The following is a 72089-nucleotide window of genomic DNA, read 5'->3' as shown; positions in this document are numbered from 1 at the left end:
AATTACAACTATTCAGAGAGCAACTATTGATGAGAAAGACTGGAATCTAGCAGAAAAGATCTTCTACATCTAAAGTTATAAAGAAGGAACCACAACAAGATGGGGCGGTGGCGGGGGGCGGGCAGAGATGCAGTATAGTCAAGACCCATTCCCTGAGTGGGCAACCAACAAATAGGAGGGTAATTACAATTGCAGAGGTTTCCCTCAAGGACTGAGTGGTCCAAGAAACACACAGGGCTCCCCAGCCCAGAGGTCCTGCACCAGGAAGACAGATCCCCAGAACGTTCGGCTTTGAAGGTCAATGGGGCTTACATTCAGGACACCCAAGGGGCTGCAGGGATTAGAGACTGCACTCTTAAAGGATGCACACAATATCTCACAAACTCCGGGAGCCAGGGCAGAAGCAGTAATTCGAAAGGAGACTGGGTCAGATTCACCTGCTGATCTTGGAGAGTCCCCCGGAGAGACAAGGAGGCAACTGGAGCTCACCCTGAGATCACAGACGCTGGTGGCAGCACTTTTGGGGAGCTTGTTCTACCACGTGGACACTGGTGCTGGTGAGTGCCATTTTAGAATCTTCCCTCTAGCTTATTAGCATCAGGACCTGGCCCTACCCACCAGCCTCTGGACACCATATGGGAACACCTCAGGCCAAGCAACTAGACACAGGCCCACCCACCAACAGGCAGGTTGTTTTAATATTCCCTGAGCTCACAACAAGCCTGGGACACAGCCCTGTCCACCAAAGGGCCCACGACCTGGCCTTACACACCAGTGGACAGGCACAAGCCCCAGGAACCCCAGGGCCCTGCAGCCAGAGACCTTGGGGCCCAGCTCTGCCTACCAGTGAGGTGGCATTAGCCCTGGAACCCCTGGGCCTCGGCTCCATCCACCAGTGGGCCCTGAAGTCAGACAGCCTTGGACCCAGCTCCACCCACTACTGGCAGGCACTAGCCCCAGGATTTCCTGGACTCAGGCCCCATCCACCAGCAGGTAGATGCTAGCCCCAGGAACACCACAGCCCCACAGCTTTCTGTGTCAGGACCCAGCCCACACTCAAGGGGCCAACATCAGCTCTGAGACAGCTTGGGCCCCTCACCCAGCTGCCCCAAGATCTGGTCTCACTCACCAGCAGGTGACACAAACTTCAGGACACCCTGGACCCTACAGCCAACTGTGTCAGGAACTTGCCCAGCCCACCAGTGGACCAAAACCAGCTCCAGGACCCCCAGGACCCTGAAGCCAGAGATCCAGGGGCCTGGGTCCACCCACCACTGAGCCAGCACTAGCCCCAGAACTCCATGGACTTTTTAGTGTCTCATGCATTTCTACTTGTTTATGTTTTGTGCAGTTCTAAAAGGGAAGTTTATAGTGACACAAGCTTACCTCAGGAAACAAGAAAAATCTCAAATAAACAACCTAAACTTATACTTAAAGGAACTAGAAGAAGAACAAACAAAACCCAAAGTTAGAAAAGGAAAAAGATAATAAAGATCAGAGCAGAAATAAATGAAAGAGACTAAAAAAAGAAACATAGAAAAGATCAATGAAACTAAAAGTTGGTTCTTTGAAAAGATAAACAAAATTGATAAACTTTTAGCCAACCTCATCAAGAAAAAAAGAGGGCCCAAATCAATAGAATAAGAAATGTAAAAGGAAAAGTTACATTGACACCACAGAAATACAAAGGATCGTGAGAGATTAGTAAATAAATAAAATGGACAATCTAGGACAAATTCCTAGAAATGTACAATCTTGTATGACTGAACCAGGAAGATACAGAAAATATGAACAGACCAATTACCAGTAATGATATTGAATCAGTAATTGCAAAACTCCCAACCAACAGAAGTTCAGAACCAGAAGGCTTCACAGGTGAATTCTACCAAACATTTAGTATTAACACCTAGTCTTCTCAAACTATTCCAAAAAATTGCAGAGGAAGGAACAGTTCCAAACTCATTCTACAAGGCCAGCATCACCCTGATACCAAAACTAGACAAAGATATCACAAAAAGAAAATTACAAGCCATTGACTTCAGACTATACTACAAAGCTACAGTAATCAAAACAGTGTGGGGCTTCCCTGGTGGCGCAGTGGTTGACAGTCCTGCTGCGATGCAGGGGACACGGGTTTGTGCCCTGGTCTGGGAAGATCCCACATGCCGTGGAGCGGTAAGCCATGGCCACCTGAGCTATGGCCGCTGAGCCTGCGCGTCTGGAGCCTGTGCTCCGCAACGGGAGAGGCCACAACAGTGAGAGGCCCGTGTACCGCAAAAAACAAACAAACAAACAAACAAAAACAGTGTGGTACTGACACAAAAACAGACACATAGATCAATGGTCAGAATAGAGAGCTCAGAAATAAACCCATGCACTTATCGTCAATTAATCTACAGCAAAGGAGATAAGAATATACAATGAGGAAAATACAGTCACTTTAATAAGAAGTGCTGGGAAAACTGGACAGCTACATGTAGTATAATGAATTTAGGACGTTTTCTCACACCATATACAAAAATAAACTCAAAATGGATTAAACACTTATATGTAAGACCAAAAACCATAAAACTCCTAGAAGAAAACGTAAGTGGAGCACTGACATAAATTGTAGCAATATGTTTTTGGATCTGTCTCCTAAGGAAAAAGAAATAAAAGCAAAAATAAACCAATGGGACCTAATTAAATTTAAAAGTTTTTGCACAGCAAAGGAAACCATCAACAAAACGAAAAGGCAACCTACTGAATGGGGGAAAATATTTGCAAATGATGTGACCTATGAGGGATTAATATCCAAAATATAGAAACAGTTCATATAACTCAACATCAAAAAAACAAACAACTGGAATAAAAAATGGGCAGAAGTTCTGAATAGATTTTTTTTCAAAGAAGACGTACAAATGGCCAACAGGCACATGAAAAGATGCTTGACGTAATTAATCATCAGAGAAATGCAAATCAAAACCACACTGAGATATCACTTCACACCTGTCAGAATGGCTATCATCAAGGGACTTCCCCGGTGGTCCAGTGGCTAACACTCCACGCTCCCAATGCAGGGGGCCAGGGTTTGATCCCTGGTCAGGAAACTAGATCCCACGTGCCGCAACTAAAGATCCTGCATGCTGCAACTAAAAAGATCCAGCGTGCCACAACTAAAAGATCCTGCATGCCACAACTAAAGATCCCACATGCTGCAACGAAGATCCTGCAGGCAGCAACGGAGATCCCGTGTGCCGCAACTAAGACCTGGCACAGTCAAATAAATAAAATAAATAAATATTTTTTTTAAAAAAGAAAGAAAATGGCTATCATCAAAAGGATGACAAATAACAAATGTTGGCATGAATGTGGAGAAAAGGGAAACCTTATACACGGTTGGTAGGATGTAAATTGGTGCAGCATCTATGAAAAATAGTATTGAGATTCCTCAAAAAACTAAAATCCAGGAATGATAAATGATTTGCTCAAAGATCCAATTTTCACTGACAGAGCTATGACTAGAATCCAGGACCCTGTTCCCTCTTTGGTAGGCTTATCTCCAGGTGACGTTAGACATTTATTGAATGAATAATGACCCCACACATTAACTCACTGAGTCTCAACTCATAATTAGCTCTTTTCTAATGGACTTGCCATCTTCTTTTGGTCTGAATAGGTAACAAACTGTCCCTGGGGTACTCACTTCCCAGAAGAGAAACACCCAGCTTTACAATTCTGCCTCTCTTGCTCAAGCAGTTTGAGCTAATTACAGAACAGCCTTATTTGGTGTAGTGGGTTCTGTGCAACTACCCAGACGTCCCTTTCAGAAGAAGGCATTCATTTCCTTAGCTCCTGGGACTGTGCACAGCTACTGTTCTTTCTAGGAGCTGTCGCACTGAAGGAAGCTGCCTCACCAAGGTTTTCTCTCTTCCCTGGGGTTGCCCCACCTTCAATGACTGTTGATACCAGCGAACAAAAGCCCAGTCCCCTTCCCACAGTTCAGAATTCTGAAAGCCAGTTCAGCTCCAGGGCTCCTCTGCAGCTGCATCACAGTTCAACAACTCCTTCTGCCCTATCTCACTTCTCACTCCCTCACAGAGGTTACTCCTGACTGCACTCCTGCATCCGTATCTCTGTCTCAAAGTCCGTTTCTCTGGAAATCTTACCTAAAACAGTAGCCCTTTCACTCTGTTGCCAGAGTAAAAGATAACAGGAGAGAAAAATGCTACAAAAGAAGTTTGTGGCAGAAAGATTAAGGTTTCCCCAAACTTCTCCTGCCTCACAAAATCCCGTTTTTTTATTCCAATTTATATATTTTAAATGTTAGGTATGAGTTATTTTATATGTTTACTTCTTTCAAGAGATTAAAAGCACATTATCTTATATATTTATATTTTACAAACCACTTTCTAATAAACTACTTTATATTCTTAAAACTCTAATTCCTGTGTAGCACTAATTACACTACAATTGCCTACTTTCTGAGAGTCTTTCCTGCTAGACTGTCTTGTCTTTGATTCTCTAGCACCTATATCACAATCCACAACTCCATATGGGATCCTCAGTGAATTAACAATTTCCCTTCAAGATATACTTACACTAAAAAACTACAGAACAGGGCTTCCCTGGTGGTGCAGTGGTTGAGAGTCCGCCTGCCAATGCAGGGGACACAGGTTCGTGCCCCAGTCCGGGGAGATCCCACGTGCCGCGGAGCAGCTGGGCTCGTGAGCCATGGCCGCTGAGCTTACGCGTCCAGAGCCTGTGCTCCACGACGGGAGAGGCCACAACAGTGAGAGGCCCGTGTACTGCAAAAAAAAAAACAAAAAACAAAAAACTACAGAACACATGAGGAAAGACTATGTCATGAACAAATGGAATATTCTGAAAGAGTACAAAATTACCTTTAAATGATGAAAGATATAAAAGATATAAAGAACACATAACTGTGCAAAAGGAACAGAGAGAGAAAGGGAGAGAGAGAATATGGGTCTACCCCTCTACTCCTGAGCTCTCTTCTGGTCAGCTGCTAATCATCCTTCAGTTCTTTCACCAATACTACACTTAAAAAAAAAAAAAATCATTATGGCTTTGTAGTATTTTTTAAACAGCTTTATTGAGTTATGATTGAAATATAGTAAACTATACACATTAAAAATGTACATACACCCATGAAACCATCACCACAATCAGGATAATGAAAATATCCATCACCCTTTAAAATTTCCTCATGTACCTTTTCAGTCTCTCCCTCCACCCATCTCCCTGCTCTCATCCCCTGGCAACCACTGATCTGCTTTCAGTCACTATGAATTAATTTGTGTTTTCTAGAACTTTATAGAAAAGGAATCATAAAATATGTACTTGTTTTTGTCTGGTTTCTTTCACTCAGGATAAGTACCTTGAGATGCATCTATGTTGTTGTTTGCAGCAATAGTTCATTTCTTTTTATTCATGAGAAGTATTCCATTGTACAGACATATAATTTGGTTATTCCTTCATCTGCTGATGGATATTTGGGTTGTTTCCAGTTTGGGACCATTACAAATAAGGCTGCTATAACTAAGTCTTTTTTAAAAAATTGAGATGTAATTGACATTCAACATTATCCCAGTATCACGCACACAACATAATGATTCAATGTTTGTATATATTGCCAAATGATCACCACATTAAGTCTACACACAGCTGCAAATCTTTTATTCTTGTGATGAGAACTTTTAAGATATGTTCTCTTAGCAACTTTCAAATACATAATACAATATTATTAACTATAGTCACCATGCTGTACATTACAAACCCATGGTTTATTTATTTTACAACTGGAAGTTTGTACCTTTTGATTCCCTTCACCCATTTCTCCCACCCCTCAAACCCTGCCTTCAGCAAACACCCAGTACTATGAGTTTGGGTTTTTTGTTTGTTTTGTTTCCTTCTTAGATTTCATGTCTAAGTGAGAGCATCCATTATCTGTCTTTCTCCATTTGACTTAGAAGACAAGGTCCACCTATGTTGTCATAAACGGCAAGATTTCCTTCTTTTTTTATGGCTGAATGATATTGCACTGTATTAAATGCATACACACACATATACATATATACAGACACATACAACATTTTCCTTATCCAGTCATTCATTAAAAGACACTTAGGTTGCTTCCATGTCTTGGCTATGGTAAATAATGCTGCAATGAACATAGGGGTGCATATATTTTTTCCAGTTAGCATTTTCATTTCCTTCAGATAAACACCCAGAAGGAGAACTGCTGGATGACATGGTAGGCCTATTTTTTAAAAATTATATACACTTCAACATTATACTTTAATGCTGTATCTGTATATACTACAAAGTGAGCACTACCACAAATTTGGTTACCATCCATCACCATACAGTTGGCCTGTTCACCATTTCACCCACTGGCAACCCCTCCCCCTCTGGCAACCACTAATCTAATCTCTGTATCTATGAGTTTGTTTTTGTTTTATTTTGTTTAAGGTTCCACATATGAGTGAAATCATAAGTGTTTTGTCTTTCTCCATTTGTCTTACTTCAATTAGCATAATACCTTCAAGGTCCATCCATGTTGTTCAAATGGCAGGATTTCATTCTTTTCTATGGCTAAGTAGTATTCCATTGTGTATATATGTCACATCTTTATCCATTCACCCACTGATGGACACTTAGGTTGTTTCCATATCTTGGCTATTATAAATAATGGTGCAGTGAACACAGGGGTGCATATACCTTTTCAAATTAGTGTTCTCATGTTCTTCAGATAAATACCCAGAAGTGGAGTAGGTGGGTCACACAGTTGTACTATTTTTAATTTTTTGAGGAACCTCCATACTGTTTTCCATAGTGGCTCCACCAATTTACATTCCCACTACCAGTGAACAAGAGCTCCATTTTCTCCATATGCTTGCCAACACTTGCTATTTCTTGTCTTTTTGCTAATAGCCATTCTAACAGGTGTGAGATGATAGCTCACTGTGGTTTTGATTTGCATTACCCTGATGATTAGTGATGCTGAACATCTTTTCGGTAATTCCCTGGTGGTCCGATGGTTAGGACCCCGTGCTTTCACAGCTGAGGGCTCGGGTTTGATCCCTGGTTGGGGAACTATGATCCCACAAGCTGTGTGGCGTGGCCAAAAAAAAAAAAAACATCTTTTCATGTACCTGTTGGTCATCTGAATGTCTTCTTTGGAAAAATGTCTATTCAGATCCTCTGCCCATTTTAAAATTAGATTTTTTTTTGCTATTCAGTTATATGAGTTCTTTATATAATTTGGATATTAACTCCTTATCAGATATATTATTTGCAAATATTTTCTGTCTGGAAGTTGCCTTTTCATTTTGTTGATGATTTCTTTTGCTGTGTAATATAAACATGTAAGTCTTTGTGCTTTCACTTCCCTTAGGTAAATACCTAGGAGCAGGAAGTCTGGATTATAAAGGAAGTATATGTTTAACTTTGTAAGAAATGGCTGAATAGTTTTCCAAAGTTGTCCTGCCATTTTACATTTCTCTCAGTAATGAATGAGGATTTCAGTTCCTTTACATCCTTGCCAAGACTTGGTATGTTCAGTCATTCTAATTTTAGCTATCATAATAGGTATGTAGTAGTATCTCATTATGATTTTAATTTGTAATGACTAATGATGTTGAAATCTTTTTATGTGCTTATTTTCCATTTGTACATATATAGTTTTTCCATTTATATATTTTTTGAAAAAGTATCTACTCAAATATTAAAAAATTGTTTTTTGTTTTCTTATTAAAAGTCTTTTATATTTTCTGGATAACAAGATTTTTTTTTAATCAGTTTATGATTTTTAATATTTTCTCCCCATCTGTGGCTTATCTTCTCATTCTCTTAACAATTATCTTTTACAGGGCAAAGGTTTTTAATTTTGACAAAGTCCAGTTTATTAATTTTTTCTTGTATGTATTGTGCTTTTGGTGTCATATCTTAGAAATCTTTGTCTAACCCAAAGTCACAAAGATTCTCTCCTGCTACTTCAAGAAGTTTTACAGTTTGAGGCTTTGTATTTAGATCTATGATTGATTTTGAGATAATTGTATACGGTGTCAAGCACAGACCAAAGTTCCATTTTTTTGCATATGGATATCTAATTTTATTCTTTTGTCATAGCTGATTTAGCTATTTAAGGACTTTTATTATTCCTCATAAATTTTTGAGTAAGTTTTATCAGTTCCTTATAAAAATCCTACTGCAATTTTAACTGTGATTACAACAAATTTAAAGATCAATCTGGGAATAATCAACAAGAGTATGTTTCTCCAATTATTTCACTGAAACTGTCTTGCCAAAGTCACCAAAGTCAGCTCCATGTTGCCCTTCCTAGTGGAATTTTTAATTATGATCGCAATGCAGTCACTCCCTCGCAATGAAACACTTTTTTTATTTGGCTTCTAAGACTCTACACACCAGGGGTCAACAAGCTTTTTCTGCAAGGGGGCCAGATAACAATTTTGGGCTTTGTGGATAATACAGTTTGTTGAAATTACTCAACTATGCCACCGTAGTATGAAAGCAGCCATAGAGAATATGTAAATGAATAAGTGTGGTAGTGTTCCAATAAAAGTTTATTTACAAAAAAAGACAGTGGGTCAGATTTGGCCCCTGTGAGCCACAGTTTGCCAACTTCTGTTCTACATTCTCCTTGTTTTCAGAAACTTCTTTGTCTCTTGTGCTTGTTGTTTCTTATCTCTTTAACTTTTAACATTGGAGTGCCACAAAAGACTCAATCATGGACTTTTCTTCTTCTCTATGTCAATTGCTTAGTGATTTCATCCAATGTCACGACTGTAAGTATTTTATCTATATTAATGGCTCCCAAATTTATATCTCCAGCCCAGACCACTTCCTGAACTTCAGATCTTAGTCCAGTGTCTTATTAACATCTCCACTTGGATACCTTCTATATATTTCAATTAATACATGCCCAAAACGAAATGCCTGATCTTTTTTCACAAATCTAGTCTGTTTTCACCAGTACAATTGACGGCAACAATATCCTTCCACCGGCACAGGCCAAAACCCTTGGGAATCATCCCTGACTCTTTTCTTTTCCTCTTACCTTAGATTCAATCCATCAGGAAACCCAGGAGCTGTATCAAAATATACCCATAATTTTGCCACTTCTCACCACCATCACTGCTGCCACTCTGGTATAAGCCACTATCATCTCTTACCTAGAATAACGCAAGAAACTTCTAGTTAGTATTCCTGAATTCATCCTTGCCACCATGGTCTATTCTCAACACAACAGCCAGAATGATGTCTTTAAAACTTAAAATCAGATCATATCACTCCTCTTCCCAAAACCATCTAATGGCTCTGCATTTTATTAAGAGTAAAAACCACAGTCCTTATAATAGCCTACGTAACCTGGCATCTACTCTCTGCCTCCTTTTACCATATCATTTCCATGACTTTTTAAAAAAATATATTTATTTATTTGTTTGCACCAGGTCTTAGTTGCAGCAGGTGGGCTCCTTAGTTGCGGCATGCATGTGGGATCTAGTTCCCTGACCAGGGATCAAATCCAGGCCCCCTGCTTTGGGAATGCAGAGCCTTATCCACTGAGCCACCAGGGAAATCCCTCATTTCTATGACTCTGTCTCCTACTACTCTCCCCCTAAAATCACTTTGCTCCTGTCACTTGGTTCTCCTCAAACATAGCAGACAAGAACCTGTCTCAGGAACACTGCATTAGCAGTTTACTCTGCTTGGGAAGCTCTTCCCTTAGATATCTGCATGGCTAGATCCCTCAGATCCTTCGTTTTTGCTCAACTATCACTTCCTTAGTGAGACCTTCCCTGACCGCAGGACTTCAAATTGCAACACCTCGTTCTTCCTGGCTTTCCTATTTCCCTTTTCTACCTTATCTTCCTCCACATTACTTATCACCTTCTTATTTACTTTTTAATTTTGTTTATTATCTGTCTCTCACCTACAGAAAGTTAAGTTCCCCCAGGGCAGTGAATTAGTGAGAGTCCTAAAAGGAAATAGATGATGTACTTAAAAATACATGTTTGAGGAAGATTTATTTATAAAGAGTCTATTTACAAAACTGTGCATGTAAAGGAACTCACATGGATAGTAGCAGATGAGATGTTGATGCCCCAGATCTGAAGATGGGAGGGAAGCTCTTATCCAAACTGGAAGGAAAGAACTGTACAGAGGTCACCGTGAGAGATACTTTGAGGCACAATGCCAGCATGAGGCAACCTCTCAGGGATAGAGCCAGGAAAAAAAATACCTGCCTTCACTCTCTTCCCTCCTTCTGATCTCTGGCCACTGGCTGAACCAACCAAAAGTCAGAGGGTACAAGAGCCACTTGAGCTGATTCATATAGGTCAGTCTTCCCACAGAAGGCTGAGAGCAGCAACAAGGGCTGAGAGTGTATCTAAAATCACAAGCAGAAGATGAGGCAGGCATTTTTGTTACTTTGGTTCATGGCTGTATCTTACTTGTAGTAGGTCTATAATAAACACATGTCTAGGTCTTTGTTCAAAAAAGAGGGAATGACCAATTATGCAATTGCTACTGACAGGGTGAATAAAGTAAGAAATGAGAACTGACCTTTGGACTTACCAAGTAAAGGTCAATGGTAACTGGGACAAGAAGGGTTTTAGTGGAGTGGTTGGGATTAAATTCTGATTGGGGTGTGTATAAGAGAGAATGGGGACAGAAGTGGAGACAGTAAATATAGAAACCTCTTAGAACAAAGAAGAGCAGAAAAATGGTGCTGAAGCTCAAGGTGGGGAGCTGGGGTTCAAGAAAGTTTTTTTTTTGATGGGAAATATTTCAGAATGTTGAATGCTGTTGAGAACAATCCAGTGGAGAAAGGGAAAAAGATATTTGGCAGAGGAGAGGGACAACTGTAGGAGCAAAGTCTTTGAATAGCTAAGAGGGTTAGACTGATTTCAATATATAGTAACTTGGGATATGATCAAAGTAGCTTTACATGTTATCAGGAAAAGGACGGACCATTCAATAAATGATGGTGAAGCAAACTGTTAACTCATTAAAAAAAATAAAATTAGATCCCTCTCTCATGTCATAAATAAAAATAAATTCTAGATGACATAAAGGCCCAAACATAAAAAGCAAAACTTGAACATTCAGAGGAAAATGTACTAGAATATCTTTATGATTTGGAGTAGAAAGAATTTCTTAAAAAGCTATAAAGGCAAAATTAATAAAAGTTTTTTTAATGAATATGATTAAAAAAAAGTCCCAAACTACAGGTTTATCATAAACAGAATTGAAAGACAAGTCACATATTGGAAAAAGGCAATTGTACCACAGATAACCAACACAGGATTAATATCAAGAGTATATAAAGGATCAGTAAGAAAAAGCCAGACAACCCAATAGAGAAAAGTGAACAAAGGATATGAATACACATTCATAATGGAAAACTGTAATGACCATAAGCATGACAAGCTGATCTACCTCACCAGTAATCCAGAAATGCAAATTAAAACAATGTGATAGCTTTTCATATCCATGAGTTTGACAAAAATGAGAAAAGTTATATATAACAATAACAGTGAGGATATGGTGAAAAGGGATCTCTCACACAGGGTTGATTGGGGTATAAATTGGTACAGTTACTTTAAAGAACAAGTGAAAAATTCCTGGAAAACTGGAATATGTACATACCCTATGCCTCAACAGTTCTGCTTCTTGGTATATACCTAGATAAACTTTTACATGGGTGCAAGAATCCATGTGCTAGTGCTTTCAGTAAATTCATTTGCAATATCAAAAAAATGAAACAATACTATTGTTTATCAAGAGACATGGATAAATAAACTAGCTTATTCTTACAATGGAATAAGACATAAAAGTGAAAGACCTAGATATTTATCCAACAGTATAGATAAACCTCAGAACCTAATGTGTGATGAAAAGTAAGTTGCAGAATATATGGAGCATAACACCATTCACTTGCATTTTAAAGCCACAGAACAATACAATATATTGTTTTGAACACACACACGTTTGATAAAAGTATAAAAACAAGTACAGGAGTGATATCCACTGACTATAAAATAGTGATTATCCCTGAAATGAGACAAGAAAATAAAAAGGGAGGTAGGATTTCAGCTTTACAGGATTTTATGACTTAAAAGGAAGAAGATTTTTGTTAAACAAATATGGCAAAATGTAACATCTGTCAAATGTGGGAATTAGGTTTACGAGTGTCTGATGTACCAGTTGCTGATATTTGAAACATTTTATAATTTAAAATTTTACATAAAAATCACTAGTAGCTTAGGTATTATTGTCCTTTAAAAATTATAAAACATTTAAACATTCAGGAGTTATCAGAATTAAAGTCCTCAAGTTACTAGTCCCCTTCCCCAAATCTCATTTTTCTCCCAGACTAATTATTAACATTTAGCATGCATTACTTCTATGTATTTATATACACATATGCATATATGTGTACAAAAATAGTTGTTTTGTATCTAAGTGGATTCAAAGAGAATATATATTCTGTGACGTGCTTCTTTCACTTGACATGTATATATATATACATATATATATATTCTATATCATACTTTTCAACTTCTGCATAATATCCCAGAGTATGAACGAGCCATATCTTCCTTCATTGTTCCCCTAAATTTGGAAATTTAGGCTGTTTAAACAATGCTGTAGAAATTTCTGTACATATACTTGAGGTGTACATTTATTAGTATTCTTGTGAGCCACTGGGATACATTCTGAATAGTATGTTTATTTTAAATTTTGATGTCAATTTCCCTTTCAAAAAGGCCCTATAACTTACATTCCTTCCTGAAATATATGAGAGTGCCCATTTTCTCACATGCGTATCACCTTTACATATACTGGATATGACCAGTTTCTTTAACTTTTGCAACTTTGATGACGAAAAATGTTTCCTTTGTTTTAACCTACATTTCTTTGACCACTAAATGGGTTAGTATTGCTTGTTTTATGAATTTCTTATTTATATCATTTGCCCATTTTTCCATAGAGTTATCTTTTGCTGAGTCATAGGAACATTTTATATCTTAACTATTTTAATTACTACATCGGTGGCAAATTTCTCTAAACTTTATTTATAGTAGCTTTCACAGAATACAGAAGTTTTATATTTTTATGTACACATATCTGTGAATCTGTTGGGATCTTGATAGATTACATTTTAAAGAACTGTCATCTCTACAATTTTCAACTGTCCCATCTAGGAACACAGTACATCTTTCATTTTTAAGTTTTACAGTTTTTTTAAAATGTTGCTTCCTATTTTAGTTTAGTTTGCTATTATACACAGGATCTTTTTTCCATTTCATTTCTGATAGGTTACTCCTGATATATAGTAAAGTTACATTAATTTTTTATTTATCTACTTTCACTTTAGAAAATTCTGCTTAAGAAATGGAATTTTCACTTCTTTGTTGACCTATGGCTTTGTGTTTACAGTGAAATGATTGGTTTTGTCAATGAGTGTAGAAATTCTACCTATTCTTATTATTGTGTGCTTTTTGGACATTGTACTGATGTTAAAATATGCAACTGAAGGCAAAATGAGGACCAACTTAAACACAATTATACTCAAATCTTAATTTCAATGTTCTGAATTAGATGTTATGCAAACTATCTCTCATATTTCCTTTAGCTTCAAATCTTTAGTGAAGGATTCTTCCCCACATATGCTTGCCAAATCTAAGTCTCCTGGCATACACCCTTTCTGACTTCTGCCAAAAGACTGTTTTACAAAGTCCTGCTGGGCCTCTGAGCCTAGATATCTGCAATTAGAATTTGCACCCACCCACTTTCACTGGGTTTCAATAGTCAAAGTGAAATGTTAGATGTGGGTAATTCCCTCTGGGAACATGGGAACCTTTTTTTTAACTAACTAAAAAAGATTTAATTAAATCTGACATTGTACCACAGAGAAGTCAGGCAGTTAGATAATCATCATTCTCAAAATTTACTCTCTAGAATACTGACAATCTTTGTTTCACAACAGGCCAAGAACTCATAAATTGTTTTAACTGATCTAATAAAACTATTAAATAATGTTAAAATTAATTTGAAATATAAATATATGCTCTTTAAGGACAGGGTGCCAAATCTCTCAAAACTTTATGACAGTGAAACCTATTGTTGATATCCTGGTATATTACATAGGAACTGTACTGCATAGTCTTAAGGCACAAAATCACTATATATATATATAATACATATACATATATAGTATATATCTTAAAATGTCTAACGTACTAGCTTCAATAAAATAAACATCTGAATGATCATTTTTTATTTTATGTAACATGTTAGTTATTAATCTCTGTTGCTCCTAATGATAACTAGATTGTTAAAAAAAACAACTATTTTTTGATGAGATATTTAAATTAACATGAGTGAAGAATGGAACAAGGGAATTCAGGTTAAAGAAAAAAACTAGAAACTTCTAAAAATGTTAAATAATATTAAAACAATTAAAATATATATTAAATTTAAACTATTTTAGCCAACTTTCCTCAAAAGACATAATATAGACACTTACTGAAATAATAGTAAGTCAGAGAATTTACCAGTGATTGTGTCATGACGACCTTTAGCATTTTCTTATAAGGGCAAATTTCAAATCTGAAACAACGTTTATGTAGGTATAATTTCCATACACACAATAAGAAAGAGGCGTGAGACATAAAAAAATTATGTAGCAAATCTTTTGACCTATATAATCCATTTCGCAGACTACTAATCTCCAAAGTATTAGGAGGCATTAAAGGTAGTCTCTGGTTTACTGTTAAGTGTACTATGTCTAGGCAATTTTGATAATTTTTTTATCTACTAAAATTAAATTATTTTAAAACATGACATTTTATATTGAGCATGGCAATGCCAATATGTTTGCCAACAAACAAAGCTCGCATTGAGAATCTTGTAAAAATTAAAAACGCTGTATCATCGTCAAATGGGAGAACTGACCAGTGAATGGAAGAGAATACACTGCTCACTGAGAAAACAGAATGGTAAAGATGCATAGATAAAAGAGAAACAAGAAGAATATTAAACACAGTTTTATAGTTCCTATCATTAGATGGTAGAATGCCAAGCTGTTCTGTGATACTGTCAATCTTGTCAGGGATGAAAAATGTTGGAGAAAAAAAAAAAGCCATTTAGATTTTATTGATTAAAATGAAGAGGATGCAGCCATATATTACATTTTCACAATAAGGTCTAGCTGTGGTCTAAGTACAGCTAATTCTACTAAGCCTATATTATATAGTTGGATCAAGGGACACTATTTCCTTAAAAAATTAGAATTTCTTTATTCCACAGTTATGTTACGTGATTTTGACATTTTATTCATCTATCTTCAGAAGACTGATTAAAAATTTTCTTTTAGGAACAGAGATACACTCTATCTCTAAAAGGAAACTGTATAATTATTTGTTAGCTACAGGAATAATTTCAGTGCTTTAGGAACAAAGGCTGCCTTCTGTGGAAAGTTGGCACACACTGTGGTTTTTAGACCAATTCTTTTCGGGACTAAATGTTAACTTAATCTAATAATTTTAATCTAATAGTTTCATTTCACATGGGAAGAAAACCCACCAACCTGTCAAAACACTTCATTCTCAAATAGCTATGATAAAACCAAAATACTCATTAAGGTCAAACAGAAGTGAATATAATATACCTCCCTAAGCACTTATTTCACTTTATACAGTTTGATTTTCAGTGAAAATGAAATGTCTTCTTACCTAATGTTCTTTAGAAATATTTAACTATGTTCTGCAGTTTTCAGCAATGTTCTTTCAACGTGAAACTTAATTATGAAACTATAATTTAATGCACTCAATTTCAATATGCCATTTCAGAGAAAAATATTTGCATTTCCAGGAGTTTAGCCAGAGTTATATATGTTAAAATTAAAAATGATGAAGATTTAATTTTATTCGAGAAAAATTCATTGCTTCTGAGTTGGTGCATCACAATACGGCACATTTTCTATAAGAAGGTCTTTCCTAGGGACCAATTCTGAAAGAAAAACAAGAAGAATATTTAACATCATTAAAATTAAAATAAAATGCAAATACACTCATTTCCCCCTAAAATGTGTAACAGTAAATTATCTAGTTTTAAAATAAATCTTCCCAGTGATATTTTACTTCAGTTAACTTCTAAGGTAGCGTTCCTGATTTTAAATGGAGATAGTTAATAGGACTCTCATTTCAGATTATACAAAAACATACATGACCAACTTAACCATTTACCATCAATTTATTAAATATAACTAAATAACTGACTAGAATTCAGCTAAAGCACGCTGTCAGTAGCAGATTACAGATTAATGATAATTAAAACCATCAACTGGGGACTTCCCTGGTGGCACAGTGGTTAAGAATCTGCCTGTCAATGCAGGGGACACGGGTTTGAGCCCTGGTCCAGGAAGATCCCACATGCCTCAGAGCAACTAAACCCGTGCACCACAACTACTGAGCTTGTGCCCACTCTAGAGCCCACGAGCCACAACTACTGAGCCCACACGCCTAGAGCCCGTGCTCTGCAACAAGAAAAGCCACCGCAGTGAGAAGCCTATGCACTGCAATGAAGAGCAGCCCCGCTTTTCCGCAACTAGAAAAAGCCTGAGCGCAGCAACAAAGACCCAACATAGCCAAAAATAAATAAATTAATTAAAACCATCAACTGGAAAATTAGTTCATGCTACCAACTATATAAAAAGCAAGACCACTTTCCTAATTTAAAGATTTCAGTGACTTCCCTGGCAGTCCAGTGGTTAGGACTCTGCGCTTCCACTGCAGGGCACCTGGGTTCATCCCTGTTTGGGGAACTAAGATCCTGCATGCGATTTCTAATTTTACATAACAGTGGTTCTCAACTGGAGGTGTTCTGGGTGGTCACACCAACTGAAGAATGCTACTGGAATTTAGAGAGGAGCCAGGGATGTGTGGGATAGTCTGTGTAGTGCAGAACTATCTGCTCAAAATGACAATAGGGCCCCACTGAGAAACACTGTTCAACAACAAGAACAGCAACAACAAATGCTGAGTCCTAGGGAAGACATCCTGCTGGAGTCAACTGAGGTAAAGCTCTTAAGATAGAAAGTTTTTAGAAGAGCTGTATCCAGGTGAACTGCCATGATCAAAAAATGCTCACACCAAATTCTATGAAATAACTTGCCTATATTCTTCAAAAAGAACAAGGTCGGGCTTCCCTGGTGGCGCAGTGGTTGAGAGTCCGCCTGCCGATGCAGGGGACACGGGTTCGTGCCCCGGTCCGGGAGGATCCCGCATGCCGCGGAGTGGCTGGGCCCGTGAGCCATGGCCGCTGAGGCTGCGAGTCCGGAGCCTGTGCTCTGCAACGGGAGAGGCCACAGCAGTGAGAGGCCCGCGTACCGCAGAAAAAAAAAAAAAGAACAAGGTCATGAAAGACAAAGAAAGACTAAGGAACTGCTCCAGATTAAGGAAGACTAAAAACATATACATACTACTACATGTAATGGCAGATGCTCATAGGGACCTGCTGTGTAGCTCGGGGAGCTCTTCTCAATACTCTATAATGACATGTATGGGAGGGGAATGTAGAGAAGAGTGGATATATGTGTATGTGTGGCCAATTCACTTTTCTGTACAGTAGAAACTAACACAACATTGTAGATGAACTACACTTCAATAAAAAGAAAAAAAAGAAGCCTCACTAATACAATGGCATATATAATCATCAAGTGTAGAACTTGGAATTTCAGTTCATTCTGATCTTAACCCAGTGTCTTTCCAAACTGAATATTGGCTAAGATGGGGCCACACTAATGAATAACACTTTCTTCTTATCTAGAAGTGAGTTGTAAGAACCACTGTAATTGTGCTGTTCCATTCACATGCATGCTTATCCCACAGTTCCCGCACAATATTTTTTTTTCAAAAGACACGGAGAATGTTGTTGTATAATGGAAGAAATAAATAGAACATTCTCAAGTAACTGATTTATTCATTTTAGGAGAGAGTATGTATAATGAAATGCATTTTTGCTCAGAAATGAAAAGGGTCCTCTCTGCTACTGTCAAACTTGTTTTTATAAACTCCTATTTTATATTTTATTTTGGTATATCAATCTTAAGTACTTTATTGTCAGGTCATCATTGGTAACCCCCTTCCCTATGACAGTACAGTGTGTACTCAATTTTGGAGTGTGGAAAATACATGTACTTGTTTTGTTTTTGTTTTGTTTTGTTTTGCAGTACGCGGGCCTCTCACTGTTGCGGCCTCTCCCGTTGCGGAGCACAGGCTCCGAACACGCAGGCTCAGCGGCCATGGCTCATGGGCCCAGCCACTCTGCGGCATGTGGGATCTTCCCGGACCGGGGCACGAACCCGTGTCCCCTGCATCGGCAGGCGGACTCTCAGCTGCTGCGCCACCAGGGAAGCCCTTGTTTTGTACCTGTAGTTTGGATATATAGTTGACATCTTTGTGCTTTGGTGTTTCAAAAATTTTAAGGCTGTAATGAGGAGTCACATTTACAATCATCAATATATTCTCTACAATGAATATGCTCCCTTAATTAAATCACGATGCTGGAAACATACACACACACACACACACACACACACACACACAAACATGATGATTGAATGCGATCTGTGTGACCTTCAATTGGACCCTAGACCAGAGATCCAATCCATTTTTTTTCTTCTACTATAAAGGGCACTCTTAGGTCAAATGGAAAATTTGAATAACAGAACTGAATCAATGTTAATATACTGATTTTGATAATTATACTGTTGTCATATAAGAGAACGTCTTTACAAATTTAGGAAATACACAATGTAGTATTCTTAAGAAATACACACTGAAGTATTTCTCCAGATCTAAACCCAAGTGGGCTGTTATGATCTGAAAAATGCTCATTTGGGGGAAACAGTACATTATGCCTGTATTTAGCTTCAGAAAGTTCAAGAAAAAAATGAGGGAGAGATGATAAAGCAAATGTGGTAAAATGTTAGCATTTGTAGAATCTGGATAAAGGAAATTCACATATTCTTCAACTTTTCTTGCACCTTTTCTGTAAATCTGAATCATTAAAAAATATTTTAGAGATATTACTAAAATGAATTCAAAAGGAAAACTGAAATTCTCACAAAAAAATAAGTGATCTGACTAAAGATAATGCTCTTATGAGCCACATGGTAAATCTGGCTTACTGAAATGAAAACCAGTTAAATAAGTATTATTTAACCATTTTTTATATCTCACTTGCTGTTACCAAATCTTTGGAGGTTTCACCAGACAGCAAATTATAATTTAGGTTTTAACTTATTAACAATGGCAGTAAATTGTTTCACTTATCAAACATACATGTGCTTATTTTTTGCTAGACATTACATCACAAAATGAAGATACAGAAATAAATATATAATAGTCTCTTAAGTACAGCACAGTGACTTTAGTTAATAATACTGTACTGCATACTTGAAAGTTGCTAATAGAATCTTAAAAGTACTCATCCCCCCCAAAAAAAATTTTTGTAACTATGTATGGGGACAGATTAACTAGACTTACTGTGGTGATCATTTCAAAGTATATATAAATACAGAGGACAGACAGCAGAAGCAAGAGCAACTACAATCCTGCAGCCTGTGGAACAAAAACCACACTCACAGAAAGATGAAAAGGCAGAGGGCTATGTACCAGATGAAGGAACAAGATAAAACCCCAGAAAAACAACTAAATGAAAGTGGAGATAGGAAACCTTCTAGAAAAGGAATTCAGAATAATGATAGTGAAGATGATCCAGGACCTCAGAAAAAGAATGGAGGCAAATATCGAGAAGATGCGAGAAATGTTTAACAGACGTAGAAGAATTAAAGAACAAACATGTAGAAGAATTAAAGAACAAACAAACAGAGATGAACAATACAATAAATGAAACGAAAAATACACTGGAAGAAATCAACAGCAGAATAACTGAGGCAAAAGAACAGATGAGTGATCTGGAAGACAGAATGGTGGAATTCACTGCCACGGAACAGAATAAAGAAAAAAGAATGAAAAGAAATGAAGACAGCCTAAGAGACCTCTGGGACAACGTTAAACGCAACAACATTCACATTATAGGGGTCCCAGAAGGAGAAGAGAGAGAGAAAGGACCTGAGAAAATATTTGAAGAGACTGTAGTCGAAAACTCCCCTAACATGGGAAAGGAAACAGCCACCCAAGTCCAGGAAGCACAGAGAGTCCCAGGCAGCATAAACCCAAGGAGAAACAAACACGCCAAGACACATAGTAATCAAATTGACAAAAATTAAAGACAAAGAAAAATTATCAAAAGCAACAAGGGAAAAATGACAAATAACATACAAGGGAACTCCCATAAGGTTAACAGTTGATTTCTCAGCAGAAACTCTACAAGCCAGAAGGGAGTGGCACGATATATTTAGTGATGAAAAGGAAGAACCTACAACCAAAACTACTCTACCCAGCAAGGATCTCATTCAGATTCGATGGAGAAATCAAAAGCTTTACAGACAAGCAAAAGCTAAGAGAATTCGGCACCACCAAGCCAGCTCTACAACAAATGCTAAAGGAACTACTCTAAGTGGGAAACACAAAAGAAGAAAAGGACCGACGAAAACAAACCCATAACAATTAAGAAAATAGTAATAGGAACATACATATTGATAATTACCTTAAATGTGAATGGATTAAATGCTCCAACCAAAAGACACAGGCTCGCTGAACGGATACAAAAATAAGACCCATATATATGCTTTCTACAAGAAACCCACTTCACACCTAGGGACACATACAAACTGAAAGTGAGGGGATGGAAAAAGATATTCCATGCAAATGGAAATCAAAAGAAAGCTGAAGTAGCAATACTCATATCAGATAAAATAGACTTTAAAATAAAGAATGTTATAAGAGACAAAGAAGGACACTATATAGTGATCAAGGGAACAATCCAAGAAGATATAACCATTATAAATATATATGCACTCAACACAGGAGCACCTCAATACATAAGGCAACTGCTAACAGTTATAAAAATGGAAACAGTAACACAGTAATAGTGGGGGACTTTAACACCTCAGTTACACCAATGGACAGATCATCCAAACAGAAAATTAGTAAGGAAACACAAGCTTTAAATGACACAATAGACCAGATAGATTTGATATTTATAGGACATTCCAACCAAAAACAGATTACACTTTCTTCTCAAGTGCACATGGAACATTCTCCAGGATAGATCACATCTTGGGTCACAAATTAAGCCTCAGTAAATTTAAGAAAATTGAAATCATATCAAGCATCTTTTCTGACCACAACACTATGAGATCAGAAATCAATTACAGGGAAAAAAATGTTAAAAACACAAACACATGGAGGCTAAACAATACATTACTAAATAACCAAGAGATCATTGAAGAAATCAAAGAGAAAATCAAAAAATATCTAGAGACAAATGACAACGAAAACACAATGATTCAAGACCTATGGGATGCAGCAAAAGCAGTTCTAAGAGGGAAGTTTATAGCTACACAAGCCTACTTCAAGAAACAAGAAAAATCTCAAATAAACAATCTAACCTTACACCTAAAGGAACTAGAGAAAGAAAACAAACAAAACCCACAGTTAGTAGAAGGAAAGAAATCATAAAGATAAGAGCAGAAATAAATGAAATAGAAACAAAAAAATACAATAGCAAAGATCATAAAACTAAAAACTGGTTCTGAGAAGATAAGCAAAATTGATAAACCATTAGCCAGACTCATCAAGAAAAAGAGGGAGAAGACTCAAATCAATAAAATTAGAAATGAAAAAGGAGAAGTTACAACAGATACCACAGAAATACAAAGCATCCTAAGAGACTACTACAAGCAACGCTATGCCAATAAAATGAACAACCTGGAAGAAATGGACAAATTCTTCGGAAGGTATATAACCTTCCAAGACTGAACCAGGAAGAAATATAAACAGACCAATCACAAGTAATGAAATTGAAACTGTGATTAAAAATCTTCCAGCAAACAAAAGTCCAGGACCAGATGGTTTCACAGGTGAATTCTATCAAACATTTAGAGAAGAGCTAACACCCATCCTTCTCAAACTCCTCCAAAAAATTGCAGAGGAAGGAACACTCCCAAACTCATTCTATGAGGCTACCAACACTCTGACACCAAAACCAGACAAAGATACTACAAAAAAAAGAAAATTACCAACCAGTATCACTGATGAATATAGACACAAAAATCCTCAACAAAATACTGGCAAACAGAATCCAACAACAAATTAAAAGGAGATATATATATATATATATATATATAAAATCATTATGTTGTATACTTGAAACTAATATAGTGTTATATGTCAACTATACCTCAATTAAAAAAAAAAGTCTCCTCAGCTTCAAACAGTTCACAAGCTAGTGGAAAAGACAGATTAACCAAAAGTCCAACAAATAGTGGTTTAAGTAAGAGATTTAACTTTCTCACATATCAAGAAATATAGATTAAGGCAACCCTAGGCTACTGCAGGTCCTTAGTACCACCAAGGACCCAGGCTCTTCTTTTTTTTCCTGTTCTGCTCCTCTTCATGTATGGTTTCTGTCTTCACTGCAGCTGTCACATCACATCTGCATTCCAGGCAGGAAGAGGGGAAAAGGGCGAAAAAGAGAGTGCTAGCTCGGCCTCTGCCTTTTAACAGGAAAACAATAGCTTTACTGGAAGCAACATTCAGTAGACAGCTGCTTACACTGACCAGAAAGGTATCACATGGTCTGAGATATCACTTTTTTTCGTCCCCTGTCACACCGTACTCTGAACACAATTTTTCAGTTAGTGAGACAGAAAGGATATTGAGAGGCAACAACCCATTCACCCTTTTAGCTACACAACATGAATATGCACCCTTCTTCCGATATATAGAATACTACATCCGTTTACTACTTGACTCCTAAGATCTCATCCATGTTCAAATCAAGGATCTCTAGCTGATGTGCTAGCCTTTCCATTAGGTCCAGCTGTGGCTCACATGGTAGATACCTACTGGACCATAGTAAAGAATAAACAGGATACAGTAATAAAAACCTGGAATGGAAAACACATGGCAGTTACTGCTCCACAGCAAATCCTAAATCCTAAATCCTTCTGGACAGAGAAGCAAAAGCTCCTTGCTTTTGGCAGAGCAATAAACTCTAGTCAGCCAAACTGGCAACACCTAATCCTGTTTTCTGGGAGACCCAAAGACCCTCTATTGTCCACTGTCCTTCAAGGCTTCTGGTCTGTCCTCTGGGGGATCCAGATGGAGATATTACAAAAAATGCCCTTCTTTGAGGCTCTGAAGCTTTCATAACCCACTTCCTGTTGATATGAGTTAAGGGACCCAGGGATGGCCTTAAGAGTGAAAGAGAGCTAACCAAACTTGGGGTTTCTTGGCAATACAATTTATTCAAAAACTTTATAACTTCCAATCTATTTTTTTCCAGTCATTTTCATGTGCAAGTAGCCACAGGCAAACATGCTGACACAGTTACTAAGCATGAAGATTTTCATTCTCTGGTTATGGTCTCTATGCTGTCCCATCTCCTTAACTCTTAGCTTAATGGACACTTCTTAACACAATGAAAAACTATAGGCTCCAGTGAGTAAATGCATCATATATCTGACCTTTGTCTGGCAAATGAGAAAGCTTGGGGCACTGATCTTATATTAGAGCTAAAAGACCCCCTGCTTGTATTGGCTTTAGTTTTAGTGGATAGAAGCAACTGGCATTTTTAGGCCTGCAAGGCTCTAAATTATAGGACCCTCAATCAGATTCCAGGTTGTAGCAAGAAGTGTCCCTTCGCAGAGTAGTACTTCTTTCCATCTTTGCTTTGAAGACTGACTAGCGCAACCTGCATTAATCCTCTTTTTCAATATTTTGCTGAAAGCAGGAAGAAATAACAAGCACACACTGACATTCTGATTATATCCCTTATTGCTGTAGTTGTACTCCCAAAAAACAGTAAGTTGCACTAACCTTACATTCACTACTACATAACAAGGGCCACCAGCTTAAGGCCTGTAATGGTCAGGTCCATGTTAACAACACTCCCCTCTATCCCTGTCTTCCATTCAACTAATTTCACATTTTAGGTTGTGTAATTTTCAGTATCTCACTTCTGGCAACAACTTCTGTTGTTCTTAGTTATAAGTAACAGAAGCTGACTCTGGCTAATGAGGCAGAAAAGGTATTCATTAACAGTTTATTGGTCTAACTCAAGGAATTACTGTGAGGGCTTAAGAATCAGGCAGGCTTGAGTCTAAGCTTCCAGGAACAATGTCCAAAGACATACCATAGAACTGGCCTGATGACAAAAACTGCTGCTGCCTATGGAGCACTAGAAATAACTACCACTATTTCTACCCTCATGGAGCACAACATGCTATACTTTGGATGTTGCCAGAAACTCAACTTTACTACATCTGTTCCTGCTACCACATCAATGACACTTCTGGATCAGTAACTTGACTCCGCAACCACTGATGCTAACTCCTGCCAGCAAAATGAGTTCTGTGCCAAGCCTCTTTTCTCAAGCTCACTTCCGAGTACAGTACAGGTAGTGTGCTGCACCTATGTTAAATGCATGTGCCTGAGGTGCAAAGGAAACTGAGGAAATGAATATTCTAGATCCTATCCTGAGAATTTAGAACTCATAGAGATGGAAATTCCTGAAGTAAGACAAGGACATTCAAAAAGTGGTAAATAACCAGAAAAACTGTCAGATATTCATTACTCTATCCCTTCACACAATTTATCTTATTATGCAATCTTTGAAATCAAAAGGCATCCTACAATTGAATTTTTCTATATTCATTAATTGCTAATACTTTAATTAGGCCAAACATATTACAGTTATATTTACATGCAGTATACTATTTTTCACTGTGATTATTTTATTGATTATAAAATTCCTAACCTTGCTCTCTATATTAGATATCAAAGTACCAAAACAACATTAGTTTAGGAAGTTGTCAGATCTCAACAAGAAACCACACTAAGATCGTGATTTATTTCCTGTATTTTAGGCCCCTGAAAAAGCTTCTCTCTTATGGTCATATTAAATGTATCATTTAAAAATTAATTTCTTAAAATAAACATGTTTTAACTCAATTATGGCCCCAAATCAAAATTTAGGTCAAGATTTAAAAAAATAAATAAAAGAACAGAAGAGGAAGGTACATGTCCAAACTCATTTTATGAGTCCAGCATTAGCCTAATACTAAAACCAAACAAGCACACTATTAAGAAAATTACAGGCCAATGTCCCAGTTGAACACAGATGCAAAAACCCTCAACAAAATGACAGCAAACTGAATTCAACAATACATTAAAAGGATCATATACCATGATCAAGTGGCATTTATTCCAGAGATGCAAGGATTTTTCAATATCAGCAAATAAACGTGATACACCACATCAATAAAATGAAGGATAAAAATCATATGATCATGTAATAAATGCCAAAAAAAGCATTTGACAAAATTCAACATCTGTTTATGACAAAAACCTCTCAACAAAGTGAGTACAGAGGGAATATACCTCAACATAATGAAGACCATATATGAGAAGCCTACAGCTAACATCATACTCAATGGTGAAAACCTGAAAGCTTTCCCTCTAAGATCAGGAACAAGACAAGGATGCCTACCCACTACTTTCATTCAACACAATTTTGCAAGTCCTAGCCAGAGCAACCAGGCAAGAAAAAGAAATACAGGCATCCAAATTGGAAAGAAGTAAAACTGTCACTGTTTGAACATGACATGACATTACATAAAGAAAATCCTAAAGAATCCACCAAGAAACTGTTAGAACTAATAAACAAATTTGGTAAAGTTGTAGGATACAAAAGCAATACAAAAAAATCTGTTGCATTTCTATACACTAATAATGAATGGAATAAACATCAGAAAGAGCAATTAAGAAAAAAACCCTATTAACAATTGCATACAAATGAATAAAATATCTAGGAATATATTTAACCAAGGAGGGAGAGACTGGTACCCTGAAAACTATAAGACACTGATGAAAGAAACTGAAAACACAAATAAATGGAAAGATATTGTGTCCTCATGGATTGGAAGAATTAATATTATCATTAAAATGTCCATACTACCAAAGGCAATCTACACATTCAATGCAATTTTTTTTTTTTTTTTTTTTTGAGTTACGCGGGCCTCTCACTGTTGTGGCCTCTCCCGTTGTGGAGCACAGGCTCCAGATGCGCAGGCTCAGCGGCCATGGCTCACGGGCCCAGCCGCTCCGCGGCACGTGGGATCTTCCCAGACCAGGTCACAAACCCGTGTCCCCTGCATCGGCAGGCGGACTCTCAACCACTGCGCCACCAGAGAAGCTCTCAATGCAATTCTTATCAACATTTCAATGCCATTTTTCACATAAACAGAACAAACAATCCTAAAATTTGTAACATGAAAGACCCTGAATAGCCAAAACAATCTTGAGAAAGAACAAGGCTGACAATATCACACTTCCTCATTTCAAACTATACTACAAATCTATAACAATCAAAACAGTATGGTATTGGCATAAAAGAAAAACAGCACACAACAACCACCAAAAATGGAACACACAGACACAGAGAAAAGATCTGTGGTTGTCAAAGGTAGGATCAGGGTGTGTGTGTGAAACAGGTGAGGCTGGTCAAAAAGTATAAACTTCGAGTTATAAGACAGATAAGCTCTGGTGAGGCAATGTACAGCATGGTAACTATAGTTAAAAATACGGTATTGTACACTACAAAGCTACAGTAATCAAAACAGTGTGGTATTGGCACAAAAACAAACATGGATCAATGGAACAGAATAGAGAGCCCAGAAATAAATCCATATACCTATGGTCAAATCTTTGACAAAAGAAGCAAGAATATATAATGGAAAACAGTCTCTTCAGCAAGTGGTGCTGGGAAAGTTGGACAGGTGCATGTAAAATAATGAGGTTAGAACACACCCTCACACCACACACAAAAAATAAACTTCAAATGCCTTAAAGATTTAGACATAAGACATGACACCATAAAACTCCTAGAAGAGAAGAGAGGCAAAGCATTCTCTGACATAGATCATATCAATGTTTTCTTAGGTCAGTCTCCTAAGGCAATAGAAATAAAAGCAAAAATAAACAAATGGGACCTAATCAAAGTTACAAGCTTTTGTACAGCAAAGTAAACCATAAACAAAATGAAAAGACAACCTACAGACTGGGAGAAAATATCTGCAAATGATATGACTGACAAGGGCTTAATTTCCAAAATATACCAACAGTTCACAAAACTCAACAATTAAAACAAACCCAATTGAAAAACGGGCAAAAGATCTAAATAGACATTTCTCCAAAGACATACAGATGACCAATAGGCACATGAAAATCTGCTCAACATCACTAATCATTAGAGAAATGCAAATCAAAACTACAGTGAGGTACCACCTCACACCAGTCAGAAGGGCCATCAGGAAAAAATTTACAAATAACAAATGCTGGAGAGGGTGTGGAAAAAAGAGAACCCTCCTACTTGTTGGTAGGAATGTAAATTGGTGCAGCCACTACAGAAAACAGTATGAAGGTGCCTCAAAAAACTAAAAATAGACTGGGTCGTTCGCCTGCGAGTCGCAGAGGCACCTGCTGCAGCTGCCGCATCTCTGAGCATGGCTGACAGCAAGCCCAAGCCCCCCAAGCCTGCCAACAAGACGCCCCCCAAGTCCCCAGGGGACCCCACGAAGGACAAGGCAGCCAAGAGGCTGTCACTAGAGTTGGAGGACGCCAGCGAAGGGGGAGCCACCACGGCCCGGAGCCCAGCGCCCTGGAGGAGGTTTATGGTGCACTGGTACACCAGAGCCACCTGTAAGGAGATGCATGGCAAGAACTGGTCCAAGCTGTGCAGGGACTGCCAGGTGATCGATGGCAGGAACATGACCGTCACCGACATGGACATCATCTTCAGCAAGATCAAGGGCAAGTCCTGCAGGACCATCACATTTGAGCAGTTCAAGGAAGCTCTGGAGGAGCTGGCCAAGAAGAGATTCAAAGACAAGAGCCGTGAGGAGGCCACCCAAGAGGTGCACAGGCTCACTGAGGGCAAGGCCCCCATCATTTCGGGGGTGACGAAAGCCATCTCCTCGCTCACCGTGTTGCGGCTCACGGACACCACCAAGTTCACGGGCTCCACAAAGAGTGCTTCGACCCGTCCAGAAGGCGCAAGGGCAGGGCGGGCCACGTGGACCTGGTGGACGAGTCAGGCTATGTGCCGGGCTACAAGCACGCGGGCACCTACGACCAGAAGGTGCAGGGGAACAAGAAGCCGGTGGGGCCTTCTCCTGTCACCCGGTCCCCCCCGCCGCCTCACACTTCGTTATATTCCTGTGCTTGCAGGCAGAACTCTGACCCAGGGCTGGACAGCCGCGGAGGCACCAGGCCTCCCTCCCCGGCGGCCCCGCACTCCCCTCGACCCCAGCTTTGGCCCCGACTCACCTTTCCTAACACAACTGCCTCGTCCCTGCCAGGAAGTGGGCAGATGACCCTTTCCAAAGTGTCTCCCAGGGCCAGACCACACCGGCCACTGGTTTGCAGCAAAGGGGGTGTTTTAAAGGAGCTGGTGGGCAGACGCTGTCTGGGGGTGCTGACCCGCAAGCGCCAAGGCACCAACCAGCAGCACCGATAAAGCAGACGGAGCCCTGGACAGGGCGCCGCAGTGCCCAGAGAGCACCACGCAGGTATGGGAGGCAGGGCACACCGTGCACGCTTGCACACCCACGCACACATGCACGCACATACATTCACCCACGCATGCACCTACGCACACACTCGCTAAGCACCCACAACACACGCACACGCACACACGTAGCTACGCATGCACCCACGCACGCACACGCATGCACCCACACGCGCTCAGGCACACAAACCGACGACCAGGTCTGCGCTGATGGCGGGCGCCGAGCTGAGGGCTGCAGTGCAAAGGAAGAAGCCTCCTCTGTCGCTCAAAGTGACTTGAAGTGTGATGTCACAAGATTTCAAAATGGAAACTAAGGGCAATTCATTTCGCTTCTCTGAGAAGAAACAGGAAACAGTGATGCATGTTTATTCTCAGAATGGCTCAGGGAAGACTCAGAATATTCCGTCTCTGTGACTCCCTCCCAATGGCCCCTGTCTCCCGGCCCTGAGCAGGGAAGACCCCCAGGGGCTGGGCCCTGGACTAGAGGCTGCGGGTGGCCTGCCGGCTCTCTCCTTGCTCCTCCGGCCGCTGTGGTTCCTCTGGCCTCTCTGGAACCTCCGTGAGCAGCCTTCCCCGTCCTCCCTGCCCTGGAGTGCAGAAACCGCAGGGCAGGGCCAGGCCAGGGGAGGGCCAGAGGCCGGCAGCATCTGCAGGGTTTGGTTTCTCTGAGAGGCCAGAGGTGGGGCCTCCTGCTGTCACAGTGGGCCCTTGGCAATGTGTCCCTTTGCATGGACATGGCCACAGCCTGGCGGGTAATGCTCTGGGCCCTGTGGTCCTGGTTTTGGTCCTGGGGGAAGCCCATGGCAGCCCCTGGGGAATGCTTCCCAGGAATCCAACTGCCCTGCCGCTATCTGTCCTGTGTCCAGGGCAGCAGGCCAGTTAGGGGCACCCCTCCATGGACACATGGCCTGGCCCACGGCACAGGTGGCCGTGAGTGCCACAGCACTGCCATGGCAGGTACGTTGGTCACAGCTGGACCTGGGAGACCCCGCCCACCCACACAGAGGGGCTCAGGCCAGCGCTCCCAGCCGACACGGCCACTCGCACGGGGCTCCCCCTGGGATGGCAGTGGCCTCTGCAGGCAGCTTCGTCCTGAGGTCCTGGCACCTCACCACACTGTCACCCAAGAAGTGATGGAGCACAGGTCCGGGGTCACTGCGAGAATGTGAATCACTGCCGTCTAGAAAGTTTCTAAAACTTGGGGATCCGAACCTGCCCGGCCAGGCCCCCAATCCACCACCAGGAAACTGAGGCCCGAGGGCTGGGGGAAAGCAGGCAGGACACCGACCCCCACCCTAGGCTCCTCTCCTCCCTCCAGAGGCAAGAGTCACCTGGGGAATCACGTCTGCAGAGAACTCTGAACGTGCAGAGTGTTTCTGAGCACTAAGTTCATCACAGATGGGAAAGCCCGTGTTCCAGGGTCAGCCGGTTCCTCTCCGTGGACTCGGGACAGGACTCCTCCCCAGACCCATGCTCTACCCATTCGCTGCGGGTCTCTGCCTGCCTGACAGCCCGGCGCCCCCCCCAGCCGTCCCACAGCAGGACCCTGGAGTCCAGCCCTCCCAGCTGGTCAGGGGCTGGCCTGCCCGGGAGCACACGGGAGGTGGTCTGAGCAGAAGAAACCACGCCAGTGGCATCCTGGGACGCTTCCTCACGCTGCCCCCACCCCGGGGCCGGCCTGCAGGGCCGACACCACCCGCTGCAGGAAACCATCTTCCCGATTGTTACAGCAGCACCTCCTCCTTGGGTTAAGGAAAGTCAACTGCACACAGCTGCCCCCGTGGCCATCCCTGCCTCAGCCCCACACTTGCGGGCTCCCAAACTGCTGAGGCCGAGGTGTCCAGGTGGGTCTCAGGTGTCCCCAACCCGCCTGAGGCTTCTTTCCCAAAGTGTACCTCTGGAAGCACATCTCCCGCTCAGGGCAGGAGGAAGCGGTGGCCCCCTCCCCGTCGGCTCTATCACGGCATCTGTGTGTAGCCCCAACACAGCACATCGCTTGGGCTCCAAGCTCTGCACAGACACACATGCCTCCCTCAGGCTCTGGACACTGTGGACACACAGGCAAGTGTGCATCTTTGCTACATGTTCTATGCAATACCCATTCGCTTCTACTAACTGCGGTTAACTAGGAACTACATGTCTCTCTGTGAACAAAGGAAGCTGCACAGCAAGCCCACCAGGAAGCAGGGACCCGTGGTCAGGGCGAACCATGCTGACTGCGCCGAGTGCCGGGACAGCAGAGCAAGCGTTTGAGAACACTGATCGCACCACAGCACTTATTTATTTCTACTTAATGCTCTAGGATAAGCAACTAGACGGTGGTCAGTTCACCAAAATTGAAGTTCAAATTACGTAAGTTTAAAATATTATAGGAAGAGATCTATATTTATACTGGAGTATTTTTTTTTTAAGAAGATGTTGGGTAGGAGTTTATTAATTAATTAATTTTTGCTGTGTTGGGTCTTCGTTTCTGTGCGAGGGCTTTCTCTAGTTGTGGCAAGCGGGGGCCACTCTTCATCACGGTACGCAGGCCTCTCACTACCGTGGCCTCTCGTTGCGGAGCACAAGTTCCAGACGCGAGGCTCAGTAGTTGTGGCTCACGGGCCTAGTTGCTCCGCGGCATGTAGGATCCTCCCAGACCAGGGCTCAAACCCGTGTCCCCTGCATTAGCAGGCACATTCTCAACCACTGTGCCACCAGGGAAGCTCCCCATAGTGGAGTATTTTTCCACCTCGAATATCCTCAGTCTTAAGGTTTGAGGCCGATGAAAATTACAGTCAGGAAGAGGCACGCGGAGCTCCAGCGGCATCGCCTCCTGTCTAAGCTGCTCTATGTCCACGCCCCAGTGGCTAAGAACTCAGGGCAGGCCGTGGCGTCCCTCTGAAGCACCAAGTGGACAGAGGCTCACACACCCGAAGCCTGGGCCTGCTCAGCCACCGGCTGTCATGAATCAAGTTTTAACAGCACACAGCCCCACCATGCACCGCGCAACGCCTGTGGCTGCTTCTCTGGCTACGCCGGCGGCAGGGAGAAGATAAGTCACAGATGCCATGGCCTACGAAACCTACAGCAGTCACCGCCTGGACCTTTAGGGGAGGCTGCTGGTGCTGCCTCCACCCCTGAGGACCCAGCAGGCTCCTTCCTCTGGGAGTGTTCCCACACAAGCTGGCACACCCCGTCCCACAGTGCACGCAGGTGGGGACACTGCAGTCCCCTGTCCGTACGATCAGGTTGACAATTCAGCTGTACTGTGAAGTCACCACGAGGCTAGAATGTCCTTAGAATGCTGACCCTGAGTAGCTTCCCTCCAATGACTGACTACTGAGCGCTCTGTGAAGTCCCGTGGCTTGGACGTGTGGAGAGTGTGGCTGGTGGTTGCCCGGCACTTTGAGATGCTTTGGTTAACTCTCTCTCTTCCCCAAACCAAGCCAAACAACAAAGGAAACGCACGTAACTCAAATTTGAAAGGGAGCATATACTACTAGTTTGAACTAAGTTTTTTTCAGGAAAGGGAAATAAATGTATATATAGATGGGGGGGAGCTAAAAATAGAGTTGCCATAAGATCCAGCAATCCTACTCCTGGGCATATATTTGAAACTATAATATGAAAAGATTCATACACCCCTATGTTTATAGCAACACTATTCACAATAACCAAGACACAGAAGCAACCTAAATGTTCATCAACAGATGAATGCATAAAGAAGATGTGGTATAAATACACAGTGGAATACTACTCAAACACAAAAAATAATAAAATAATGCCATTTGCAGCAACATAGATGGATCTAAAGATTATCATACTAAGTGAAGTCAGAAACAGAAAGACAAATACCATATGATATCACTTACATGTGGAATCTAAAATATGACATAAATAAACTTATCTAGAAACAGAAACAGACTCACAGACATAGAGAACAGACTTGTGGTTGCCAAAGGGGAGGGCCGGTATGGGAGGGATGGACTGGGAGTTTGGGATTAGCAGATGCAAACTACTATAAATAGAATGGATAAACAACAAAGTCCTACTGTATAGCACAGGGAACTATATTCAATATCCTGTAATAAACCATAATGGAAAAGAATATGAAAAAGAATGTATATATGTATAACTGAATCACTTTGCTGTACAGCAGAAATTAACATAACATTGTAAATCAACTACTTCAATAAAATAAATGTTAAAAATACTGTATTGTGTATTTGAAAGATGCTAACAGTAAATCTTAAAAGTTCTCATCACAAGAAAAAAATTTGTCACTGTATATGGTCATGGATATTAACTAAAAACTTACTGTGGTAATCATTTCACTATATACACATATATGTTGTATACATAATGAAATGATTATATATAACCATTATGTTGCACACCTAAAACTAATACAATGTTGTATGTTAACTGTCAATTAAAAAAAATCTTTCAATGGCATGGTTTGTAAGAGTGTGAAAATCACAGAGGCACTTAGGATATAAATAATTTATAGGACATTAAAATATTTAACTCTGCAATTATAAAAAGTCTCTAAATATATAAAACACAAAAATACAAATGAGTTTAAATAGACAACTTGCATACAAAATTTTCTTTTTTTTATAATTAATTTTTTATTGGAGTATAGTTGCTTTACAATGTTGTTAGTTTCTACTGTACAGCAAAGTGAATCACCTATATATATATATACACATATATGTATATATATATACATACATGTGTGTATATATATATATATACACACACACATACATATATATATACATACACCTCCTTTTGGATTTCCTTCCCATTTAGGTCACCGCAGAGCACTGAGTAGAGTTCCCTGAGCTATAAGGCAGGTTCTCATTAGTTATCTATTTTATACGTAGTATCAATAGTGTATATATGTCAATCCCAAACTCCCAATTCATCCCACCCTCCCCCGTCCCCCCTTGGTGTCCATACATTTGTTCTCTATGTCTGTGTCTCTACTTCTGTTTTGCAAATAAGATGATCTATACCATTTTTTCTAGATTCCACATATATGCGTTAATATGCGATATTTGTTTTTCTCTTTCTGACTTACTTCACTCTGTATGACAGTCTCTAGGTCCATCCACGTCTCTACAAATGACCCAATTTTGTTCCTTTTTATAGCTGAGTAATATTCCATTGTATACAGGTATCACATTCTTCTTTATCCATTCCTCTGTTGATGGACATTTAGGTTGCTCAAAATTGTTTTCTTTAAGAACCTCTTCCTGACCCACCAAGTTTGGGATTTGGAGCTCTGCCTATGTACCTGAACAGCCCCTCTACCTCTCCTGATATGGCAGCCAAAGGACTGTGACTGAACACTTTATTGTTTATCTTCTAATACGGTGCTCTAAGTTCCATAAAGACTGACCACTGTTCTATTCTTAGTGCCTAGCACAACAGGTATTGAATAAATGGTTGTTGAATCACATTAACCTACCTTAGAATACAAACTATACAGATAGTTTAGGGCAAAGACGAATATAAAAAACCAAAGGACAGAAGTTTAAAAACACATCTGAAATAAAGAATAGCTTCCTAGAGCTTTTTTTTTCTCTTTCAGTACTGTTCTTTATTATTTTCCAATTAAAAAAAAAACACCTTATTTTACAATCACTTAGGTAACACAATGCAGACAAAGAATATATTTAACCTTTTTTTCTTCAGCAATATCCACTCTGTGAAATATGGAGAAGACTCACGATATAGGCCTCTGATCTCAAAGAGCTCAAATTCTGGGGACCTTGTTAAATATGCAGATATCCTCTGCTTTTCTGCACAAGCACATTAGCCAGAAAATATGTCTTCTTAAAGCCTCTGACCTTGAAGCACATATCGCAAAAAACTCCTTCCATCCATAGGCAGAAACGTTTATCCATCATCCTCCTTCTTTACTAGCTCATCATTCATCCCACCCATGTTTGTTTTAATTCTCAGCAATATCATATTGCTCTCTGGTGACTTTGAGATCCTTTGTAGGTGGCATGAATGCTAAAATGGTTGCATTGTGGTACATCAAATCCATGGTATGAGATTATTCATCCATTTAAAACAAACAAAACGAAAAACAGCATGCTACGTGTTCTTTAAACCCTGTCTAAATGGTGTGCTGCATAAAATCTTGTAAAAGGATAAGAAAAGGAAGAAAAGCAACTGTCCAAAGGTCCAAAGTATATTGAACCACTAGGGAGAAAAATGATGATGGAACAATAAAGGTAAACTCTGGATCAGAAAGGGCATTTTTTCCTACAATTAACGAATATTCATGAATAACTATAGATAAAATAATGAGTGAGACAGTTCCTGCCTCAGGGAGTCTGATATCTAGCACCAGAGAGAGAAATAAAGCACATATACACATCACAAAGATAATACCCAATGGCAAGCTGGGTAAATAATCTGAAGGGAGATTACAAGGTACCATGAGAGCATATGAAAAGGGTATATACTGTTTTTAAAAAAATGTATCACACATGTTCAGAAGCATGTTCCTATTTTGTTTGTCTTACATATATACCAGACAGGAAGTTAAAAAAACATGGATAATGCTACTCAGAAACTAAGTAAATATGTAGCCCTAAAGTCTTGAGTTTTCTTGGTACCATCTATAACCATACATTTGGTTACTGTCTATAGAATATATGTTTCATAAAGGCCAACACTCAAACCAGTTGACCAATATCCATATTAGAAAGAGGGCTTTGAAAATGTCAATAGTCAATGACAAAGCAAGTATAGAAAAATACTGAAATTAACTCATTGTTCTAAGTCATAGTTAGTTTTCACTTTTCTACAGAAAACCTAGGAAGGCTAGAATGGACCAATGATGAGACTGATATGAATTAAAATTTATGATTAATCCAAATTCATGTACCTGTGATCATACCAAAAAGTAAAAATACAAAAAAAGTAGGGAATGCTTGGAAAGAAAATAGTTTTCCCAATATTTTTGAGATTTTAAAAATAAGGAGTTTTTCTCAAATGATGAAATTATTACATCTATAATAAAGAATAGTGAAATTATCTTCAAGGATAAGGAAAGCAGTCTTTTTTAAAAGGAAAAAAAGAGAAATTATTTAGGATAAAGAGTTCTTTCTGCTACTCAGTAGTTAATTTCCACTGTAGATATTACTTAGAAGGGAGAAAAAAAGAGATGGATTGAGAATTTACGCATACAGGTAATTAATTTTGCAGATGAAGTTTCATTTCATTATTTTCAGTTTCTATTATTTTTCATGTTGGGACTTTATCTGATCTTTTTTAGAGATACACAGTCATAACTCTATTTTCTAGGCAAGCAGAATTTTAATTCCTCTCACTTCTGTATGTCAGTAAAGACATTGCTAAAATATGTGGAGGAATTTTACTTAAAGTAAGTTCTTAAAACAGATTAAAGACTCAAATTTGTTCTATCTTAAACCCATAGGAGTAAAGTAGGAAAAAGAGACCCATATATAACTTAACAGAAAGAATGAGGCCTTTATTAAGGCAATATAGCATTAGATACTAATAATCATGTACGAGTCAAAATTTTCAATCTTGTGGAAAAATTAAACTATACAGAAAACCAAAAGAAAAAAAGAAATTTAAACCAATATTATCATATTTAAAACCAGGCTTCTGAAATGTAGCTATCAAATTTAGTTATCTGAAATAACCTAAATTTTTATTCATATAATAAAGATAATATTTTGCTATAATTACCCATATAAAATTTTGGCTATAGTACACAGAAGCTCTAAAGATTATTATTAAGATTAAAGACAATGACTACAAATTTTCAATTTAGGATTAACCATGTTTATTGCCCTTAGAAATATAACTGGATCTGATAATTTCTGATAAATACTCATGAACTAAAAATAAATTTAAAAGTCCTATAGGACATATACTACTAGATATTAAGATTTACTGTAAGGCTGTAGTAATCAAGACATTATGGGTTGTGATGCAAGGACGGAAAAACAAACTAATTGAAGAGATTATAAAGTCCAGAAACAGATGCACACATATAGTTATTTGATTTTTTTTAACTTTTTATTTCATATTGGAGTATAGCCAATTAACAATGTTGTGAAAGTTTCAGGTGCACAGCAAAGTGACTCAGCCATACATATACATGTATCCATTCTCCCTCAGACTCCCTCCCGTCCAGGCTGCCACATAAAACTGAGCAGAGTGCCCTGTGCTATACTAATTATACTTTAGATGTAATTATTTTTATACCGTTTTAAAGACTACTTTCCCAACAGAAAGTTGTTTTTTTTTTTTTTATGTCCATGCCTCTCTCTCGTTTTGTCAGCTTACCCTTCCCCCTCCCCATATCCTCAAGTCCATTCTCTAGCAGGTCTGTGTCTTTATTCCTCTCTTACCCCTAGGTTCTTCATGACATTTTTTTCTTCTTAAATTCCATATATATGTGTTAGCAAACAGCATTTGTCTTTCTCTTTCTGACTTACTTCACTCTGTATGACAGACGCTAGGTCTATCCACCTCATTACAAATAGCTCAATTTCGTTTCTTTTTATGGCTGAGTAATATTCCATTGTATATATGTGCCACATCTTCTTTATCCATTCAACAGATGATGGACACTTAGGTTGTTTCCATCTCCGGGCTATTGTAAATAGAGCTGCAATGAACATTTTGGTACATGACTCTTTTTGAATTATGGTTTTCTCAGGGTATATGCCTAGTAGTGGGATTGCTGGGTCGTATGATAGTTCTATTTGTAGTTTTTTAAGGAACCTCCATACTGTTCTCCACAGTGGCTGTATCCATTTACATTCCCACCAACAGTGCAAGAGGGTTGCCTTTTCTCCACACCCTATCCAGCATTTATTGTTTCTAGATTTTTTGATGATGGCCATTCCGACTGGTGTGACATGATATCTCATTGTAGTTTTGATTTGCATTTCTCTAATGATTAATGAAGTTGAGCATTCTTTCATGTGTTTGTTGGCAGTCTGTATATCTTCTTTGGAGAAATGTCTATTTAGGTCTTCTGCCCATTTTGGATTGGGTTGTTTGTTTTTTTCTTATTGAGCTGCATGAGCTGCTTATAAATTTTGGAAATTAATCCTTTGTCAGTTGCTTCATTTGCAAATATTTTCTCCCATTCTGAGGGTGGTCTTTTGGTCTTGTTTATGGTTTCCTTTGCTGCGCAAAAGCTTTGACGTTTCATTAGGACCCATTTGTTTATTTTTGTTTTTATTTCCATTTCTCTAGGAGGTGGGTCAAAAAGGACCTTGCTGTGATTTATGTCATAGAGTGTTCTGCCTATGTTTTCCTCTAAGAGTTTGATAGTTTCTGGCCTTACATTTAGGTCTTTAATCCATTTTGAGCCTATTTTTGTGTATGGTGTTAGGGAGTGTTCTAATCTCATACTTTTACATGTACCTGTCCAGTTTTCCCAGCACCACTTATTGAAGAGGCTGTCCTTTCTCCACTGTACATTCCTGCCTCCTTTATCAAAGATAAGGTGACCATATGTGCGTGGGTTTATCTCTGGGCTTTCTATCCTGTTCCATTGATTTATATTTCTGTTTTTGTGCCAGTACCATACTGTCTTAATTGCTGTAGCTTTGTAGTATAGTCTGAAGTCAGGGAGCCTGATTCCTCCAGGTCCATTTTTCATTCTCAAGATTGCTTTGGCTATTCGGGGTCTTTTGTGTTTCCATACAAATTGTGAAATATTTTGTTCAGGTTCTGTGAAAAATGCCAGTGGTAGTTTGATAGGGATTGCATTGAATCTGTAGATTGCTTTGGATAGTAGAGTCATTTTCACAATGTTGATTCTTCCAATCCAAGAACATGGTATATCTCTCCATCTACTTGTATCATCTTTAATTTCTTTCATCAGTGTCTTATAATTTTCTGCATATAGGTCTTTTGTCTCCTTAGATAGGTTTATTCCTAGATATTTTATTCTTTTTGTTGCAATGGTAAATGGGAGTGTTTTCTTGATTTCACTTTCAGATTTTTCATCATTAGTGTATAGGAATGCCAGAGATTTCTGTGCATTAATTTTGTATCCTGCTACTTTACCAAATTCATTGATTAACTCTAGTAGTTTTCTGGTAGCATCTTTAGGATTCTCTATGTATAGTATCATGTCATCTGCAAACAGTGACAGCTTTACTTCTTCTTTTCCAATTTGGATTCCTTTTATTTCCTTTTCTTCTCTGATTGCTGTGTCTAAAACTTCCAAAACTATGTTGAATAAGTGGTGAGAGTGGGCAACCTTGTCTTGTTCCTGATCTTAGTGGAAATACTTTCAGTTTTTCACCATTGAGGATGATATTGGCTGTGGGTTTGTCATATATGGCCTTTATCATGTTGAGGAAAGTTCCCTCTATGTCTACTTTCTGCAGGGTTTTTACCATAAATGGGTGTTGAATTTTGTCGAAAGCTTTCTCTGCCTCTATTGAGATGATCATATGGTTTCGCTCCTTTAATTTGTTAATATGTTTTATTATATTGATTGTTTTGCGCATATTGAAGAATCCTTGCATTCCTGGAATAAACCCCACTTGATCATGGTGTATGAACCTTTTAATGTGCTGTTGGATTCTGTTTGCTAGTATTGTGTTGAGGATATTTGCATCTATGTTCATCAGTGATATTGGCCTGTAGTTTTCTTCCTTTGTGACATCCTTGTCTGGTTTTGGTATCAAGGTGATGGTGGCCTCGTAGAATGAGTTTGGGAGTGTTCCTCCCTCTGCTATATTTTGGAAGAGTTTGAGAAGGATAGGTGTTAGCTCCTCTCTAAATGTTTGATAGAATTCGCCTCTGAAGCCATCTGGTCCTGGGCTTTTGCTTGTTGGAAGATTTTTAATCACAGTTTCAACTTCAGTGCTTGTGACTGGTCTGTTCATATTTTCTATTTCTTCCTGATTCAGTCTTGGCAGGTTGTGCATTTCTAAGAATTTGTCCCTTTCTTCCAGGTTGTCCATTTTATTGGCATAGAGTTGCTTGTAGTAATCTCTCATGATCTTTTGTATTTCTGCAGTGTCAGTTGTTACTTCTCCTTTCTCATTTCTAATTCTATTGATTTGAGTCTTCTCCCTTTTTTTCTTGATGAGTCTGGCTAATGGTTTATCAATTTTGTTTATCTTCTCAAAGAACCAGCTTTTAGTTTTATTGATCTTTGCTATCGTTTCCTTCATTTCTTTTTCATTTATTTCTGATATGATTTTTATGATTTCTTTCCTTCTGCTAACTTTGGGGTTTTTTTGTTCTTCTTTCTCTAGTTGCTTTAGGTGGAAGGTTAGTTTGTTTATTCGAGATGTTTCCTGTTTCTTAAGGTAGGATTGTATTGCTATAAACTTCCCTCTTAGAACTGCTTGTGTTTCATCCCATAGGTTTTGCATTGTCGTGCCTCCATCGTCATTCGTTTCTAGGTATTTGATTTCCTCTTTGATTCCTTCAGTGATCACTTCGTTATTAAGTAGTGTATTGTTTAGCCTCCATGTGTTTGTATTTTTTACAGATCTTTTCCTGTAATTGATATCTAATCTCATAGTGCTGTGGTCAGAAAAGATACTTGAAACAATTTCAGTTTTCTTAAATTTACCAAGGTTTGACTTGTGACCCAAGATATGATCTATCCTGGAGAATGTTCCATGATCACTTGAGAAAAATGTGTATTCTGTTGTTTTTGGATGGAATGTCCTATAAATATCAATGAAGTCCATCTTGTTTAATGTATCATTTAAAGCTTGTGTTTCCTTATTTTCATTTTGGATGATCTGTCCATTGGTGAAAGTGGGGTGTTAAAGTCCCCTACTATGAATGTGTTACTGTCGATTTCCCCTTTTATGGCTGTTAGTATTTGCCTTATGTATTGAGGTGCTCCTATGTTGGGTGCATAAATATTTACAATTGCTATATCTTCTTCTTGGATCGAACCCTTGATCATTATGTAGTGTCCTTCTTTGTCTCTTCCAGTTATTCGATTTCATGATAAAGGTGGCCCTACAGTGCAGCGGGGAAAGAGTGGTCTTTTCAATAAATGATGCTGGATCAACTGAATATTCAGATATAAAAAAATAAATCTTGACTGCTATCTCATACCATATACAAAAATCAACTCTAGTTGATATAAACAACAAAATGAAAAAGACCAAACAATAAAGCTTTTGGAAGAAGCATAGGATAATCTCTTCATGATCTTGCTTGAGACAGGAAAAGATTTCTTAAACAAGACTCAGAAAAATATTAACCATAAAGGAAAAAAGGGATAAACTGGACTACATTAAAATTAAGACCTTCTCATCAAAAGATAAAAACAGCAAAACGAAAAAGCAAGACAAAAAGCAGAAGATTCTTATAATATATATATATATCCAACAAAGGATTTATATTCAGAACATACAAAGAATTTCTTCAAATCAATAATAAAAAGGCAGATAACCTCTTAGAAAAATGGGCAAAAGACCTGAACAGCCACTTCATAAAACAGAATATCCAAATGGCCATTAAACAACTGAAAAAGTGCTAGTCCTTCATTAATTACCAGAGAAATGCAAATTCAAATCACAATGTGATACCATTACATAACCACCAGAAACTCTAAAATTAAGAGATGCACAGTATCAAAGAGCTGGTGAGGATAAATCAACTGGAGTTCTCAGATACCACTGCTTCAAGTGTAACTTAGTCTAACTACTTTGGAAAGCTGGTTAGCAGTACCTATTAAAGCTGAATAAACACATACCGTATGACATGGCAGTTTCACTCATACAATATTCACAGAAATGTTGCTACACACAATGATAAAGATGAATCTCACAAATATAATATTGAGAGAAAGAAGCCAGACAAAACAGAAATCCTGTATGATTCCATTTACATAAAGTTTCAAACACTTTATTATATTAGGTTAAAATTGATAGTGTTAAACGGACAGCGGTTATACTTATGGGAAGGGGCTGACGGTGAGGGACATCAGGGCATGATGGTGCTTTTGGGAAAGTGGTAGCATTATATAACTTGATGTGGATGTTGGTTACATGATATTTCACTTGGTGAAAATTCACTGGACTATACTATTATAAATTGTGTACTTTTCTGTTTGTATGTTGTTTGTATCTTTACTGTTGTTTCTGTCCCCCAAAACACTTCAGGGAATGAAAACCAAATATTATGTGAAATGAGAGTCTGCTGAAGCCCCACCAGGAGTTTGGAGGTATAATGGAGGATTCTCAACTATATTACCATTTTGTATAATCCCAATTCTTCTGAATTAAAATAGTAGAATCATAGGAGAAAAGATAAAGAAATAGACACAGTCTAGGTAGGTGACAAATTATACTAGGAAAATTAAGAATGCCAGATATATTTTATAAAAACAGTCACACAGGCAAACTTCTGAGATATTGCAGGTTCAGTTCCAGACCACTACAGTAAAGTATCTCAATAAAGCAAATCACACCAATTTTTGGTTTCCTAGAGCATATAAGAGTTATGTTTACACTGTACTATAGTCTATTAAATGTCTAATAGCATTATGTCTAAAAAACAATGTACATATATTAATTTAAAAATACTTTATTGCTATAATATGCTAACCATTATCTGAGCCTTCAGCAAGTCGTAGCAGTAACATCAAAGACCACTGACCACAGATCACTATAACAGATACAGTAATAATGAAAAAGTTTGAAATACTCCAAGAATTACCAAAATGTTACACCGAGACACCAAGTGAGCAAATGCTGTTAGAAAAATGGCACCGATAGACTTGCTTGACACAGGGTTGCCACAAACCTCCAGTTTGTGAAAAATGCATTATCTGGGAAGTGCAATAAATTGCGGTATGCATATACTGCCTTTGTAACTGTAGTTTTGCAGTATAACCAGTGGTTAAGATTAAAAAGAAAAAATATATAAAAGAAAAAAAAGTCTGGTAAAACAAAGTTTCATAATTCAGCATTTTAAAATACAGCCTTATAAATGTGTACAATATATACCACATTGTCTGGCAAAATCAAGTTTAGTAATCAGCATTAAAAGCACTGTAATTGCTCAATAGTTTAAAACACATTGCAAGCAACATTTTTCTTTAATATTACTTACTCAGCGTATTGTGGTCTGTGTGAATACCTTGTATAACAGATGTTCTAAGTATCAGCTCAACATCAGAACCTATTTTTATTAGCTGTTAAGAAAAAAAAAAATAGACTAAATCCTCCGTTTTTTCAATGGTTCACATGAATGTACTGTTTTTGAAAACTAAAGGTTTACAATTCTTTTTAGGTGATACTTGCCTTTAACTTCTTTTTTTTAAAGAATATATTTATTTATTTATTGGCTGCATTGGGTCTTCGTTGCTGTGCACAGGCTTTCTCTAGTTGTGGCAAGTGCACAGGCTTCTCATTGCGGTGGCTTCTCTTGTTGCGGAGCACGGGCTCTAGGAGTGCAGGCTTCAGTAGTTGTGGCTGGCAGGCTCTAGAGCGCAGGCTCAGTAGTTGTGGTGCACGGGCTTAGTTGTTCCGTGGCATGTGGGACCTTCCTGGACCAGGGCTCGAACCCGTGTCCCCTGCACTGGCAGGCGGATTCTTAACCACCATGCCACCAGGGAAGCCCCTTGTCTTTAACTTTTTGTAACCATTCCAAGCATACAGAAAGCTCAGACATGCGTATATTTTTACCTTTTATCTATCCATTCCATATTTTGTTCCAAAACAGATTGGAGTATTTTTTGTTGTAATATATATTTTACAATGTGTTTAAAATGTGCATTTTGTTTTTTTGAGAGGGGCTGAATCTTTCTTTTACTGTAGAGTTGGATGTTCTGAACACTAGAAAGAGTACTGGATCAGGAGACAGAATACTTGGACTCCCAACTCTGGATCTGTCATCAAGTGTATGGCCTTGGGTTAATACCTACTCACTAAGTTTCAGAACTCATCATTGCAAAATGAAGAACTGAACTAAAACAGTGAGTCTCAAAGCTGTGGACCCTGAGACCCTTTCAGGGGACCCGTAAAGTCAAAATTATTTTCATAATACTAGAGCTGTCTGCATTGTTTGAGTTGTGAGCACAAGAAGAGTTTTCTCTTTGGAATACCATTTTTACTTTTATAGACAAACTCTGTTTATTCAGATTTGGGTAACTGGCAGATAGGTGAAATGAGTATGTCACTTTAAGAAAACAACTGACAGTATTTAATGGCAATGATAAAATTCAAGCTTTCAAGCAAAAATCAGAATTCTGGAGAAGCTATATCTGTCACTGTAAGCTTGACAGCTTCCCAATACTTAAAGATTTTTCTGATGAGATGGATATTAAGATATAATTTTAAAATATTACATATTGAACTATGTCAACATTTGGAAGATCTGCATTACTTGCTGAACCTACATTTTCCAAATCATTGATGCATGATGTTATAAAACATGCATGACTGAAAGATCCATTCAAAGGGAAAGACAGATTAAAATCTGTTGGTCTACTAAATAACCAACAGATTTATATGTTATACCTATCAATATTTACCATATTAGAGAAGGGCATATTGGAGAAGAATATCGTAGGCAGAAGCAACAGCATAAATGGCCTGAAGTAGGAAAATTCTTGGTAAACTGAAGCACCCTCAAAGAAGGCACTGAGACTGGAAGAGTGAGAAGTACACGGTGAATTGAGGCAGGAAGTTAACAGGGGTCAGATAATACAGTGTTATAGGTCATGGTAGGTAGAGACTTTAGATTTTAATTTGAATGGGATGAGGAGCCATGGGGATTGTGAGCAGAGGAGTGATGGGATATGCCTTTTTTTAAAAGGCTCACTGCCTTTTATAAGTATTGAGAATAGGCTGCAGGGAGTTAGGGCAGAAGCAAAAAGACCCACTAGGAGGCTGCTGTAACAACCCAGTGAGAAATAATGATGGCTTGAACCAGGAAATAATAATAGGGCAAATAAGAAGTGGTTGAATTCTGGGTATATTTTGAAGGTTAAGTCAACAGGATTTGCTGCCAGATTGGATGTAAATGTGAGAGAAGGAAAGCAGTCGAAAAAGAGAGCACCAAGGGTTTTGGTCTGAGCATCAAAAGGAGGGAGCTGCCATTAATTGAAATGGAGAAGGCTGTAGGAGAGCAAAGCCTCACCTCCCTACAGAGCTGAGAAGGGGCTTAGAAGGGGAGAGAAAGAAAAACAATGTGACTCCTCACCCACTGGAGGTGCATAAACTGAGCTGAGTCTTAGGTTTAAGGCTGGAAACAAGGCTAGATAAGAAACAAGGGATTATGGGAGATCAAAGGGGATGAGCAGGATGTGGTATGTATAAGTCCTAGGAACCACCCCGGCAAAGGATAAACACACACACACACACACATCCATTGGTCTAACAGATAACAGAGTTCCGCATTGCATCTAACCTTTAAAGAAATTTACCACTTGTTGAGGTCTGATATCAAAGAATATTCACAATTATTTGAAAAGGCTAATATATACACCTACCCTCTTCCAACTACATATCTGCATAAGGCTGAATTTTCTTCATATAATTCAATCTAAAAAAACATACAGCTGGGCTTCCCTGGTGGTGCAGTGGTTGAGAATCCGCCTGCCGATGCAGGGGACACAGGTTCGTGACCTGGTCTGGGAAGATCCCACATGCCGCGGAGCGGCTGGGCCCGTGAGACATGGCCGCTAAGCCTGCGCGTCCAGAGCCTGTGCTCCGCAATGGGAGAGGCCACAACAGTGAGAGGCCTGCATACAGCAAAAAAAAAAAAAAAAAAAAAAATACAGTGCCAGATTGAATGAGGAAGCAGGTATGAAAATTTAGCTGACTCCTATTAAGCCAGACATTAAAGAGATTTGCAAAAATATAAAATAATGCCTTGCTTCTTACTAAATTTTTTGGAAAATATAGTTATTTTTCATAAATATCGTATTTAATAGGTAATGAGCTTATTTTTTTTTCTTTTTTGCGGTACATGGGCCCGAGCTTATTATTTTTAAATTATTTAATCAACATATATTTTAAAAATTTCTCAGTTTTAAATCCTAGTATGGTAAATATTGATAGGTATAACATATAAATAGCACTTTTTGGGGTCTTCAGTTTTTCGGAAGGTAAAGTGGTCTTAAAACCAAAAAGTTTGAGAACTGCTGGTCAAGAGAATGCCTATGATTCATTTTGGTGCCAAGACTTCATGACAATACATGACAATGTAATTATCTAAAAACTACTAAGTATTTAATATATGCAGAGTTACAGAAAGTATAAAATATACACTTGTATATAACAAATATCTAATTTCAAGAGTGCTTAATGTGGGCTTCCGTGGTGGTGCAGTGGTTAAGAATCTGCCTGCCAATGCAGGGGACATGGGTTTGAGCTCTGGTCCATGAAGATCCCACACGCTGTGGAGCAACTAAGCCTGTGTGCCACAACTACTGAGCCTGTGCTCTAGAGCCCACGAGCCACAACTACTGAAGCCTGCATGCCTACAGCTCATGCTCCGCAACAAGAGAAGCCACCACAATGAGAAGCCCGCACACCACAATGAAGAGTAGCCCCCACTCACCACAGCTAGAGAAAGCCCGCACGCAACCAAAAATAAATAAATAAAATAAATAAATTTATATATAAAAAAAAGGAGTGCTTAATGTTAGTGTTCTACAAGTAAAATTAATTTGGGAGATGGCAGTTCATTTTTCCAGTTTAGTTAATATAAACAGACCTCAATTAAAAAATTTTTAAATCATGACTTCAAAATTTAAAAACACTTACAGGTATACCTCAGAGATATTGTGGGTTCAGTTCCAGACCACCACAATAAAACAAATATCATAATAAAGTGAGTCATACAAATTTTTTTGTTTCCAACTGCATATAAAAGTTATGTTTACAATATACAGTAGTCTATTAAGTGTGCAACAGCATTATGTCTAAAAAAACAATGTGCGTACCTTAATTAAAAACACCTTATTACTAAAAAATGCTAACCAGCATCTGACAATGCAGGGTTGCCCCAAACCTTCAATTTGTAAAAAACAGATTCTGTGAAGTGCAATAGAGCGAAGCACAATAAAACGAGGTATACCTGTACCATGTTGTTATTAATCAGTCTACCAAATAGCAAAATAGTACAAATTTCAGTATATACATTTTAACTTCTCTTCATGTCATGACCTGATTAGAATGTCATTTTAACTTCTTTCATGAATAGAAATTACATAGTCCCTGTTTGCCCTATCATACGCTTAAGTGAAATCTCCCCCTTTTTTCTTTATGTTATAGGGAAAGAAATCCTTAGGCTATCTCATTTTGTCTCATTATTTTATCATAGATATTTACTATTTCAAAAATAGCATTTTCTCTACTAAGTAGAAAAGTATTTGTATAAAAATTTTTTTTTCACTATGTGGAAATTCTATTAAACATGGAAGAATTTCTCTAATTTGTACCTTCCTCTTTACCAAACCAATTCTTCGAATCTTAATTATTCCAGCAAATAATTTGTCATTTTTCATTTTCTTTCTAATGGTCCTTTCCCTACATTTATACAAAGTTAGATACAGGAACACCTAGGAAGCAGTGTTCCTTCCTAAGACAGAGACAATGTGTATATGCATATGATTTTATACAGGAAAAGAATCATTGTGCACTTTTTCAACGAACATGTACTAGGAATACTAGGGAGCTCACCGACTAGTAGATTGTCTTCAACTGCGGCAAGTGACTAAAATGCAAATACAGAAGGCAAAGCAAGAATAGTTCATAAACTCTGGCTGGTTAACTTTCACAGCCAAGATATGAATTTAAAAAAAAACTTCTGTCCAGTTGAGCTAAATGAGTAGACGTTCCCTCTGTGTAACTCTGAGTGAGTTACCACAACACTCACTCTCCTTAGTTTCAGTCACTTGCCTTAGATGAAGACAGCATTTCTGTGAACTTCTGGGTTGGTTCAGCTGCTCTTACTTTGATCATGGCTACACTAACGTTCTTTTCACCAGGCAACTTGCTATCTTAAGGGTGTAGGCTGATGACCCTGAGAAGGTGAGCCAAACCAAACAATTGAAGGTTATCTATAGTTGTGATGGCTTGCTTTAACTATCAAGTAATGATTTTTATTTCATATAATCCCTCTATTTTTATCATTTCCTTAACTGCTAAAATTGGAGTTTTATTATAATTGAAAAACTTAATTACTGTACCTCTTCTATTTTCTTAGGAGAAGTTTCACTTTTATTACATTTGAATTCTTCATTTATCTTTATTCTGGCTGCTAGAAAAAGAAAAAATATGTATATAGTTATTTGCTTTTCTTTCTTTTCCTTTTTCTTTTTAAATATTTATTTATTTATTTTGGCTGCACCAGGTCTTAGTTGCGGCATGCAGGATCTTCACTGTAGCATGTGGGATCCTTTGTTGCGGCATGTGGGATCTTTAGTTGAGGCATGTGGAATTCTTAGTTGCGGCATACGGACTCTTAGTTGCAGCATGCATGCGGGATCTAGTTCCCCCGACCAGGGATCAAACTGGCGCCCCCTGTATTGGGAGCATGGAGTCTTACCCACTGGACAACCAGGGAAGTCCCTGCTTTTCTAATTTATAATTCCTGTCCCAATAATTTACATATTATTCATTATACTACGATACTATATGCTATACACATATATCTACTAGTTCTCTAGTAGAAAAAATAATTTTGTCCCATGTAAAACAAAGTATAAAAATAAGAAATTTATTTAAAAAGTCCTTGGAGAGCTTTTGACAGGCTGGCAAATTTGTAATTAAACTTAATACATATTTTTAGCACTCTAATACTTTTGTGTCCTGCTTTTTATTTCTAATTTCATTTTGAACCTCTAGCTATGAGATCCTAATAAATTCAAGTTAATACTTTGTTTTTGTAAATCTAAGGATTTGAATTAACATGCTTTTTTTAAGATGGCAAAACTCAATGCATACAAGCATGTTAACCCTACCCCCCCCCCCCCCCCCCGCCAAACACACACTTAAAATGAAGATATAGCAGCAAAGAGGATATACAAATAATTCTGGGTGCCTTGACTGACAAGTAAAGTGACTGATAAATAAAACTTTTGTTCATATACCACTGAGACTTTGGCATCACTACAGCAGCATAATTCAATATAACTGATAAACTGCCTTAGAGTGTGCTGTGAGCATTTAATGGAACAATTCATGTACAGTGCTTAGTAAATATGCAGTATTAGCTATTCTTATAATTATTTCACTTAAAAACATTTAAAACATTTAAAAATATGTTATGCTGATGGAGATTAGCCATAAAACCTTCCTTCTGTGCTCGATACATTTCAATATGTAAGGTGGGTAAGAGTTTAGGCTTTGGAGCCAGAATGTTTAGGCTAAATCCCAGCTCCACCTCTTACTAAGTATGATGTGGGGTAAATTCTTTCACATTTTGTCAGTTTTCTCATCTGAAAAAATAGAAATTATGATAGTAACTACCTCACAGGGCTGTGATAAGAATTAAATGAGGAATTTGTGTAAAGTACATATAATAGGAGGCATATACTTTAATATTCAAGAAATTTTTTTCGATAAATTACAAAAACTTGAATTCCTAGGGACAGTGGGGACACTTTACATAGGTGGCCTCTTTCTTTTAAATGGAGGTTGAATTTTTTAATTTTAATTTTTATTTTGGCATAGTTGATTTATAATGTTGTATTAGTTTCTGTTATACAGCAAAGTGAATCAGTTATACCTATACATATATCCACTCTTTAGATTCTTTTCCCATATAGGTCATCACAGAGTATTAAGAAGAGTTCCCGGGCTTCCCTGGTGGCGCAGTGGTTGAGAGTCTGCCTGCCGATTCAGGGGACGTGGGTTCGTGTCCCGGTCCAGGAAGATCCCACGTGCCGCGGAGCGGCTGGGCCCGTGAGCCATGGCCACTGACCCTGCGCGCCTGGAGCCTGTGCTCCGCAACAGGAGAGGCCACAGCAGTGAGAGGCCCGCATACCGCAAAAAAAAAAAAAAAAGAAGAGTTCCCTGTGCTATACAGTAGGTCCTTATTAGTTATCTATTTTATATATAGCGGTGTGTATATGTCAATCCCAATACCCCAATTTATCCCTCCATCCCTCCCCCAAGGTGCCTTCTTAAAGAGGTTTAGAAACTGAGTATGACCAACACAGAACCTAAGCTTTAGAGCTCTGAGTTCCGGATAAGACAGAAACCACTTTAAACAGTGAAATACTGAATTTGGAATCATTTGTGATAGATTCTCTTTCATAGCTGCTGTCACTTCTAGAAAGACACAAAGCATTAACAATATGGTAGTATCTGGTCCTAGAAGATGTGAAAATTTGATTATATAATAGACAAATGAGTTTCATGGCTTGAACATAAGGCAAGTAATGGAGCACATTGAAATTCTTATCCTCTTTTTTTTCCTAATTTTTTAAGAAAAGTTGACCTTTAAATTGTTTTCTTTGTAGATACTTCTCAAAGAAGGGTAAGGTAAACTCATTTTTATTTAAAAAAACATTAGGGGAGAGATCGTGAAGGTCATTCCCCAAGATAGGTCTTGACCACCATACATGGTCTCTTGTATTATTAGCAGCCACCTAAAGAATGGACTTGCTCCAAAGGGGCAAAATATAAACTTACCTTCTAATGCCCTAGCATCATTTTTAAAAACTTGTTGTCTGGTCCTGTGCAGTGTTTTAAAGAGCTGTAAAACCTATAAAGAAAATTAGAATTCAGACCTCAAAAGAAAAAATTTCACATTTTACATAATTACATGGATTAAACAGTATTTATTTTCTGTTTGCTTTTTAGACTATTTTTCGAAATAGTTGGTGAAAACAAGGGTTGGCCAAAATAACTTTCCCTTGATTATTTATCTTTAAATTTTAAAAAAATTAGCCTTATGTATTTATAAAAACAATACAAAATTCTTTGAAACAAAACAATACGAGAATGGTTAAAAAGTTAATGATTCCCCCTGCCAAAACTAGTTTGCTAAGTTAATCAACTTTACCAGTCTGGTATTTGTTCTTATTTTGCTTAACCTGAGAACTTCATCTGCTCTTAAAGTCATACACACATGCACACAAACTCGTGAATATATTACATCTTAGAAGAGGCCAGAGGAAGATGTTTCAGATAATTCAGGCAGGTTTAATTGTGCTTTCTCAAAAAAGAAGTGGAATGCTGAGACTTCTGAATATTCTAAGACTGTGCTAAAAACAAACAAACAAAAAGGTATTCAATATTGACCCCCCAATATTGCTCTTTCTTCTGTCTTCTCAATTTCAGTTATGGAAAATAATGGACTTCTCAAGCCAGAAATCTCTAGGTCATTCTTTAAATCTACCTTACTCCTCATGTAGAAACTGTAGGGATGTTTCTCTAATCTTTTGTACATTCTCCATCACCCAAAACAATTTAAGTTCAGACCTCTCCCTATCTCTTGCTTAGACTACTGACAAAGATTTGTCACTCTGCCACCATTCTCTCCTTTCCCCAAGTCCATTCACCAGACAACAATACCTAAACTTTACTAAGTGTATCCTGTGCGCTAGGCACTATTTTAAGTATTTTACATATACTAGAAAACCTAAAATATCAAAGGCAGATACCAAAACAGAAACAGAAAACAGGGAGCAGAAAACATAAAAATAAAACAAAACAAAGACTGACCAACCCACAAAGAACCTTCTCAGAAACATAAATTATTGCAAACAAGGAATAACAACAAAAAGAAGTTAGAGTAAATTTAAAAAGGAACATTGAGAAAATGCCCCCAAACTCTTGGATATCAAAAGAGTGATAGCAAAGATTAAGTTGAGAAAAACTACCCCAAAAGTTGAATAAGAATTCCGAGATACAAAATAAGGAGAGAAAGGATAAGAAAATTAAAGGAGTAGTCTAGATGGACCAACAATTATATTCACAGATCTCCAACAAGACTGAACAAAGAAAACAGCCTCCATCAAGTGCTCAACACAAAACCCATGAATAATCCTGGAGGGAAAAAAACAGTTCACATATAAAAAATAGAAAATCAGAATGGTACCTGATTTCCAAATAGCATAAGACAATGGTATAAAATCTTCAAGTTTTGTATAAAATGTCCAGCTTAGAACACCATACATATCCAAACTATCACCTAACTGCAATGGCAAATAAAGATTTTTAGAAATGCAAAGTCTCTTATTTGCCATACGCCCTTTCTTGGAAAGCTACAGAAGATTGTGCTCCACCAAAATAAGGAGATGAATCACAAAAGAAAAAAAATGGGAATGAGGGACACAGGTCATCCAACATTGGAGAGGCAGAGATGATGGTGAAGGACAAATATAGGTCAGCATTTCTGCAGCCAGCATAGAAAGCAACTAGTCTGGACTATAGCAAAAGGCTATATATATATATATTTTTTTTGCAGTACGCGGGCCCCTCACTGTTGTGGCCTCTCCCGCTGCGGAGCACAGGCTTCGGACGCGCAGGCCCAGCGGCCATGGCTCACGGGCCCAGCCGCTCCGCGGCATGTGGGATCTTCCCGGACCGGGGCACGAACCCGTGTCCCCTGCATCGGCAGGCGGACTCTCAACCACTGGGCCACCAGGGAAGCCCGCAAAAGGCTATATTGCTCTACAAAAGATGCTGCTAGGAAAAAACGATACTAGTAGACATCAGTTTTGCTCAGAGTTCGGAAATAGCTATGTAGGAAAATGATAATAAAAACAAGACAGTTATTAACTTCAAGAAAAGCTGGGACTTCCCTGGTGGTCCAGTGGTTAAGACTCCATGCTCCCAATTCAGGGGGCCTGGGTTCAATGCCTGGCCGGGCGGGGAACTAGCTCCCACATGCCACAACTAAGAGCCTGCATGATGAAACTAAGACTTGGTGCAGCTAAATAAATACATATTAAAAAAAAAAAAAGAAAGAAAGAAAAACTAAGACTTAGAAAAGAAAGGCAACGTAATCATATATTTATATTAGAGGGCTCAGCTGTGGACAAGTTCTATATAGTCATATTAATATCAAAGATGAAAAACTGCTTCACCAAAATCTGTATATTGAGAGGAATAGGGTATAAGGGGGAACTTAGTCCTCAACTTTCATAGACAAAGGTCAATAAATATCCCCAAAGAGATAAAAAAAAAATCAATAGTAGTTTAAACATGTTATTTAGAAACATGGAGGTAAATATCAGAAAAAATAAGTAAAATGATTAAAAGTACTTATATTTGGGAGCAGGAATTGGGAGTATGTAGAAGTCAGTAGACACCTACTGGTTTCTGTGTAACACTATTTGACTTCTTAAATTTTACACATTTATCCCCTTTATAAAAACTAAAAAAAAATATTTTAAAAAGATAAAGGGAAAGGACACTATCAAGAAAGAGAAAAGACAACCCACAGAAGGAAAGAAAATATTTATAAATCGTATACCTGATAATGGGCTAGTATCTAGAATGTATAAAGAACTTCAACAATTCAAATAAAAAACTAATTTAAAAATAGGCAAAGGATTTGAATAGACATTTCTCAAAAGAAGACACACAAATGGCTACTAAGGCCATGAAAAGATGCTCAACATAATTAGCCATCTGGGAAATACAAATCTAAATTTCAGTGAGGTACCACTTCATCCCAATAGGATGGCTACAGTCAAAAAAACAGACAGTCCATAACATGTGTAAGATGTGGAAAAATTATAACTCTTATACATTGTTGGTGGGAATGTAAAATCCTACAGCTGCTTTGGAAAAGTTTAGCAGTTGTTCAAAAAATTAAACAGAGTTATCTATCATATGACCCAGCAATTCCATGCCTACATATACAACCAAGATGAAAACATATGTTCATATAAAAACTTGCACATGAATGTGCATACTAGCATTATACAAAACAGTCAAAAAGTAGAAATAACCCAAATGTCTACCAACTCAGGAATGGATAAATAAAACATGGTGTATCTATATTGTTATGGCTTGAATTGTGTGTCCCCTCAAAAGACATGTTTAAGTCCTAATCCTCAGTACATGTAAATGTGACCTAGTAGGGTCTTCACAGCTATAACTGAGTTAAAATGAATCATTAGAGTAGGCCCTAATCCAATATGACTAGTATCCTTAAAAGAAGAGGATAATGCCAGGTGAAGAAAGAAACACAAAGGTGTAAGACCACCATGTGAAGATGAAGCAGAGATTGGAGTGATGCAACAGCAAGCCAAGGAACACTAAGGACTGATGGCCACCATCAGAATTTAGGAAGAAGTAAAGATTCTGCCCAGAGTTTCAGAGGGAGTATGGCTCTGCTGTCACCTTGATTTCAGACTTCTAGCCTCCAGAACTGTGAGACAATAAATTTCTGTTGTTTTAAGCCACTCAATTTGTGGTAATTTGTTAGAGCAGCCATAGGAAACTAACACAGATTTTACTACTGGGAAGTGAGATGCTGCTGTAACAAACATCTAAAAATGTGAAATTGGCTTTGGAATTGAGTAACGTGTAGAGACTGGAAACATTTTGAGATGTTTGATAGTAAAAGTCAAGACTGTCTTGCAAAGATTGTTGGTAGAAATAGGGACATTAAAGGTGTCAGAACATCACAGAAACCCAGGGAGTTTAATATTACAAGAGCGGTGGAAGAGATTGCATGGGATTAAGAAAAAAGTGAGAAGTAAGTAAGCCTAATCATTTTACATGCTATTCAGGGAAAAAACAAAGTGATTCCATTAGTACAACAACCAGTAACCCTACTTTAAGAATTAGTATTAAGAAAAAGAAAATTAGTATTAAGAAATGCCTTAGGGCTTCCCTGGTGGCACAGTGGTTGAGAGTCCGCCTGCCGATGCAGGGGACGCAGGTTCGTGTCCCGGTCCGGGAAGATCCCACGTGCCGCAGAGTGGCTGGGCCCGTGAGCCATGGCCGCTGAACCTGCGCGTCCGGAGCCTGTGCTCCGCAATGGGAGAGGCCACAACAGTGAGAGGCCGGCGTACCGCAAAAAAAAAAAAAAAAAAAAAAAAAAGAAATGCCTTAGAGCTAATATCACCTTGGAGTTAATAAACTTTTATTAAAATGTAGACAGCTAGGTCATAGACTGTCTTCTCTTCCTAATTTACTTATATTGATTGGACAAATTCTGGCAGTATATATGGAAAGTCAAATTACTTAGCCTTTTTGCCTCAAAAAGGCTTGAATAATGGGCTAATTTTAAGGGTGGATGATATAATTTCTGTACGAGGTATCACTTTAGCTGGTTAGTACTTTTCTGTCTCTTCTAAGTCTGGGTTATATGCCCCTCTTGAGTACATCCACAGCAGTGGGCACTTACTACAATTACTTGCTGTGTCCCCTACTTCCTGAAAGGCTTCTCGGTCATCTTTGTATCTTCCACATGGCACAGGTGTCTTCTACACATGGCAGTTCTCACCAAAAGTGTTTCTGGAATGAATTCTATTTAATTTCATTTGTATTCAAGTTTTCCAAGCAACTTGGATGGTCCATATGATATTTCTTCTTCATAGAATACTCTTTTCTCTATTCTAGCTAGTTTCTAACAAAACTTCAGGTCTCAACTCATACTTTTATGAGGGATTTTTTTTTTCTTTTTTTTGCATCCCTCCACACAGGTTAAATCTGAGTTATGTGCTCACAAAACACACTGTATTTTCAACAGAAATATACATCAGGGAACTCCCCTGGTGGCGCAGTGGTTAAGAATCCACCTGCCAATGCAGGGGACAGAGGTTCAAGCCCTGGTCCAGGAAGATCCCACATGCCTCGGAGCAACCATACCCGCAGGCAACAACTACTGAAGCCGGTGCGCTCTACAGCCCATGCTCCGCAACAAAAGAAGCCACTGCAATGAGAAGCCCGCGCACCGCAATGAAGAGTAGCCCCCGCTTGCCACAACTAGAGAAACCCTGCGTGCAGCAACAAAGACCCAACACAGCCAAAAATAAAGAAAATAAAAGATAAAAAAAAAAAAAGGAAATATAGATCAATGGAACAGGATAGAAAGCCCAGATATAAACCCACGTACTTATGGTCAACTAATCTATGACAAAGGAGGCAAGGATATACAATGGAGAAAAGACAATCTCTTCTATAAGTGGTGCTGGGAAAACTGGACAGCTACATGTGAAAGAATGAAATTAGAAAACTACCTAACACCATACACAAAAATAAACTCAAAATGGATTAAAGACCTAAATGTAAGACCAGACACTATAAAACTCTTAGAGGAAAACATAGGAGGAACACTCTGACATAAATCACAGCAAGATCTTTTTTGATCCACCTCCTAGAGTAATGGAAATAAAAACAAAACAAAAATAAACAAATGGGACCTAATGAAACTTAAAGCTTTTGCACAGCAAAGGAAACTATAAACAAGACAAAAAGACAACCCTCAGAATGGGAGAAAATATTTGCAAACAAATCAACGGACAAAGAATTAATCTCCAAAATATATAAACAGCTCATGCAGCTCAATATTAAAAAAACAAACAACGCAATCCAAAAATGGGCAGAAGACCTAAATAGACATTTCTCCATAGAAGACATACAGATGGCCAAGAGGCACATGAAAAGCTGCCCAACATCACTAATTATTAGAGAAATGCAAATCAAAACTACAATGAGATATCACCTCACACCAGTTAGAATGGGCATCATCAGAAAATCTAGAAACAACAAATGCTGGAGAGGGTGTGGAGAAAAGGGAACCGTCTTGCACTGTTGGTGAGAATGTAAATTGATATAGCCACTATGGAGAACAGTATAGAGGTTCCTTAAAAAACTAAAAATAGAACTACCATACACCCCAACAATCCCACTTCTGGGCATATACCCAGAGAAAACCATAATTCAAAAAGACACATGCACCCCAGTGTTCATTTCAGCACTATTTACAATAGCCAGGACATGGAAGCAACCTAAGTGTGCACTGACAGATGAATGTATAAAGAAGATGTGGTACATATATACAATGGAATATTACTCAACCATAAAAAGGAACAAAATTGGGTAATTTGTAGAGACAGAGATGGACCTAGAGACTGTCTTACAGAGTGAAGTAAGTCAGAAAGAGAAAAACAAATATCGTATATTAACGCATATATGTGGAATCTAGAAAAATGGTACAGGTGAACCGGTTCGCAGGGCAGAAATAGAGACACAGATGTGGAGAACAAACGTATGGACACGAAGGGGGGAAAGCTGGGGATGAACTGGGAGATTGGGATTGACATGTATACACTAATATGTAAAAAACAGATAACCAAAAAGAACCTACTGTATATTAAAAAAAAAAAAACACTGTGTTTTCAATTCAAAGCACTTACTACACTTGTAATTAATTGTTTAAACTCGCCCTACCTGCCAGATTTCTGTATGAAGTTACTGTTGCTTCCACTATGCCTAGACAGTATAGGCTAAATGCTGGCTGTTAGGTGCTACTAATAACTATTATGGACGCTCAGTAAGTTTTTTGAATGAATAACCGTTTACAATTCTGTTTCTCTTGGTCTTGTGACATATATTGAAATGTACTAAGAACAGAGTTCAGTAGTACAGGAGGCACTCTTGGTGGCTCCCTGTTATTGACCAACAATTGTAAGCACTGCTTTTCCTTACTATACTATAGCGGGCCGTTTCCCATTTTCCATATCTCAACCAGTGACAGGGACTGGTCTCAACCGGCCATGATGGTAATACTTAAAGTTAGGGATGGCTGCTCCCAGAGAACTGTACACTGGCCAGGAATGCGCATCAGTTTGACAAGAAATAAATCCGACACCAGGTCCTCGGGGATGTGACCCCCGACCCCGGCGGGGCCATCACTTCCCAAGCTCGTTCAGAACACTCAGGAATCACAGGTTTCTGCTCTGTCTCGCTAAGTGCTACTTCTGGCAAACGGTTTTGCTGGGAATCGGTTTCCTTGGTTCCTAGACGTCTGTGCACCTTCTGGTTATCTGACGAAACCTTTCACCTCATAGGAAGGTTTCAGCGCAGGACTGACTTTGGGGTCTCGTACAATTCCCAAGGATGTGAAATGGGCCCCTCACACAAACGCTCGGTGTGGAGATGGCAAGGGGGCAGAACTCAAGTCGCCGGCATGCATCACGGACAAACATTCCGTACCCGGCAGACGAAGTAGGACCACCTGTGTCGCCCTCTCTCCTCCGCACCTGCACAAACCTTCGACTGCCCTGCAGGGTCGGTCACCAGCTCCTCAGCTGTAAAGGCCACATACTCCGTGGAGGGTCCTGAACCCCAGCTACAGAGATTTCAGACTACGTTCGCAAGGCCGCGCTCTTACCCACCCCGCCGGCATCGCACCCAACCCCTCCCCGGACCCAGTCACCTTGACCGCCTGACTCATGGCTCTCCTCACAGCTGCGGCTACTTCTCCAGCAGTCGAGTCGCCCCGCCTCTCTGCAACCAGTCACCGCCTGGTGTGGACGGTCCAACACCCCGTAGGCACGTTCTTAACGAGCCGCAACCAATCACCACGCAGCATCTCCTTCGTAGCCCCGCCCCCCGTGGAGGGACAGGCGTGAGGTGTTTGCTAAGCCGGTACCCTCTAGGAAAACCGCGAGGAGCCGCCGAGCTCAATTACAGCCGAGAGGGGAACGGAAATCACCTGGACGCCATGTTAATTAGGGGCAGCGGCACTTCCGGCCATTTCTGAGGCAACCGCCGGTGGCGGAGTGTGCATTGACGCTTAGTTGATGGCTTCGGCACCTTTATGTACTCACCTCCTGTTTGGCGGTGGGGGTTATCTATTAAGGAATCATTATTTTAACGTTTCTGGGTTGCAAATGTGTCCTTGCAAAAGTGCATAAATAAGAGCCAAGCCCTAACAACTACAGTAGGCGTTGACTGGAACGCTGACTCCCAAAAGCGCTATTGGTACGTTATCCCACTTCATTCCTCTAGAAGGAGAGGTTGAGTTACTTGCTCAAGTCCACACGATCAGCAAATGGAGGTCTGGGATACAAATGCCTATGATTAACCTGAAAGCTCAGTCTTACCCTCTACTCATCCTGCCTACTCAACTCGCCCTACTCCTTGGTTTTGCTGGTCAAGAGGTTGGAAACAGATAGTTTATTAGCAGCATCATGATCATAAACAATCATAAAGCATTTAAGTACATTTAACTTATGACCTTGCAAGCAACAAGAAAAATATCTCAACCTTGCTCCCATTGCATAATCGTTTGTCTTCCCTACCCATCCCCCCAGGTTAACTTTTAGGTAAAATTGACTTTTTATTAGGAATGAAAGATTTAGACCAATGGATATCCAAGACCCTTTTCCTTCTCTGTGATTTATGTCATTTTAAAGAATATTGCAAGTCATCATGAGAATAGCAATAGTTGACTTTTTAAAAATTAAAATGAATTGGATTTGCAAAAGAGTGTTTAACATAAGCAATTAAACCAAATATTCTGGATACTGTCTTTTATCCAGGAAACAATAAATTCGATGATCTTGTGACATTGTATAGTAGTGCCTTCTGATTGCTAATGAATGATTCAAAGATGCCAATTTTCATTTTCAGTTTAGAATCACAGCCCAATCTCCTAAACATTCATAATTTATTTTTATAATTTCTGGCTAACTAGGGTCCTGTATTCAGTTAACTAAAGCCGCTTATCTGCCAATATTTGAAAGTATAGTTTCCATAGTGCCCAAAAATCAATTCAGTCCTGAAGCTTCTCTTCTCTTAGGTAAATCTGTATGGTTCCTTGAGCTGTTCCATAAAAGAAGCGACTATTCTGGTTGTTCTGGGAATACGTCTTGGTTTGTTGGCATCTCAAAGTGTGGGACCCAGAACTGAACAGGAAATTCCTACATGTTCATCATGTAAGGTCATGGACTATGTGGTAGGCAGACTAATGGCTTCCAAAACATGTCCCTATTTAAATCCTAGGAACTTTTGAATATATTATTACCATTTATGATAAAAGGGGCTTTGCAGATGTGATTAAATTAAGGATTTTAAGATGGGAAGGTTATCCTGGGTTGTCTGATGGGCCCAATGTAAACACAGGATCTTTTTTTTTTAAGATTTACTTATTAGTTATTTATTTATTTATATTTATTTTTGGCTGTGTCGGGTCTTAGTTGTGGCACCCGGGGTCTTCACTGAGGCATGTGGGATCTTTCGTTACAGCACATGGGCTTCTCTCTAGTTGTGGCGTGCGGTTTTCCTCTTCTCTAGCTGTGGCACGCAGGCTCCAGGGCAGGTGGGCTCTGCAGTTGTGGCGCGCAGAATCCAGAACAAGTGGGCTCTGTAGTTTGCGGCATGCGGGTTCTCTAGTTGAGGCGCTTGAGCTCAGTAGTTGTGGCACGCTGGCCTGGCTGCCCCGTGGCATGTGGGATCCTAGTTCCCCAATCAGGGATAGAACCCGCATCCCCTGCATTGGAAGGCAGATTCTTTACCACTGGACCACCAGGGAAGTCCCAACACAAGGATCTTTATAAGTGGAAGAAGGAAGCAGAGTCAGAGAGAGGTTTGCAGATGCTCTTCTGTGGTCTTTGAAGATGGAGGAAGGGCCAGAAGCCCAGGGACACAGGTGGCCTCTAGAAGACAGAAAAGGCAAGGGAACCGGTCTCCCCCAGAGCCTTTAGAAGGAATGCAGCCCTGCTGACACCATGATTTTAGCCCCGTGAAACCCAATTTGGACTTCTGACTTCCAGAATGTCATCTGCTTGTGGCCCCTTCCATCTTCTAAGTCAACAGTGGAGCATCTTCAATCTTTGATTCTCACCCCTGCTTCCATCATCATATCTCCTTGTCTGAGTCTCACTGTCCCGTATCCCTCTTTCATTTAAAGGGGTCCATGTGATTACACTGGGCCCACCTGGATAATTGAGGAATCTCCCCACCTGAAGACCCTTAACTTAATCATATCTGCACATCCCCTTTACCACGTAAAGTAACATATTCACCGGCTCCAGGGATTAGGACATGGAAATCTTCTGCCTCTCATACCCACTTTGGGTGAAGCTGGTCAATAAGGATGAAATGGAAGGAAATGTAGGAGAAGCAGCCATGGGCCCGATTGCTTAATAGCTTATAAGCCAAGTTTAGGATTTTATATTTAATTCTATGATGAAATGCCTTACCATCAGGAGAGTGACATCATGATTTATATTTTATAAAAATCATCTTGACTACTGTATAGCAAATGGACTAGAGTAGAAGCAGATAGGCAAACTAGGAGGCTTTTGAAGTACTCCAGGCAAGATATGATAGAGGCTTGGATTAGGCTGGTGGAGTAGAGGAGGTGAGAAGTGATTAGATTCATATGTGTTGAAAATCCACAAAGAAGAGTTGATGATTGCAAGACTTTTGGCTTGCGCAGTTTGGTGAATGGTATCATAGTAGATGTAAAATGCTGCAGGAAGAGGTTTTTAGATTGTTTGTTGTGAGGGAGTAAAAATAAATTTGAAGTGCCTGGTAGACATCCTACTGAAGGTGGTGAGTAGGCAGAAATATGTATCATACACCAATCTGGAATTAAGAAGTCGGGAGATAAATACTGGAGTCATTACTCTGTAGAAAGCAAAGCCTCTTAGTGAAAGATGACCATATTATTTACTACCCAACCCAGTATATATTCGTTTTTTAATTTTGACAATTTCAGTCTTACAGAAAAGTTGCAAGAATGATTGAATTTGCAAATACCTTTCACTCAGTTTCCCCTACTGTAAACATTTTACTACAGTTGCTTTATCCTTTTTTTGGGGGAGGATCTCTTTACTGTTTGAAAGTGAGTTGCAGACACAATACTGCTATACTCCTAAACACTTCAGTAGGTTTTTCTCCTACAAAAAAGACATTCTCTTACATCAGTGGTTCTCAAAGTGTAGTTCCCAGGTTAGCAGCAACTGCATCACCTGGAAACTGTTAGAAACCTAAATTATAGAGCCCCACCCCAGATCAACTGATTTTGATAATTTTGCTATATGTACGTGGGGAAATTAACAAGACTTTCAAAACTATTTCCTAATTTGTATGCATTATTTAGATTTCACCAATTGTCTCAGGAATGTCTTTAATACCAAAAGTACCAAATGGGACACTTTTGTGATTAAAGGGGACCACTATCAATAATTTTGCCAAGGTAAAGTGCTAAAGGTATAATTTTTCATAATAAGGACACTTGGAGATTAAGTGTTAGAGAAGAGGGCAAAGAATGGAATGCATTGAAAGACCTGGAACAGAAGGCTCACTATGAAGGAGAAATAGCATCCAGAAAGGTAGAAGAGTGAAGGCTTTTGCTGAAAAGAGGGCATGGTCAACAGTGGCAAATGTTGCCAAGGGGTCAAGTATAATTGGAATTGCCTATAGGATTTTGTAAGTGGAGGTCCTTAGTGACCTTGACAAGAGGCAAATGGTTTCAAAAAAGAAAGATAAAGTGGACACAATATATAGAAAACTCTTTTAAAAAGGAGCAAAGACATGGAGGGGTGTGTGGGGTTAGGAAAGGTGTTGTTCTTTTAAGGCGGGGCATCTTACATTATGCTGACTAATGCTGGGAATAATTCTTTGCAGAACAGTCTAGGGAGGTTTACAAACTACTCTCACCCCCAGAGAGTCTGATTTAACTGACCTGAGGTATGGCCAAGTTCCCGGGGACTTTTTACATGCTCCCCAAGTGATTTTAATGTGCAGTCAAGATTGCGAACCACTGCTAGAGTGAGGGAAAAAAACGGATGCAGGAGGGCTTACTTGCTGGAGCTAAGACCTATGTAGCTGACAAATGAAGTTATCATGGTGTCTCTGCCAGCAAAAACGGCCAGTTCTGCTTAGGTTATCAAATCTTTTCAGTTACAGTATACGATTTTTCCTACAAGCATCCATAAGTTAAGCAAAGGGCTTACTGCAGTAACACCGCTCCCCGAGAGACAAGAAAGGAAGAAAAACGACCTTGGTGCGGAACCCCCGGGCCTCCAATCAGGAACCGCCCTCCAGCTTAGTCGCGCCCAGCGATTCCCCTAGAGCTGCCGCGCGCCCGCAGCAGCCCAGCGCACGTCGCCAGTGCGCACGCGCACGAGCTGCCGGAGCAAGAGAGCAGCGGTCCCCTAGCGGGCTTGGCCGCCAGCTCCCGCCCTCTGCCAGCGTCCACGGCTCCTCCCTCCTCCCGACCTTCTCCCCGGCCAGCCGCGCGGGAGGGAGGCCGAGATGGCAGATGAGATCGCTAAGGCTCAGGCCGCTCGGCCTGGTGGCGACACGATCTTCGGGAAGATCATTCGCAAGGAAATCCCAGCCAAAATCATTTATGAGGATGACCAGGTAGGCACCGGGCGCCGCCTCGCTCGTGGGCTGAGGCGGGGCAGCCGCCTGTGGACACGCGGGTTTCCCGTAGTGGGAAGGGAAGGGAAGGGAAGAGTCGGGGTGGGGGTGCGCCGCGGAGAAGGGAAGGCAGCGGGCCGCCTCGCGCGGCCTCTGCCTCGGGCCCACAGCCAGCGGGCTGGGCCGCGGCCGCTCCGAGGCGGCCGGCCGGCGCGTGCCTGCGCTCCGGTTACGCGTTATCAGCCCGGAGCGCTGGCCAGGCCGCCGGGCGCCGCGGGCCCGCGCTGCGGGGTCTGGGTGCTTGTTGTGGGCGCGCCGGGTCCTCGGCATGAGCGCTCGCCTGCTCCCCGACTGCCTCGGACCTCTCCTGTATCAGGAATCTGACAATCTCGCCCGCGCTCTGCCTGACAGGCAGAAACCCGATCGCACCCTGACTTGGGCCCAATCTCCGCGATCTCCCGCGCACAGCCGGCCTGCCCGGGAGCTCCCGGGCGCCTCTCCCCGCCGCCTTGCGCTAGAGGGCCGGGGGCGAACGGCCTGGGGGCGGCACAGACGCGCTGGGCCTGGGCGAGGGCCGCTAGCCAACGCCACCCGGACCCACCCCCGCCGCCCATTCTCGGGCCTAGGACTCCTGAGATGAGAGTGGGCCTGCATCTGGGATTTGCTTTCCTTTGGCCCCTCCCGGGAAGAATGGTTCCTTTTATATTTTCAGGAAGCAATTTTATGCCAAGGGATTAAGAATGTCGTTTTTGTTGACTTCACTCTAGGTGAAACTGTTTTAGAAAGGCCGAGTTCATTTGACTTCGAGACATCTTGTATAAAATATTTAGTGGGCGGTTATATTTATGGATCTCACATAAAGCTGGACAGGTTGGCTGATTTAGATACAAGGTTTGTGAACTTTAATAAATTAGCTTTATGAAATATGGAATATAAGGAAAGATTTTATGCTACTAGTAGCGTTCTTAGATTCAGAACACCTACCTCGAGGTGAATTTATATAAATATCTTTATTTGTCCGTTAGGGGAGTTCTTTTGTTGTAGGTAATGTGTATTTCTTTAAAAATATTTTAAGTTTCTTTTAATAAATGATCGTTGAAATACTGACTTTTGAGCCATCAAAGTTCCAAGGTGTAACAGCATGAAGCAATCTAAATGATACAGCATTTTTGTACAGAGTACCAAGTAGAATAACTCCTGAGACAGTTAAGCTGGGATAGGTTCTATTAAACAGCTTCCACCTTCAGTAGAGAACAAGAGATTCAAAACCATTCAAGTGGTATGTAATTTGTCTAAATGTTACTTACGCTCTTCATTTCTACAAAACAGAATAGATATATTTATTAAGTAATTCAGTAAAGTTGGAAGAAATCGGTGTTGGTCAAATATCAGCAAATTTCTCATTACAAAAGTGATCACCGCCATAAAGGAAAAAAACCAAATTGCACAACCAGGACTCCTGACCTAGGGAAGGTGGGGACATGAATCAAAAGATTTCCTTTAAGTGGCGCTGGGAAAGTTGGATAGCTGCATATAAATCAATTAAGTTAGAACACACCCTCACACCATGCACAAAAATAAACTCAAAATGGCTTAAATGGCTTATGTTTAAAGACTTAAACATAAGACATGACACCATAAAACTCCTGGAAGAGAACACAGGCAAAACATTCTCTGACATAAATTGTACCAATGTTTTCTTAGGTCAGTCTCCCAAGGCAATAGAAATAAAAGCAAAAATAAACAAATGGGACCTAATCAAACTTACAGGCTTCAGGCTTTTGCACAGCAAAGGAAACCATAAAAAAAGAAAACCGAAAAGACAACCTACGGAATGGGAGAAAATATTTGCAAATAATATGACCCACAGGGCTTAATTTCCAAAATATACAAACAGCTCATACAACTCAAAAACAAAAAAACAAACAACCCAATGGAAAAATGGGCAGAAGAGACATTTCTCCAAAGAAGACATACAGATGGCCACAGGCACATGAAAAGATGCTCAACACCACTAATTATTAGAGAAATGCAAATCGAAACTACAATGAGGTACCACCTCACAACAGTCAGAATGGCCATCATCAAAAAGTCTACAAATAAATGCTGGAGAGGGTGTGGAGAAAAGGGAACCTCCAACACTGTTGGTGGGAATGTAAATTGGTGCAGCCACTATGGAGAACAGTATGGACGTTCCTCAGAAAACTAAAAATAGAGTTACCATATGATCCAGCAATCTCACTCCTGGGCATGTACCCGGACAAAACTATAATTCAAAAGGATACCATTAAACTGTAAGTTCCATGAAAAGGATCAGAGGACCACATGTGTTGTGTCCAATTCTGATTTCCTAGCATTTATTACAGTGTTTCCCATGGGGTTAGTGTGAAAGAATGATAAGTTTAGGCTGTAAGATTATATATGAAAACCTTGATTTCCCCTCCCCCCCTTATTCCAGTGTCTTGCTTTCCATGATGTTTCCCCTCAAGCACCAACACATTTTCTGGTGATACCCAAGAAACATATATCCCAGATTTCTGCAGCAGAAGATGACGATGAAAGTGTAAGTACATTTACTAACATCATTAATTTTCTTGCTTTTTAAATTGGGAGACTAAATTTTGACTTTAAAGTGATATCACATTTTCATTTTCCTGAGGGCGTTACTGAGGAAAATCAGAAAATCATCAGTGATTCAATGCAATGTATAAGTAATTTGATTTTTTAATGAGATATAATTGGCATATAACATATTAGATTTAAGTATATAACAAAATGATTTAATATATGTATGTACTACAAAATGATCACAGTGGGACTTCCCTGGTGGTCCAGTGGGTAAGACTCTGCACTCCCAATGCAGGGGGCCTGGGTTCAATCCCCAGTCAGGGAAGTAGATCCCACATGCCTCAACGAAGATCCCGAGTGCTGCAACCAAGACCTGGCGTAGCCAAATAAATAAATAATTTTTTTATTTTCAAAAAGAAAATGATCACAGTAAGTCTTGTTTACATCTATCACCACAAATTCTTTTTTTTTCTTTTTTCTTTTGGATTTTAATTCCTTTATTCAAATGATCTCTGGGCTTAAGTTTACAAAACAAATTTCATCTTTAGACTTTCATTTCTCCCTGAGAATTTGATAAAGAGAAAAGATGTATATTCACATTAAATGTAGCTCCATACTTTTAGAGTTTTTATTATTAGAGAACCTTACTATTTTCATTCAGTCTTATGCAGAACCTCTGATATACTATGTTGAGCAATGTAATTGGACATAGTTTGGCATGGAAAATAGGAAATTAATTTTCAGCCTTTGAAATGGAGTATCTTTAGTGTTGACTGATTAGTGTATTTTCTTACCCATTTCCTAGCCTTCTGTGGTCAAAACTACACTCCCACCAACAATCCCAGAATGATGCCCAAAAGAAGTCATCACCACAAATTTTTAAACAAAAAAGCGTTCTAAGCAAGGATTAGTTGGTGAGACTAATTTTTCCTTAAGTAAGAAATAGTGTTATTGTACAGGAGAGGGTTCATTGGCTCTTCTGTTAATGCCGTTAAAGAAAAATAATTATTTGATTTTGCTAGGAGGTACTGGCCTCAATTAAAATTTTTCCTGGTGCTCTTTGTAGTAGATTATATAATTGTTCATAAATACTATTTTATTTAGGGGTACATTATATTTCTGACCTCACTGATGTTGGGCCTGGTCGTATGACTTAACTTGGCCAATGAGTACAAGCAGAAGTGATACATGTCTTTTGAATAAAAACTTTAAGAGCTAGCACCCGGTTTGCCATGTTCTCTCTTGCCTCTGCCACTGTGATCATACAGAGACTGTTCCATCAGCATGGGTTTCAAAGTGAAAAAGATGTAGAATATAGCGCCTGGTCAACTTGTGATGAAGATGTAGTAAACACAAGAAATGTATGTTCGTTGTAAACCAGATTTGGAGGTGGTTTGTTACCACAGCATAACCAATTCTATCCTGACTGATACACTCCCCCGTAACAAGCAAGCAAGGTATTGTGCCTTATTAAGAAAACTTAAATACCACTTGGAATATGATTTAAAAAATTTTTTTTTTTTTTTTGCGGTACGCGGGCCTCTCACTGTTGTGGCCTCTCCCGTTGCGGAGCACAGGCTCCAGACAGCCATGGCTCACGGGCCCAGCCACTCTGCGGCATGTGGGATCTTCCTGGACTGGGGCACGAACCCGTGTACCCCGCATCGGCAGGCAGACTCTCAACAACTGCACCACAGGGAAGCCTTAAAAATTGTTTTAGTTGAGCAGATTTTTGTCTTTAATATGTTTATTGAAATTAGTAATTAATAAATACCTAATCTTACTGGGTTTTTAATTGTAGATTATATTATTTTAGGATTAAAAGTGTTTCCAAATATTTGCCCAAAGTCTGTTTCAGTTTGGCAGTCTTTTAATTTAATATTTCAACTTGGTAGTTTGTTACATGATGACAAGAAGTTCTAAATTACCATTGCTTAAGAAACTTTTTTTTTTTTTTTTCAGCTTCTTGGACATTTAATGATTGTTGGCAAGAAATGTGCTGCTGATCTGGGCCTGAAGAAGGGTTATCGAATGGTGGTGAATGAAGGTTCAGATGGGGGACAGTCTGTCTATCATGTTCATCTCCATGTTCTTGGAGGTCGACAGATGAATTGGCCTCCTGGTTAAGTGTATTGTAGGGATCATTTTCCCTTCTCTATGCAGTGATCAGGTCTGCAAGTTCCAATATGCAAAACAATACTTTTTTTTGCCTGTGTATGGAGAGATTGCAGAAATAATTTTAAAAACCCATACGTAATAAAAGACATTGTTGCATGGTCTGAATTCTGTATTTGACTTATTTTAAAAACATATTTGTTGGAATGTTTGAAGGTGGAGTTCATAATTTGGGAGGTTTTTGTTTTTTCTCCCCACGGAGGACTCAGCATGTGTACATGGCTATAAATGGTGTGACTGATCTTTGAAGACAAATGTAAAAATTTCATAAAATTAGCTTTAGCTTTGAAATATCCTTTTAGGGTAAAATATTAGTCCAGGAGAAGATTTTCTAATCCAATTCTCTTATTTTCTAAGAACAAAGGAGTATGTGATGTGATTGATCCAGAAAATGACAGTTGTGGGTCTAGCAAAAATGCTTTTTGTCCAGCTCACGTGTTTCTCCTGGACTACTGGGGTAGTGTGGAAGGGATGAAAGTAGATTTGTCACAGAATCTTTGATGACCATGTGAAGCCATACTATGATGTTTCCTTGTTACCTAATGCTATTTATTATAAAGGCTTGAAAATATATTATTTAGAATTAACTCTCCAAATTGAAAACTCATTGTTGTGAATGTGTATGTACACACTAGCAAAAATTTTTAAGTTATGCATGACTCTGGCTGTGTAGAGTTGGGGGGAAATCTCAGGGTTTGAGTTCTTATGTTGGCTGACAACAAAACTTTTTTTTTTTTGGTCTTGCCATGCACCCTAGCCTTTCTAAGTTTGTGCAGGGCAAACAGGTTTGCTTCTTTGCTTTCCTTCATGTAGGCACTTTCCAGCTTCTAAAATTTATTTAATACTTCTTGCCTGCTTTGTCTCTTCTCTCATTCTCTTTGTGTTTATGGGTTCCTTCCATTTTTAATCCCTAAGGCCATTTTAGTAGATTTTGACACATTTTATTGCAAATAGTTTTTCTTCTAAATTTTTAATTTTATTAGTGACTTAAAAAATTTAGGGGGGGTGGATTAGGGAAATTGGCTGTATTTGTCTTACAAGTGAGTTTTTTCCAACTGTCATTTTTTTACTTTGTTTATGGTGTTTAAAATATTTATATAGTTAATGTATCCATTTTTAATTTAGTTCATATTTTTATATAGTTAATGTACCAATTTTTAATTTAGTTCATATTTTTAAGAACCTTTCTCACCCTAGGAGGATTTATAAAAGAAATTATTCCCCTAATACTTTATGGCTTTACGTATTTTTATGACTTTTTTATGAGGGAAGTTCTGGGGCGGGGGATGAGTTTTGGAGGGATTTGTGCCACTGTAAAAAAATGTAATAATGAGAGAAGCATTTGTACTATGTATAAGAGGGTTGAGTCTAGTTTCCTTAGGCATATTAACGTTCCCATTGATTTCGTCAAACTAGTGCTAATAAATCAGGTAGATAACCGCTAAGTTGTCTTGCTGATTGTGTCCGACCTTTCTGCCTAAAATCGTTCTGAGACTCAATTTTCAGTGTGTGCGGGGGTGGGGGTGGGGTGGGGGGGTGAGTATCCCACACAGCATCCGCTAATTCTCCAGATACCAGCTGGGCGTCCTACAGTTCAATTCAATTCTGACACTACCCAGAGATAACATCAGATTCCACAGGTTAAGGGTTCAGTCCTACACAACTGCCATCCCCCTATCCCTCCAACTTCAGATGCCATTCACAAGCTCGGGTTGTTACCTGTACTTCTGACCAGCTGGCTGTAAATCACACATTCTCAAGACTCTTCCTTGACTTCAATTAATTTGCTAGAGTGGCTCACAGGGCTCAGACATTTTGCTTACTAGATCAGCGATTTATTAGAAAAGGATATAATTCAGAAGCAGCCAGATAAGAGATACATAGCACAAAGTATGGGGAAGGGCCAGGAGCTTCCATGCTTTCTTTCAGTGCACCACTCTCCCCAAATCACGTATTCACCAACCTGGAATCTCTGAAAAATGTTCTTTTGGGTTTTATGGAGGCTTCACTGCATAGGCACGATTGATTAAATCATTGGCCATTGGAAATGAATTCAACTTCCAGCCCTTTTCCCCCTCCCTGAGGTTGCTGGGTGGGGCTGAAAGTTCCAATCAAGGGGTTGATTCCCTTAGGTTACCTAAGGGTGGTCCAAAAGTCACCTCATTAACATAACATAACAAAAGATACATTTATCCCTCTTATCACTTAGGATAATTACAAGGGTTTTAGGAGCTCTGTGCCAGAAAGGGAGATGAAGACCAAATATATATTTCTTACCATAAATCACAGTATCAAACTGCCTGAAACAGACTTGTGTCAGATATTCACCAAACCTCAGGTGGTAGCCAATTTACAAGATAGCCCACAGACATCCTCTCCTAGCATCCACACCCTTGTGTAGTGGGTCACAAAGGGCTTGTGGCTTATATACCTTGTTCTCTTGGATTGCTCACTTTGGGGGAAGCCAGCTGCTATGGCCAAGGACACGCAGGCAGCCCAGTGGGAAAGCCTATGTTGGGAGGAACTGAGGCCTCCTGCCAGCAGCCAGAGTTAACATGTCAGCTATGAATAAACCACCCTGGAAGTAGATCCTCCAGCTCCAGTCAAGCCTTCAGATGACCGCAACCTCATGAGAGACTCCAAGGCAGAACCACCTGACTGATCTCCCAAATCCCTACCCCACAGAAATTAAGAGATAACAAAGGATTGTTTTAAGCCACTAAGTTTGGGGATAATTTGTTACATAGCAATACATAACAAACATCCTCTTTTCCTTAGCATATAGCTAAGTTACGTTTCCCTGCATCCCTTCAGCTATGTGGGGGCATGTGCCTATAGTCTGGTCAGTGAGATGTGTGAGGAACTGATGTATGCCATTTCAAGCCCCAGAAAAATCTCCCATGCTATTTATCCCCCATGCTTTCTCTTTTCCTTTGTCTTGGCAAAATGCAGAAAGGATCCAGCAGAGGACAATGAGCTGTTTGATGGAAGGAGCTTGAATCCCTGAATGAATGGGGCAGAGTCCTCATTATTCCTGACCCACATCAGAATTTGTTAAGCTGAAACAGGAGGGGAGGGGGCAGGGCACAACTTTTAAAAGAATGACATAGCCCGAGGACACAATATAAACTGATTAGAACCAACAGGTCCAAGAAGGCGGACAAGTTCACTAGACCTTAAGCCTCAGGATACGCTCATTGTAACACATCAGCAAGCTAAATGACACACTCACAGGTGCCATGACAGTTCCAAGGCTGACCATAAAGGTCAAAAAGTAGGTGCTGGCCTAATTTTTGGAATCCCCACCCCTTCTCCAAAATAGCTGGAATACTCCTCCCACTCATTAGCCTATGAAATTACCCACCCCTATAAAAACTGACAACCCCATACCCTGAGGGCCACTCTTGCCTTCTGAGATGGCCCACGCTCTGTCTGTGGAGTGTGTTTCTCTCTAAGTAAATCCACTTCTTACCTATCACTTTGTCTCTTACTGAATTCTTTCTGTGACAAGACAACAAGAATCCAAGCTTCAGGCTTCCCTGGGGGCGCAGTGGATAAGAATCTGCCTGCCAATGCAGGGGAAACAGGTTCAATTTCTGGTCCAGGAAGATCCCACATGCTGCGGGGCAACTAAGCCCATGCGCCGTAATGACTGAGTCTGTACTCTAGAGCCCGCGAGCCACAACTACTGAAGCCCACGTGCCTAGAGCCCATGCTCCTCAACATGAGAAGCCACCGCAATGAGAAGCCCACGCACCACAACGAAGAGTAGCCCCTGCTCGCCACATCTAGAGAAAGCCCATGCGCAGCAATGAAGACCCAACACAGCCCCAAATAAATAAATTTTAAAAAAAGAACCCGAGCTTCATTAAGTCCTGAGACCAGGTGTGTGATCTCAGTTAAAAAACCCTGGGTTTGAGTCCCAATCCTGTTTTTGCGTGGGTTCGAGTCCCGGCCCATGGGCTCAAGTCTCAATCTGGGTTTTTGCTGGGTTCAAGTCCCGATCTCAGTTGCACGGTTTCAAATCCACTGAGATTTCAGGGATTAGGTAACAGCAGCTAGGAATATTTACCATAATTAATACAAGGTCCATTCAGGAGTGGTGGAACTTACTTGTCTGCATAAGGTGGCTTGGGCTTTTAACAATCATAGCAGCCTATTTGATTGTTCTGCCCTTTGAATTACCTAGGAGGGTGAGACTGACAGGGTAAGAAGAGTAGAACTTGGAGTTAACAGTTGGGCTCATAAGCAGAGTGTAAG

At 39.4% G+C, this 72089-nt stretch overlaps 3 protein-coding genes across 4 annotated transcripts; 2 read left to right on the top strand and 1 right to left on the bottom strand.

The window, feature by feature from the left end:
- Positions 1-13087: 13087 nt before the first annotated feature.
- Positions 13088-58222, bottom strand: LYRM7 (LYR motif containing 7). Of its 2 annotated transcripts, XM_082650560.1 has the most exons (6): positions 58144-58222; positions 50430-50502; positions 47981-48051; positions 42892-42973; positions 17209-17383; positions 13088-16044 (listed from the first exon to the last, which is right to left on the bottom strand). In XM_082650560.1, the coding sequence occupies exons 1-6, from the start codon at positions 58159-58161 to the stop codon at positions 16032-16034; spliced, it is 432 nt and encodes a 143-aa protein (XP_082506686.1). In that variant the 5' UTR covers positions 58162-58222; the 3' UTR covers positions 13088-16031. The 2 variants fall into 2 exon arrangements, with proteins under 2 accessions (XP_082506686.1, XP_082506687.1); XM_082650561.1 differs by lacking the exon at positions 17209-17383.
- LOC309820926 (tubulin polymerization-promoting protein-like) lies at positions 27731-28743 on the top strand (the record flags this gene model as incomplete). Its single annotated transcript, XM_082651993.1, is given in 2 exon segments — positions 27731-28244; positions 28247-28743. Coding segments are annotated over 2 exon segments (1011 nt in total).
- A 4658-nt stretch (positions 58223-62880) lies between the features above and the next one.
- Positions 62881-69284, top strand: HINT1 (histidine triad nucleotide binding protein 1). Its single transcript, XM_082651535.1, has 3 exons — positions 62881-63086; positions 65545-65649; positions 67617-69284. Exons 1-3 carry the CDS (start codon positions 62976-62978, stop codon positions 67779-67781), a joined length of 381 nt encoding a protein of 126 aa, XP_082507661.1. The 5' UTR covers positions 62881-62975; the 3' UTR covers positions 67782-69284.
- Positions 69285-72089: the final 2805 nt, after the last annotated feature.

Source organism: Grampus griseus (assembly GCF_964374135.1).
Source record: "Grampus griseus genome assembly, chromosome: 3".
Classification (NCBI taxonomy): Eukaryota; Metazoa; Chordata; class Mammalia; order Artiodactyla; family Delphinidae; genus Grampus; species Grampus griseus.
This window is presented reverse-complemented; position numbering and strand designations above follow the sequence as displayed.

Excerpts from the sequence above, each read along its gene's own strand:
- LYRM7 (XM_082650560.1), bottom strand. Across the intron at positions 48,052-50,429 it reads TGATGCTAGGGCATTAGAAG|CAGCCAGAATAAAGATAAAT; the intron begins GTAAGTTTATAT and ends TTCTTTTTCTAG. Across the intron at positions 17,384-42,891 it reads CACAGACCACAATACGCTGA|AGCACAGGCTCCGGACTCGC; the intron begins GTAAGTAATATT and ends CTCCCGTTGCAG.
- HINT1 (XM_082651535.1), top strand. The coding sequence starts at position 62,976 with ATGGCAGATGAGATCGCTAAGGCTCAGGCCGCTCGGCCTGGTGGCGAC. Across the intron at positions 63,087-65,544 it reads TCATTTATGAGGATGACCAG|TGTCTTGCTTTCCATGATGT; the intron begins GTAGGCACCGGG and ends CCCTTATTCCAG. Across the intron at positions 65,650-67,616 it reads CAGAAGATGACGATGAAAGT|CTTCTTGGACATTTAATGAT; the intron begins GTAAGTACATTT and ends TTTTTTTTTCAG.